This window comes from Lactuca serriola, chromosome 4 (genome assembly GCF_051521515.1).
Source record: "Lactuca serriola cultivar US96UC23 chromosome 4, Lser_US96UC23_V15, whole genome shotgun sequence".
Taxonomy (NCBI): domain Eukaryota; kingdom Viridiplantae; phylum Streptophyta; class Magnoliopsida; order Asterales; family Asteraceae; genus Lactuca; species Lactuca serriola.
The window spans coordinates 364,560,934-364,633,022 of record NC_136411.1 but is presented as its reverse complement, the minus strand read 5'-3'; the positions used below and the strand labels follow the sequence as shown (position 1 = coordinate 364,633,022).

Sequence of the window (72,089 nt, the reverse complement as noted above, 5' to 3'; positions counted from 1 at the left end):
AACAATTCGTGTTTGCTCTTCTGCCAATTTTGCTTTAGTAGCTTGCGCTTCAAATCTCCCGTGAAACTGAAATTGGTGGCGGAATTTCTCTGGTGGTAGTTGCATGATCTTAGTACCGGAAGAACCGCCATTGTAATACGAGGATCAGCGGTTAAATAGTGTGCATTTAGGTTTGACAGGGAGAGGATGACGGAGAAAGGAGTCGCTACCGGAAAATGATGCGGTGGTTACGTCGAGCATTATCTTGAAAGGGAATTTGTGGAGTTTTAGGTGGCGGGCTATGAGTGGATGAGGAGCTTGCGTTTGGGTGTAGGGGTGGGGGTGCACCACCAAACAATACATCAAACCTAGAGCTTGTTTTATCCCTGAGTCACCTTGGCTGTAACGCGTGATTTAAGGCGACGATTTTATATGTAATTAATTTTTTTATATGTATTTTTAACTATTATTATATTTTATACGTATATATGAGTTAATACGGTGTTTTAGTAAAGCTTGACGGCAAACACAAGTTTTGGAGTCATGACGTGCTATGACGGAGCTATGACGAGTTTTTTAGAACCTTCAATCTACTACATATAAACAGTTATTTTAATAATAATAATCATTTTTTTTAAATGATCGTTTTTTTTGGAATAAAGCATTTCGGAATCGGGGTATTCATTCTGGAGTTTTTGGTCTGATACAAGAATCTTTGTACATTCCAGAGTACTATTGTCATCTTTGTATTTTGATTTGACAATACGGAGTTACGAACACTCGTTCCGAATAGCCATTCTGGACTACAAAAAACATCATTTCCTGTCCCTTATATATAAATAATATCCCATGTAGTTGGACGTTAGATTTTATCATCCGTAACTATCTCATATAACTGCTTTAAGATGAGTTTCTCAAAGAATGAACCCAAAGAAAACTTTACCAACCTGTGTGTCACCTATACAACCTTAGGTGGACCGGTGGACTAACCCTCATAAACATTTAAATTGATGTCATGGATCATTTCCAACTATGTTTAGTGGTTATTGGATTTGTGGTAAATTTTATTTTCTTCAATATATTTTTTGTTTCTTTAAAATTGATATGATTTCTACACCTAGAACTAATTGTTTTGTTTTCTCAAAAAAGTATAGTTCCATGCATTCATACGTTGCTTGTTGCATGTTATCTTTATTGGTAGTGTTCGTTAGGGGTGAGTATGGTGCGGTTCGGTGCGGTTTTTGTATAAAATCGCAACCGCAACTGCAAATTGCAGTTTTTTAAAGTCAAAAACCGAAAATTGTGGTTTTGATTTGGTTCGGTTTTGCGGTTATTTCGGTGTGGTTTTGGTTTTTTAACCACAAAATGAGGTGGTGCGGTTTTTCGGTTAAAAGGGTGCGGTTTTTCATGTTCAAAACAAAAAAATTAGTCGACTTTCATTTATTTCTAGATTTTCATTGCAAATAAATCACAATTTTGGTCCATTTTTATTCTTTCAAGTTGCATTTTATTAAGCGGAGTGGTACTGAAATTGAATTTTCCGTGCATACGAGAAAAGAGTTCGGCCGAGCATATTTCATTTCATTCAAACAATTAACAATATGTCTAACACTTACTAACAAACATTTACACACCAAAAACTAAAGGAAACGACGAATGAGTGAGAAACAAATTGATTCAATTTTTTGGAGTCCCACTTCGTCAATGAAAGATGTGCATTCCTTCGATTAGCTAATTTATTTTTATTAATTAAATAGAATTATTATAAATATTTAAATACTATATTAAATTATGCGGTTTGCGGTTATTTCGGTTAATTTGGTGTGGTTATTAAACATAAAACCGAACCGCGCCGCAATTTTTCGGTTTTTCAAAATTAAAAATTGCACCATCGGTTTATGTTTCGGTTTCGGTTTATGCGGTTATTTCGGTTTTTGGGTTTTGGTTCGGTTTCTACTCACCCTTAGTGTTCGTCTAAGAGGGACTACCTAAAGACAATGTTTATAGCTAGGCTTGGCAATCGTGTCGTGTTCGGGTTGGCGGCTCAAAATATACCAACCCGAACACGACTCATTTCACTATACAGGTCACAGGTTGGCGGCTTTGGAAAATAAACTCGTATATGACCCGTCAACCACTTATTTATACGGGTTCACAGGTTGGTGGGTTCGTGGGTCAGATTTGGGTTTGTGGGTCAGATTTTGGTTCGTGTGTTCGTAGGTTGGATCGCAGCAAATCTATTGCCTACTTCGTTGTGCGTTCATCGTTCACGTTCATGCGTCGACGTCGTTCGATAATAATTCAATCATTTATATTGTCGTTCTTCGTGAGTTCGTTTTGTCATTCATCACAGAGGGGATAGCAACAAAGCACTTATTCGATTTTGTTGTGAGATACTGAGATTATTTAGGGCAAACACCAAATGTCAAATGATCAATGGTATCAAGTATCATATCCTAGTATAAAGTATAAACTGTATAGTGTATAATACTTAATACATTTAAAATATATATAATTTTTTTATCAAAATTCTAAACGGGTTGGCGGGTCAACCCGTGTATTTTTTGAGAAACTCATATATGACCTGTTTAATAAACGGGTTGAAAAGCTCAACCCAAACCCGTTTATTTCGTGTCGTGTCGCGGGTCGTGTCGAATTACCATGCCTATTTATAGCAGTTGTTATGGACGGGAACAATCAGACCCTCCCTATAGCATTTGGTCTGGGCGTGGCAAATAAGGTCGACTTTTGTACATGGTTCCAGATGATGTTGAAGGAATCTCTCAAAGATGGTAGGGAAGTATCGTTCATAACCAATATGGACGATGTGTCAGATGCCATTTTATGCATATTTTAGGGTAGTTTTTAATATCATTTAGCATCATATTTTGTACATTTTCATGTTAATTATTTAAATAATGTTCGGCGCATGTATTCTATTAGAATTCTCGTATTGCTCCTGTTTTTATGTCGATTTAGATAGTTCGAGTGGCGCAGTGCTTTGGGAGTAGTTGGATGCGTGTTTTGGAGCTTAAAATGGAGCTTGGAACTTATGGAGTATGTTGAGGAATGATTGGAAGATGCTTTGGTGAAGAAAAATTCAATCGAATTGATCACACGAAGATAGAATCTGCGATCTAAAGTTAAAGGATGTTGCTGGCAGCTTTGAACCCCTGTCAGTATTTTGACCATATCTCATGAACCGTAACTCCGATTGACACGATTCAAAATGATCTGAAAAGTAAACGAAATTTCAGACGTCTTAGGAAAAACATGTGATTGTAATTCTGGTCCATACGATTGCATGGAGCCTTTATGCGATCGTAACTGTGGTCGCAACTTGGATTCGAGGTTTTTTAGTGCCAAAACTTCATCCGAAAGTAAAAAGTGAAAACATGCGATCACAGCCTTCCCTCTATGCGATCGCAGGTATCCCAAAAAGTGCCAAAATAGCATCCTACTTAATTAAAAAGGCACGTGACACGTTTTCTCAAAACATGCGATCGCAACTTTGAAACATGTGATCGCATGCGCGTTGTTTTTGCTGCTGGACGTATAAATAGACCCTCATAACCTTCTAGTAACCTAATTTGGCGATTCCAGAGGTACCAAACGATGAAAATAAGATTTTGGAGGTGTTTCTTCTCCGATTTCTAAAGACCTGAAGACTATGGATCATCTCCTTTAATTAGATTAGTAAGATTAGTCATTTGATGTCTCTTTTCATTTGTTTCTATCAGATTTTAGTCATGTCTGGCTAAAACCTTATTTTTTAGTTGTGTAAAGACGAGTACTTTTCATGTGATTGATCATTAGATCTTGTTTTTTATTTGTGTTTCTATCTTGATTCTTCAGTTTTGCTCTTAATGAATGTTTGATTTTGATTCTTGTTAGTCTGATCACCTAGCTAGGGTTTTATCATTCAAGTTAATCAGTTATAGAAAAGGTAATTTTTCTTATCACCTGGTGATAACTAACAAGTAATAAATCGGTTCCGTGTTTGGGATTTGACTTTAGTATAAACTGTAAAAATCATATCTTTACGCTTCCGAGCTTGTGAGAAGTATTAGATATTGCTGAGAATTTTACAAAGAACTTAATGCAACTTTTCTGATCTTAATTAAGAGCTTGTTTGATTATAGAGTAAAAGGTTAGGGTTAATTCAAAGAGCTTGTTTTGATTAACTAATTTAGGCAAAAGAGATTATACTTGAGCTTGTTAGTTTTTCTCAGTACCAGCCTAGATAGAACGCATCTCTAATAATCAGATATGGATCAGTTACATGATTAAGAAAGTTGCAACAGAACTAAAAATTATTTTCAATATTGATTTTCGTTTAATTTTAATATCACTGCATTTTTAGTTTAATTGAAATCCACCTTCTTAATAATTTATGTCTTGACGAGATTGTGCATGATGCAAAAAGGCATTGAATTTTTGGCTGTGTCCCTAAGGATTCGACCCTGCTTTCCTGTGCTATATTTTTAGTGCAACCAACGGTGATAAATTTATTTGTTTAATATGTGCACGACAGCGTGTTAACACGAGGTCATTAGTTCTTTCATAAGTCAGGTGTTCCTTAATGCTTATCATGGGTATTGTTGTAAGAGTGAGTGCATGAATTTGCGGACAAGAATTGGCGGAAACAGACAATTGGAACATTTGTTCTTCCCTTCATGCGAATATTATACTATGTCGAATTTTACAACAAACATTTCGTCAACCCATGATGCACGTGAGGTGCTTGCCAATATCGATCATGCGAAATGGGCAATACCCTATTTCCCCAACATTCGTTGGAATGTAATCAATATTGATATTCCATAATTTATGGTGGTGTTATCGGTTAATCAACGCAATATTGGTAATAACGCTTACTGAGGCAATTTGTGACTACATTCAACGAACTTTTGTTGAACGCAGTTTCATGGGGGGTAAAATTGCGTGTATATTGAATTATTTAATACTTCTATAATAGCCCTAAATGATAATATTTATTTTTCAGGGAGGTTAACTAGCATACTTACCCATATGTAGTGTTGGTGTTTTAGAGGAGGATGCAAAAGACTGTTCAGAGGCAAACAACAAAGATCCCACCCGAGATCCCTTTTGATATTTATCGATTTTTTTTATTTTTTTTTAAAACAACTTATGTTGTAGATATGAACCGCCATACATGTTTATGTGGGAAATGATGTAGTCTAGGTATAGCATGTTGACATGCTATTGCGACATCACGTTATTCAAAAATCACATAATTATCCGATATTGTTTAGATATATTATCGGACTGATGTGTTTCGAAGTACATACCAAACATAAAATGTGCTCCCTCTTCCTCCCCCATCTGAATAGGAAATATCATACCCATTGATGGTCGTTTTAATGCCTATGTAATTGCAATTAATTATGTTTGTAACCAATTTGGAGTGACTAATGAAAATTATTATTGCCCTAATATTTATTACATATTACAAAGATAAAAAAGAAAACATAATTTACAATTAACATAACTTATTAAACCTACAAATAACAAAATACATAATTTAAAAATGTGAGACATATTTTAAAAGATCCCAAGCTATAACATCCCAAAAATACGGATAAATTTTTTGTTTTAATTTCATTCAGATCGCACGAAACTAATATCAAAATAGTCAAAAGAGTGTCATAATAACATGTTATCAGAGTATGCACTTAATGGGAAAGTGACTTAACAGGGGAGTATGCTGAGCGTACATTCAGGTATGCCCAACGTACACACCATTTGGCTAGTACGCTTAGCGTACATAGGAGTACGCCTAGCCTACTCATCAGATATGGGTCTTGCAAATTTTGGGCCTCGGTTTGGGCCATGTAGGGGATTTTTGTCCTTTGGGCGTTAGTGGCCATCAGGAGTCAGATAATGTGGGCCAAGAAGATGTTTGGGCTTAGGGTAAGGCCCACTAGAGGGATTGGGCCCAATTTAGCAAGTTGGGCCACTAATGGGCTTGGGAAGCCCATCCAATGTTGGGCCTTTTTATATTATGATTTTGAGCCTTAGATATGGACCAAGTTAGGCTAGGGGTAAAATGGTCATTTTACCTTAAGAAGGATTATTGTTTTGGACTAGTGAGATTTTGGCATTGATAGCTCGGGGAGTCGAGAGATCAGCAGTTCGGGGATCTGCCAGCTAGCAGCGAGGGGTTATTCGCAGGATACTACAATCAGCTTTGCGAGGTGAGTTTTCTCCAGTAGGAACGGGTCTAAGGCACCAATGTTGGCCCTTTTATGTTTGTTAGTGTATACCAGATTTAGATCCGATGACAGGGGTTAGTCCGATGCAATTTATATGTTCCAAATTTCGGTCCGATGCCAGGAGAGGCCTGGGGAAGGATTATAGGTATGTTTCTGAGCTACGGTTCGATGTTAGGTGGTACCCGAGGAAGTAGTGTATGTTCAGTTATACTTGTTGTCTTTATGATACTTGTATGTGCCTAGTAAGGAGATGAGTGTGGGTGGGGGCCCATATCTCATCACTAGCTGAGTGTGGACGAAGTTCCATATCTCGTTAGTAGTAGAGTAGGGGCGGGGTCCAAGATAGGCAGGGACTTGAGGCTAGCAATTATAGTATAACGATTGTTTGTTATGTATTAGCATGTTTATATGTTATTGTTGTATGTGTGTAACGGGCGGGGCCTAGTAGAAACATATTTGTATACTGAGCGAGGCTCGATACCAGGCAGATCCTGATGTCGGATTCGTCTGATGCCGGGTGGGGCCCGATGTAGTGGGCTAGGCCCAATGTTTGCAGTATGTGTTTATGTGTATGGTATGTGGTAGTATGGGGAACTCACTAAGCTTCGTGCTTATAGTTTTCACTTTTTAGTTTTGGTTTCAGGTACTTCCGGTAGCGGAGGGAGGAGCTCGGGATGACTACATGACACACAACAAGAAGTTTTTAGCCTGGGATGTTTACTTTGATAAAAAGAATATGTTTTGAGATGATACTCTGATTTGATATAATGATTTTTGTTTATGAATGAAATGGTTGATAACTATGGTTTTTATTAATGATTTAAAACGAAATTTTGGTCTGGATTTTTGGGATGTTACGTATTCATCAAATAGTGACCAATCTCAAATACAACTCAAATTACCCAAAATACCCTTAGGTCAAACTTGGTCAAATCTTGGTAAAAGTAAAAAAATCAAATAGTCAACCGAGTCAACTCATCTTGAGAACGCATATCGTCCAGAACGGACGAATAACGTTCAGAACGTATATCGTTCATGGAGAACACAGAGCGTTCTTCAGGCGTTTCCTTTTTCTTCCATTAAGAGCTTAATCTATAAGCTCGTTTTACCAAACTCCAGATCTACCCCTAAACTAACATCCTTAACCATAAAGTTTCCAACTTTATGATCTTACATGGACATTAAGTGCCTAAACACAAAAACCTTAACTACTTAACCCATTAAGACCTTGAAACTCATGCATGAAAGGAAACTAACATTAAAGATCACATTTTTATGCTTCTATATGCTCCAAAATGTCTGAAAGGATAGTTTATATGTATTAGAGTAATCCATACTCATAATACCAAGCTTATGGGACCAAAATGACACAATTTCATGGATAAACAAGATCTAATCAATGCTTCATCAAGTTCAGAGCTCTTTACCTTCAAATGGTGCCAAATGGTGTTGCTATTTTGGATCCAAAGAGTTCCGCTCATCCAAGATGATATTCTCTTCTTTCTCTCTCCTTCAAGGTTGCCAAAACACACACAAAATGCTCAAGAATGCTCTAAAATGGATTAGGGTTTGCAAAAGGGTTGAAATGGTGTTGGAGGCTGATGAAAGAAAGAAGACTTGGGGGTGAAGGATGCTTAAATAGGGTCCAAACCCTAAAAATTAGGGTTTAAGTCCTGACTGAGAACGCATAGCCCTAGTCTATTGACTGACAACACAAAACAGTGTAGTCTCAACCCCATATACAATGTCAACATATACATAACAATTAAAATATATCTAGCAACAGATACTTATATAACCAGTCAACAGACTAACATACAAATTTACAGATCACTACATCATAGTACATCCTATATACCATGATACATACACTAATGGGTCAGCATTAGTGCCTTCGACCCTAAAGAACAGTGAGAAAAACTCACCTCTTAGTCTGAACAAATAGTTGAATAGGTCTTGGCTTCGAATATCAGCTTTACTCGTCACCTATTCATCAAATAGTGACCAATCTCAAATATAACTCAAAACACCCAAAATACCCTTTGGTCAAACTTGGTCAAATCCTTGTCAAAGTAAAAAAAAAGTCAACTAATTCAACTCAGCTTGAGATCGCATAGCATCCAGAACAGACACATAGCATTTAGAACACATATCATTCTTGGAGAACGCATAGCGTTCTTTAGCTGTTTCCTTTTTATTCCATTAAGAGCTTAATCTGTTGTCACACCCCCAAACCAGGACGACGGAAACGTCTGGTGGCGGATGGAGTGACTTCATGTATAGTATCATAACAATTGAATAGTAATGAAACATAGCAACACAAACATTCATACATTTAGATTTCAAGTATTACATTGTTTAAAAAGCACAGTTGTTCCAAAAGTTAAATACAAATGATTGAAAAGTAGGAAAACATGAGACGACGACGCCAATGCTCAAGAAGAGTTGAGTACCTGTCTACTGGTTTCCTGATAATACAAGTGATTTTGAAAAGTGTCAACAATTAAGTTGGTGAGTTCATAAGCATTTTTGTATAAAAATGGTTTTGCACTCGTTTAGAATAGTTCTTGTAGTACTTTCAGAAAATCCGATATTTTCTATGAAAATGATTTATAAGTCTCGTTCCAAAACTGTGAATATATGCATGTTTGTCCTTTGTTATGTTTTTGTTTGTAAAACTAAAGAGTGTGTTTCCAGAAAAAACAATATTTTCTACAAAATCGAATTGTAGTCTTAAGCATTCCAAGACTGAAAAGTACAAGTATAATTAATTACCATACTTAGTTTGGTAATACATAGTTTCATTTATAAATAAAACTAGCTGAAGATGTGTTTGCCCTGTAAACTAGATGCGGTGTTAATAACCTCCTATGATCACTTAGTACATACGAGTTGTATAAAATCGAGATCAAACAGACAGTCGAATGAGTGAATCTGCCCTAAGCTCACAACCAAACAAGGAACAGGAAGTAAGGCGGAAATCACACATTCCACTATCTACCAGACATTAATCTTATATAACCCTGATGTATATGCCAGGTAATCACAGAGTTAATACCCCTTTTAGACTGGTTGAAAATATACAATTATGTAAATATTTAGTTAATGCTTATTGTGAGAGTTCATTATAACCATACTAATATGACTAATGGCATGCAAGACGTTCTTCAGGCGTCATAAAATTTATGACATTTGTCACCCTAGGCCTGTCGGCCTAGCTGTTGTAAGTAGCTTGGGTGCAGGATTGTCAATCCCATATAGATCTATACACAAACTCACGCTCTCCCTCCAGGAGACTCTGGTTATAATTCAGGACTTTAACGGGGACCATGTTTGGTACAACGAAGGAGAGGCTCACAATCATGTATTAACTAGTTTACATAAAGTGTGTGGTAGTTATATTTTCCTTGTTATCGCATGTATTATCCTTTTATAGTATTTACAATGTATATAATAATTATATTTTTAACATAATCATTCCTTTGACCCAAACGAGTAAAATAACATGAATGCTCCCCAAACTATACCTATTATAGTTTATCTTGTTGGTTTGTAACTATTTATGTAATCTTTTATATAAAATATAGAGGTGTATTCCAACATGAAAAATATGAAATCAAAACATATTATTTTGGTAGTAAAACCCACTAGATTAGTAAATGACTATAATGTACCAAATTTTACTAGTAAAGCTATCTTTTAATAAAAGTTCCCAAAAGCCATGTGGTTTTGCAAATCATAACTTTTCCTATAATTTTATAACATACATTATGATTGTTTTAGCTATATGTAAATCGCGAATATTTATACCAAAACCAGTATAAATCATAACTTAGTAAATAATATTTTATCTTTGACATAAGATGAAAACATGTAATTATTTGTTGGATAAACAAAGTTTTACTTGTATTCCCCCCACCCTAAAACATGGAAAAAGGCTTGAAAATATGGGGGGTATGAACTCCTCTTGAGTTGGTTAATGAGTTGTTTGGAGTGATGGAGTGAAGATCTCAAGCCTAAACCCTTGGATGAGTTGATGAACTTCTTTGGAAGGAATTTTATCCTAAGAGTTTTATCGTATATTAATTTGTGTAATTAATATAAATCTATCATGAAGGTGATAATAAACACTAGATTAATAGGATAAATTACCAAAAGCTCTAAGGAAAGCTTGAAGAGTTAATCCTTTAGCACTTTCTTACTCTTGAACTTGAGAGGAAATTTTGAGAGAATACGAGTGAAGTTTGGGAAATAAGAGAAATGGTGGGGTTTGTAATGTGTTTACTGTCGATGTTTATGAAACAAGGAAGGATGGAATATGTGCTTGGTAATTTGAAGGTTAATGCATAGGTATCTGGTGGATAATGCATGGTTTACTAGGAATACATTGGGAAAATGTGACTTCACTTCATAAGGTCAACCCTTTTTGTCTTATTCCTAACTAAGATTGTAAACATCTTTAAACACCATTGAATGGTGGTGTTTACGACCTAAATGCCTCCTATAATGGAGTTTTCGGCCATAGTGTGCTCCTTAGGGGTGTTTGTGGTTTTGGTGTGGTCCATCGAAGAGTTTACGGTTCATGTATCACTCCTTAAGGTGATTTCGGTCCTAATGGTGGCCCCCATGATTGTGTTTTCGGTTTTGTAGCATTCCCAAGACATGATTTCGGCCTTAGGTAACCAAAATCATAAGGTGGTGGGGTCCTAAGCCTAAACTATAAAACAAAGTATCAATTTATGATTCATGTTTCAATTATTTGATTTGTCTTGCCCTGTTATAATTTGTTTACTTCCAAGAGTTTGTATAAACATGATCTCTAAGGTATACATACATACATACATACATACATACATACATACACACACACACACACACATATATATATATATATATATATATATATATATATATATACATACATACCTAGATACTCCCTCTTGGTTTTCAAGGTTTTTATTGTAATAGGGTTACAATTTAGACCTTGTTTGATCCAAATTTTTCGAGTTGTCACATCTATAAGCTCTTTTGCCTAAACTCTAGATCTAGCCCTAAACTAATGTCCTTAACCATGAAGTTTCCAACTTTATGGTCTTGCATGGCCATTAAGTGCCCAAACACAAAAACTTTAACTACTTAAACCCATTAAGACCTTTAAACTCATGCATGGAAGGAAACTAACATTCAAGATTAATTTTTTTTTGCTTCTATATGCTCTAAAATGTTTGAAAGGATAGCTTATATGTATTAGAGTAATCCATGCTCATAATTCCAAACTTATGGGACTAAAAGGACACGTTTTCATGGATAAAAAAGATCTAATCAATGCTTCATCAAGTTCAAAGAGTTTTACCTTCAAATGGTGCCAAATGATGTTGCTATTCTGGATCCAAAGAGTTCCACCCCTCCAAGATGATATTCTCTTCTTCCTCTCTCCTTCAAGGTTTCCAAAACACACACAAAATGCTCAAGAATGCTCTAAAATGGATTAGGGTTTGCAAAGGGGTCGAAATGGGGTTAGAGGCTGGTGAAAGGAAGATGACTTGGGGGTTAAGGATTCTTAAATAAGGTCCAAACCCTAAAAATCAAGGTTTAAGTCCTGGCCGAGAACGCATAGCGTTCATCATGGACGCATAATATCCGGAATGATATGCATGCCAAATGGATGCATATCATTCCTCCTAGTTGTGCATTTTCCTCAAATGCCACAAAGGACCCATTTTGCCAACATTTCTCATATCAAGGGTATAATTGGAATACCTAGAAATCAAGATGTTACATGTTTAAACATGCATAATACATGATTAATTTTTGTTTGGCATGCGACACATTAGACACTTATGAGACATGAATAATTTAGTGAAATATAACATGCTACGTTTTAAAATAGAGAATTTATGTTTTCTTGTAACATGGTTAAAAACGCATCATATTAATGTCATGTCATTTATCACAAGAATTATTTTCATGTCGCATTTGTATTTCATATCTAAACATGTTTTACAATTTGTGTGTGTTCGTGCTATAAAAAATCAAATCGTGTAAATTCGTTTGCAACACGAATACACAACACACATACACAAACTGTCATGACTATTGATTGCTAATGGAATTGAATTGTATGCTAATTGTGTAAAGTGTAGGTCTATTTATTGCTAATGGAATTGGATTGCAAGATAATTGTATAAAATTTATACATGGGGTGGATGGGGTTATGCCAGCTCTTGGATTTGCTAAAGTTTTAGGAACTTGGTATCGTATAATTAGGTACATAAACCAACTCCGTCATTATGGGATTTTTTTGTTGTCAATGTTAAAAATGGTTAAAACATGTATTTTTGGATAAAGATTTGGCGGACAAGCACCTAGTTATATATATTATTGAAAAATATAATATATCTTTTATAGAAAGGCTAAAGACAACGTACTTTTTTGAATCATGAATGACTTTCGGCTCATTTTAACTTTCGACTACTTTCAAAATTTAAACATTTAACCCATTACTTAGAGATAATATCTTATATGAATTGATATATTTTCCGTGTTTGAGATTGCTCATTAAAAAAAATAATTTGTTTATATAAGTTTTTATTAATTTATCTGGTATCAAAATAAAGTTTTATAAAAAAAACATTAGAATTAGCTTATTTACCAAAAGATAATATGAATAAAATTGTTTTTTTATAATAAGAATAAAATTGTGTTGTGAATCAATAAATTCTCCCATGTTTGAGATTGTTTATTAAAGAAAAATCTTATTTTTATAAAAAAATTTATTAGTTTATCTGGTATAAAAATAAAACTTTATAAAAAACGTTGGAGTTAATTTACCACTTACCAAAAGATAATAAAAATAATTTTTTTTACTATTGAAAAATTCTACTTACAAGTATAAGTAGAATTTTCTAATACTAAGAAAACAACTTTATTCTTAATATGTTTTGGTAATTGATAAACTAATCCAAACGTTTTTTTATAAAACTTTATTCTGACACCAAATAAACTAATAAACACTTATATATAAAAAATAAGTTTTTTTTATTAAATAAACAATTTCAAACATGGGAAAATATATCAATCCATATAAAATATTATCTCTAAGTAATAGGTTAAAGGTTTAAATTTAAAAAGTACCCCAAAATTAAAATGAGCCGAAACTCATTCCTAATTCAACAAAGTATATTTTCTTGAGCTTTTCTATCTCCTTGATGCTATTAATATCATTTTTTAATAATACTTTTTCAAAATATTTTTAGTTGCAAGTTTTATTATAAAAAAATTGCAAGAATGGTCCCTATAATATGTCAAAACTAGCAAGTTTGGTCCAAAAAGTTTGCGCTCGCAAGGGCAATCAAATAGTTTGGTTTTATTGCGATTTTGGTCCAATGACTTAACAGCCGTTACCATGCTCCCATTAATACCCCCGCTCCCATTAATTCCCCCATGCCCACCTCATGTGAGGGTATTTTAGTCCATTCATGAATTCTTCTATATCATTTTATTATTATTTAGTCTACAAAGAGACTACAATGTCTCTATTTGTGTCTCCAGCAACAAGCCCTAACGCTCACTCCCGTCTGTGATTTCATTGTCTCCAACGACAACGGTGATGTGCTTCTGCAGAGAGTTGACCATAATTTGAACATCGTGGACAGATCGTAACCCAGGTTGTCGATTTTAGGGATGTCCTGAGCTAGTAAGTAAGTTGCATAAATCAATTTTTGAACTTTGGTCTTGATCATCTATTGTTTCTTTCTTCTCTTTTTTCAACAATTCAACATATGGGTTTATTGGGTGGTCTGATGAACCCATGTTTGCTCGTTCCAAAGGTATAATACCTGGTATGCTTAGGACAATCAATAAGTTGCAAAAAGCAGTGGAGGATATTAAAGAACAAGCAACTAAGCATGAAAAAGCAGTGGAAAAGATTAAAGAACAAACAACTACGCTGAAGTATTACCTAGTTTATAGTTGGATCTTTTTTGTTGTTGTTGGTGCTCATGTTGTAAGTCCAAAAATGTTGGTGTTCATGTTGTAACTAGTTTGGTTGTTTTTGTCAAAAAAAAAAAGGAAATGATGGGAAATGTAACTAGTTTGGGTAGTTTTTTTGCAAATGTAGAACCTTGTTGTAACGAAAATTAATGATACTGAAAAGTTGGTATGTATTAACCAATAATGGATTTTTTTCGTGTACATAACATTGTAAAGAAATAAATAGAATGCATCCATTTTGTAAATAACTAAACACAAAAGCATACTAAAGACATAATAGCTATTACTATGTTTAAAATGCATCTCACCTAGTTAATTGAAAACATAGCTACTGCAACAAAAGACATCCTAACATATAGGAGTAAAAAAAAACACACCAAAAAAAATACAAAGTTGTTCATAAGGTGTAATTCATAACACATTAACATAGTCAAACCAAAAGATAAAACCAAATGCAATACTAGTTCAGGCTATAGTCCATCGATTCCCACTCGGACCTTTACATGTCTGGAAATTGTGACCCTTGTTTCCATACTTACTACAAGTCACGCTAAAAAAGTTTCTTGTTAGTTTCCTACTATCACATGGTCCATGACCATGAATCTCACTGGGACTAGCTTCTGACCTTTGACTCTTGCTTTGAATTCTGTCCTCCATGGATTCCCTTCTCCTCCTCTTGGTCCTCCTAGGTTAATTACAGTGTGGGAGAAAGTGTGATCTTCATTAGAAACTCACTTCTAAGCCACATTTCCCGACCTTTAATTGGTTACACTTTGTACCCATAAGTAGTTTTCCATGTTTGTAGCTAGTGCACCTAGTGGACATAAGTGTAGAGCTCTTCTACATGCTCACCATGATCTGCTTTGTTAAACAAGACATAAATCACATGCTTGCAAGGGATAGCTGTTAATTCCCATTTTTTGCAGATGCATACCATTTCACACATATCAACAACATGTTGATCATTCCATGGGCCTTTGACTTGGTATTTTTCTTCACCACACTAGTCTGCAATGTACCGAGTAGCTGTTGTTTCATTCTTCTCCATGGTCTTTGTTGCTGTTGGGGTGAGTGGGCCTATACACTTCTATTGCACCTTAAGGATATTTCATATCCTCTTCATCATGTACTCCCTAATAAACTCCAAGCGGTTAATAATTGGTTTGTCTCTCTCATAAACCAGCTTACTATTAAACACCTCACAAAAGTTGTTTAATATCGTGTCTATGGTTTCTCTCCCTATGAAAAAGGCAAAAATTTCATAATGTTAGCTAAGGATACAATTTGTCAATATAAATAGCTTAGCTGTGAAATAGCTTTTTGCCCAATGTTGTGGTGGTATTGACTTCAACCATTTACATGCTGAGTTGCAATATAAACTCAATTGGTGTATGTAATGGTTAAAATCTGGCAATGTTGTAGCTGTGGCACGGTCCCAAAGGTGATCTTTGTATTCCTTAATACCTATGTTCAACACATGGGAACAAGTCTTTTAGTGCTTGTAGGAAACCCTGTCAACAAATTACATATAGTTAGTATTTAACTAGGTTAACAAATAAAGATTAAAAATAAAAATAAATAACCCTTAACTTTTTTATATCACTAACAAAAGTGAAGTTGGACATAACATTTAGATTCAAGTCATCTCCAAGACATTCAAGGAACCACTTCCGTCTTTGACAATTTTCAGTCTCTATAATGGCATATGCAAGTGGGTGTATGGCATTGTTGTAATCTAATCCAACTGTAGTTAAGATCTGGCTTGGATAAGGTCCTTTAATGTGATCCCCATCTAATCCCAATAAATCTATTAAACAAGCTTTGAAGCTGTTCTTCATCCCCTCTAAATAGACATAAAGTATTTTGAAACATCTTGAAGTGTAATTGAGCATAGTGGGTTCTAAAACATCTTCAAGTTCTAATTTGACTGTGGTATTAGGATTGGCTGACTGAAACTCAAGGATATAGGCTCTCAGAACTTCATAATGCTTTTTGTAATCACCCACCGTGTTCTTTTTTACATCTACTTTAGCTCTAAAAACTTTATGAATAGAGAAATCCACTCCATACTTCTTCTGTAGCTGGTCTTGAAGAGCTTTAACTGGGACGGTGGAGTTGGATTCTACCCGATCCATAATTTCTTTGGACATAAAATTTTCCGTTGCATCTCTAATCTTCCTTGTATTCATGCAAGTGTGTGTGTTCATAAGTTGTAATGTACCAAAGGTTTTCCACTATAGACCTTGAAGCTTGTAACATCCAAGGACAAGAAGAATCTACTTTTTCCTGAACTACCCCTTTTTGTTTTTTTTTTGTTTTTTTGTTTTTTTTTACTTTTCACCTTAGTTTTCCCTTTACTTTTCTCAGCATGGGTAGGCCCACCAACTGCATCGTTACTAAATGCCACAACGCCCTTACATATGTCCCTCAATCTACATTTATCATTTTTTAAAGGAAATATTCTTTTTTGTTTCCAATGTATTCATTTTGATTTTCTCTTTCAACTTATGCTTATCGTTATACTTTTGACCTATTTTAAAATGACACTGATGCACCTCACCTAAAGGGAAACTTTTTCCCTTGCTTAGTTGTTTCATAATTGCTCTTCTTTTCCTGTCCTGATTAGAATCATCATCCATAGAATCAAAAGCATCATTTTCAATGACATCTAACTCATCAGGTTCTTCATCACTCTCATGTTGTCTTGAATTCCAAGACCTTTTATCCAAGAACTAGGCTTCTATATCAATGCTCATTTTAAAATCTCTCATATCAACTTCAACATCATCAACAACATTATCTTCACCCACCCAATAATCATTATCCCCGCTATCATCTTCATGGTCTGTTTCACTTCCTTCTTCACTTTCAAGCTAATCTATATTGTGTTTTCCACTACTATCCATGTTAGACTAAAACTCATATTCACTTTCATCTTGGACACAAGTATCAGTTTGAAAGTCAAAATCCCAAAAGTCATTCATCTGCAGTTGGTTCACCTCATTCATCATAGGTGCATTCCAATCATTTACCTGAGGTTCATTGGCCTCATCCATGTAAGGTTCATTTACTTCATTCACCCAAGGTTCATTGACTTCATCCACATTCTGAAAAATGAGAACTTCTTTGTCAATATTGCTCTGTAATATTTGTTGGTATAGTCTAAGATCAAAATTAGTAGCTACATCAATAAAGTCTTTGGCTATCTGCTCATTCTCACCAATATCATCCAAGCATAATTTCTTACTACAAGATGCCATCCTTCCGTCCTTCCTCCAAACCTTTCTCTTATTATACTCAGGTGATAAGGACACGACTTGAAATATTTCATTTCCTTGGATTTTAGTTTGGCTTGGTGGAGTGGGCATCACATCAACTAAAATATCATTAGGGTTAGGCAACACAAGTGCTTCATCTAATTGGTCATCATGAGCGTCATCAATGTGTTGCACATCCTCCAGAATATCATCTAACGATACAAGGGTAACCTTCGTAACAAGTTTAGAATTCAAGAAATAGGTGAATAGTCTTGTCTCACCGTGTTCTGTGTATACCTTCATGACTTTGTGCTCACTCACATACTGAGCAAAGTTAACAGCATATTCATCATTTCCCAAAGTGGAAGTCTCCACCAGTCACAAGGAAATGATAGTATATAACAAGAGGAACCCTATATCTTAAACCTTTCATGATTGCATTGAGTTCATAAATTGAAAACTCATCTATATCCATAATGCCAACATAGTTTTCACTTTCCTCGACGTAACAGACATCAAGGTACTTGTTGAACTCACATCCATGGTACAACTTAATGGTAAATAATGTTGGGTGTCCATCTTCAAAACAATAAAAAGAAAACGACCTCAGTTGGAGTTGTTTCAAAGAAATCAAGTACTCAATGGAGGAAAATACGGAAAATTACGTACCATAAGCAGCCTTGGAGTTGAAGGGTTTGTTTAATAACCTTATATACTACATTGGTATGTTCATACACCGCTAATCTCTACAAATCGTAACTCATAGAGCAGAACTTACGTCTAGGGTTTTGTTGACGACGATCAGAAAATGAGGAGACGAACTGCTTTGTTAATCTTTTGCGGAAACATTACACGAATGAATGGACTAAAATACCCTCACATGAGGGGGGGGGGGATGTGGAAATTAACGGGAGCATGGTAATGGTTGTTAAGCCATTGGACCAAACTCGCAGCAAACCAAACTATTGGACCACACTTGCGAGCCCAAACTTTTTTGGACCAAACATGCTAGTTTTGCCATACCACATGGACCATTCTTGCAATTTTGTCTTCATTATATAATAAAATTTTTCAAAGAAATCTTATAACATAATCGAAGTTGCAATTTTTTATGTTATTAATTTTCTATTAAAATTATTATTATAAATAACAAAGCTAAACTACACAAAAAATTATATATATATATATATATATATATATATATATATATATATATATATATATATATATTCTTGTATAACATGAATACACATAGTTATATTATTGAAAATATAATTTCTTTTATAGAAAGACTAAAAATAACAAACTTTTTTAATTAGGAATAACTATATTATAAAAGTTATATTATTGAAAATATAATATCTTTTAAAGAAAGACTCAAAGTAACATACTTTCAGTTCATTTTATCTTTAGATTTTTTTTTTAATTTAAACATTTAATCCTTACTTAGAGATAATATCTTATTTGAATCTATATATTTTTTTGTGTTTGAGATTGCTTATTTAAAAACAAACTTTTTTTTATACAAGTGTTTATCAGTTTATCTGGTGTCAAAACTAAATGTAATAAAAAGTGTTTGAATTACCTTATCAGTTATCAAAACATAATAAGCATATAAATGTTTTTTTAGTCTTGAAAAAATCTACTTATACATGTAAAATGAAAAAAAATGATATATATATATATATATATATATATATATATATATATATATATATATATATAGAGAGAGAGAGAGAGAGAGAGAGAGAATTAGGTTCAAATGTTTTCAATAATTATTGTGTGCTTCTAACAACCAATCAAAATTAAGAAAAATAAAATTTAATAATAAATCATAAAAGGGTGTAATAGTAATTTTGGCTACACTTAATTATGGTAAATATTTAAAACATTTAATATCCTTATTAAATTAGGGTAATTTGTTTGTTAACCCTACAAAACACTGACCCTTCATCACCATCAACATTGTCGTATACTTTGTTTCCCCTCCCCAAGGCCGACAACCATTGCCGCCCAATACATCGTCGAGCACCAACGTCATCATCTTCATATGTTGTGGAGGAGAGGTAAACTAATCTATGTTGTAATTAACTTCTGGAAATTGCTCTATCAATGACATTATCAAGATTTTTATATCTCAATAATATCATGGAAATTGATTGTTATTAATTCGGCTAGTATTCACTTTCCCTCAAAATTCTTTGGGCACCGTTTATAAATGAAGTAGCAAAAAGTATGCGACTATTTTTTTTATTCTATTTCCTAGAAACCGAACGTTTCTATGCTATATTTCAAATGCATTTTCTAATAAATCAATTTGTACGAGACAAATTGTAAGTTTCACGGAGAGACATTTAAATATGGGAAAACTGCAATAAAGTCCCTACATATTGGCCTCATAATCGATTTAGCCCTTATATTTTTTTTATTCAATTAAGTCCCAAATACCGGTAATCGTATTCAATTAACCCTTTGACCCGGTCAACAGGTCATCCAACTTTCAAAAATTGCATTTTCGGCCCAGATTTCAAAATTTATTACAAATTTGGTCCAAAATTTACACTTTTAGCCCATATTCTAATTTTGTTTTACAAATTTGGTCCAAAATTTACCCTTTTTGCCCAAATTTTAGAATTTTATTATGAATTCATCCTAACTTTAGTTTTCTTTACAACTTTTTTTTCTCAAAAGTTTGTTTCTAATATGTTTTTTCTTTAAAACTCATATTTATACAAAAAAAAACTTTTTTTGTATATGAAATATCTAATTATAAACAAAATATGAGTTTTAAAGAAAAAACATATTAAAAATTTTGAGAATATGAGTTTTAAAGATCTAATTATAAATAAACTTTTTTTTTGTATAAATATGAGTTTTAAAGAAAAAACATATTAAAAACAAAATTTTGAGAATAAAAAGTTGTAAAAAAAAACTAAAGTTAGGATAAATTCATAATAAAATTCTACAATTTGGGCAAAAAGGGTAAATTTTGGACCAAATTTGTAAAAAAAATTTAAAATCTGGGCCAAAAATGTAAATTTTGGACCAAATTTGTAATAAATTTTGAAATCTGGGCCAAAAATGTAATTTTTGAAAGTTGGATGACCTGTTGGCCGGGTCAAAGGGTTAAATTGAATACGATTACCGGTATTTGAGACTTAATTGAATAAAAAAAATATAAGGACTAAATCGATTTTGAGGCCAATATGTAGGGACTTTTTTGTAGTTTTCCCTTTAAATATAGATTTTAATAACAAAAGTGCTTTATCTAATTTACATGTAAGTATTAATGGGTTTGAATCTCAAATGTGGAATATATATAATTAGCGTAAGAAATATTATTACAAGTATTTTTGCATTAGATTACTTTTTATGCCACACTAGACTTAGATTAAATATGTTTTGCTCCAGTTATTCATATGAATGGAAAAGAGGGAGTTGGCTTATTGTTTCTGTCCATCACACCAAAATCAAGAATCTTATATGATTGTTCTATTTATGTATGCAACCCTTCAATGTTTTGAATGATAACATGGAGAACATTGTACATTCAAACAAGTAATTAATTTGTGGTATGCATTCTGTCAGAATTACTAACAACACATGTTTTATGTAGTTGTTTAAAAAGGTAATTAATTTGTCTTTGTATTATTTTGGTTCAATTTGTGATTTTGAATTCCAATTTCTATTGTCCCTCGTTATTGTATATTTGGAATCTAAAATATTATTAGCAGTAACTTTTGAATGAATTTTATGTATTCTGTCAGAATGTGTTATGCCAAAATAAAATATATGTTTCTGAATGTATTCTATGTATTCAGTCATATTCTATGTATTCTACCAAAATATATAAAGTGATAATTAATTGCAAGTAACATGTTTTTAATCATTATTAGTTTTTATTGTATTTTTGATAGGAATGGCTAGAAGAATGCGTTGAAGACCTAATAGGAATAACTTGAAGAATGAATAAAGTTTGATCATACTCAGAATTTAAGAATGTTGTTATTTTTTAAGAATTTTATTCATTTTTGTTGATATTCTTTTAGAATATGTATAATTATATTAAAATGTGTAAGACTTTTACTTTGTAAGAATATGTATGAATTTGTATTTAAGTTCGGATGTATAAGAATATATTAGAATGTTGTTATTCTTCAACCTCAAATTCAAGAATTGTATTATTCTTCAATAATATTCTAATAGAATAAAACTCTGAAAAAACATCATTCTAGCAAAAAAAATATTTTGATAGAATAAAATTAGTTACATTTACAAATTACATTTGAATTAAAAGTTAATTAATTAAAAAAAATCATATTTTTAAAATTAGGATAATTAAATATTCCTAAAAACCCGAAAATTTCCTTTTATAAATATAGTGAATTGTCTAAAATACCCTTTTGTTAAAATTTGTGTGATTATATGGTACATGTTATCCCATTGTAATATAATACGCTCTCAAATCATGTCCATTGATTAATTACATCCGTTGGTCCAGATCTGTGCATTTTGGCACACAATAGTTAGTAAAAACAAAATAACATAAGCATATATATATATATATATATATATATATATATATATATATATATATATCATTTTTTTAGTATGGTTTAGCTCTGTTATTCATAATAATAAATTTAATAGAAAATTAATAACATAAAAAATTGCAACTCCAGTTATGTTTATAAGATTACTTGAAAAATATATTATATAATAAAAATATACAGCTGAAAAATAATTTGCAAAATTAATGATAAAAATGATATAAATAACATCAAAGATAGAAAGAAAAAAAATACTTTTTTTGAATCGTGAATAACTTTTGGCTCATTTTAACGATCTTTTTAAATTTAAAACTTTAACCATTTACTTAGAGATAATATCTTATATGAATCGATATATTTTCCCGTGTTTGAGATTGTTTATTAAAGTAAAATCTTATTTTTTATATAAGTGTTTATTAGTTTATCTGGTATCAAAATAAAATTTTATAAAAAACGTTTGAAATAACTTATTAGTTACAAAAATATAATAAGAATAAAGTAGTTTTTTAGTATTGAAAAATTCTACTTATACCTATAAAATGAAGAAGAATGGCATAATGCTTATATATATAATGTATAATTTTTTTTTATAAGAAACTTGTGTAGTATACAAACCTCAAAAATATAAGTGTTATATATATATATATATATATATATATATATATATATATATATATATAGAGAGAGAGAGAGAGAGAGAGAGAGAGAGAGAGAGAAAGAAAGAGAGAGAGATGTATGTTCAAATGTTTTTCCCATCTATTGTGTGCTAGAATGCACCAATAAGAATTTAGTATTAATTATATGTATATTAAATACTATCCATACTTATAACTTATATTTATGGAAACTAATTAAATTCGTCATTAATGTCAACTATAATATTCTTTCAGAATAAATTCATATCTAGAAGAATGAGAGTATATTACAGCAGAATGAGAGTGTATTCTAGTACAATACATTCCTGTTCTTCATATTCCATACAACTTTATTGTATTTTAAGTGATTGAGTCTTGAAACAAAGTACGAACACATATATAAAAATCTAGACGCAAATTCATTCTGAAAGAATGTTATTGCTGGCATTAACGACGGATTTAATTAGTTTCCATAAAAAGAGAAATATAATTATGGATATCATTTAATATACATATAATTATGGAAATCATTTAATATCCATAATTATTTAATTAAATAATTATTTAATTTACTAAATTTCTATTCGTGCATTGTAGCACACAATAAATGTAAAAAACAAAATAACCTAGCCATATATATATATATATATATATATATATATATATATATATATATATATATATATATATATATATATATATATAGTTTTGAGACCCATGTGTTACATGAATTTATTAAAAAAAAAATTAAGTATGCAATTCTAAACATTTAAGGGTTTGAATTTAAGAAAAATAAGAAAACTATTGAATTAATGAAATTAAAATGCTTATCTATTTTTCAAATTTAAACAAATAATTTAAATAAAACAAATGAAATAATTGAGCTTTAGTTTAGAAATTTTAAAATTAGATGCAAAGTTGCGTTAACAAAATTAATATAAATTTTGATTACATTCATTACAATTATTGCATTAAATATTATATGAAATTTTTAAAAAAATACAAAAAGACAATAAAATGACATGTGATAAAAGTAATAAGTGTATGAAATGTAACAACAAAATTATTATTATAAATAACAAAGATAAACCATGCTAAAACATATATATATATATATATATATATATATATATATATATATATATATATATATATATATGTATATATATATTTTAGCATGGTTTATCTTTGTTATTTATAATAATAATTTTAATAGAAAATTAATAAAATAAAAAATTGCAACTTCGATTATGTTAATAAGATTTCCCATAAATAATTATTATATAATAAAAATATGCATCTGAAAAGTATTTTGCAAGATTATTGTTAGTATTGATATTAATAGCATCAAAGAAAATATTTTCATGAAAATACTATAATAATAACAATAGAAATATCTTTTTTTAGACGGAGTTACGACTTAAACAACTTTATCTCTTTCTATATTTATATAAAGATGGTGATCATTACGATACGAACTTGTGTTGTCATTTATTTTATTAAACCTACCAAATCTTTAAATATATTATTCCCTCCGTACCATATTAATAATTCATATTTTCTTTTTGGTTGTCCAAAAATAATAGTTTATTTCTAAAAATAAATATCAATTTACCAAAATATCATCATTATTAATTAAACTACTGTATAATTAAATACAACTACCATGTAATTAAATGCAACAAAATGCTACAATTATAATTTCATTTATTAAAAATAATGATAATTAATGTTTCCTTAGTTTATGTGTTATTTGTCCATGAAGAATAATTTTGGGACGGAGGGGGTGTTAAATATGTAATGGTTGATATATTATTGAAGTATCATTATATTTACATGCTTAAGCGCATATCCAACCCTACATTAAAAATTCACTTTTACACTATAAATTATACTATAATGCTTAAACTCTATACTATACCTAACACTGTACATAATGTTAGATTTTAGTGTAACGCTATATCTAGTGTTGGATTTTAGTGTAACACTGAATATAAAATTTACATGAGTTTGAGGACTTTAGTGTAGGGATGAGCTTTAGAACTGGACCGGTTCGGAACCGGAACCACTTTTTCTATGTTATAAGAACCGGGAACCGGACCGTCGGTTCTGATTCCGGTTCCGGTTCCGTTTTTTCGGTTATTTTTCAACCTAGAATTGGCTAAAATATTATAGATGATATGTTATCTTCCGAAGCTTGTAAATGATTCAATATTTAACAAAATTTTGACGTTTTACATTCTAAATTGATGTACAAACACTAAATTACATGATGAAAAAATAATCAAGTAATTTCAACTTTATATGAGTGAGTTATGCGCATTTTAAAAGCGGGACGAATTCCAAAAAAAAAAAAAATGCTGAAACAGAAAATACGCAACATTGATATGCTGTCTTCCGGGGTCTATAACTGATTCAATATCTAACCAAAATATGTGTTATTATAGTCTAAAATGAAGTACAAACACCAAATTACATGATGAAAAAAATTAAGTAATTCCGATGTCATATGAATGAGTTATGCACATTTAAAAAAAATAGGACAGATTAAAAAAATTAAATAAATATTGAAATAGAAAAACGCAACATCGATATTCTTTTCTTTCGGGGCATGAGTTTGATTCAATATATAACCAAAACATATGTTTGTATAGGAAAAAAATAAATTACAAACTCCAAATTACATGTTGGAAAAAAAATTATATAATTCCAACTTGATATGAGTGAGTTATGTAAATTTTAAAAAATGAGAAAAATGTCAAACTGGTTCCGGTTTTCATAAAATTAGAAAACCGGTAACCGAGTCCTATTACCAATTCCGGTTCCGGTCCAGTTCCAAGTTCGGTTCCGGTCCGGTTCCGTTTCTGACGGTTCTAATGCTCATCTCTACTTTAAAGTAAGGGTTAAAGATGGTCTAATGCTTAATGGTTGTTGATACAACAATATTAATTAGTGAAAGTATCATTATATCCACATGCTTAATGACCTAAAAGTTATAGAAATTCAATCAAAATTATTCATGTAGCGAAATTAAACATATCAAAATTGAATCAAAATTATTCATCTGATTGAACACATCTATCCAAGAATGCATGTGTATTATATTAGAACAATTAATGATGCAAAACAATACGATAATACAAAGCCATCGATTAAAAACACAACACGGATAAGAAAAAGAAAGAGCAAAGCAGTGTATAATATAGAGAAATTAAATATATATATGAAATATTAGGTTATGATAAGGGTAAATAAGTAATTGGGTTCCTAACATAAATAAGAAGTTTTAAATATATAGAAATAAACCAACTTATTCACTAATCCTTATTTAAGTCAATAAATAGTTGTAAATCTTTACCAATCCAAAGACTAAAATCTGTTTATTATCGGTATCAAACCGATTTAAACAAATAAATAACTTAAATAAACAATCCCAACAAACTAAAATTTGCAAGTGATTGCTATGTGATCTTATATGTTAACCAACAAATATATATATATATATATATATATATATATATATATATATATATATATATATATATATATATATATATATATATATAAAGTAACATTTTTAGAGTATACAACTTAATTATAAAGTGCTTGCAATTCTTTTTAGAATAAAAAAAAAGCAATAATACACAATCTTATTTATCCTCAAACATTCGACATAATGATATGTTACATATCAAATCATCTCAACAAATATCGAGTGAATAAAACATACAATCAATTGATAGGTACAAACAAAGACATTTAAATAAAATCACAAAGATATCATAATCAACATGTGAAGTGTGTATTAAGCAGAATAGGGTACCCGATGACCGAATTTTGTCCAGAGCCAAGGCTTGTGGCGGTCCGGATCAATGAAAGTATGATTCAGAAATGGTTCGACTTCACGGTCACTTAGTTGTTTCCCCCACCACACACGTTTATCAGCCCAACTTCCGGGCCCCATACATCTGCAATTTTTTATAAAAAATTTATAATATAAAAAATTAGGATAATATTTATTCTTTTATTTAATAGACTTAACAAGAATGACATGATAATAAAGTTTGAAGAACTTTCCTTATTAAGTCATAAGTGCTTACAAATTTGTATTCATTCATATTTTTTTCTATCATTTTCCCATTTGTATCTTTATTTTCCAAAAAAAAGTTAGAGTAAATTACATTTATTTGACCCTATTTGATCTCAAAAAAAAAAAAAGTTCTTGCAATTTTAGCCCTTATTCTTGGTTCTTGTAACATTTTTTATCCATGTTTTTAGTAAAAAGATTATTTTTGGTTACCAAGTATAACTATCTTTTGCAAAATTTGTTGAAAAAATAGTCTTTATATTTAAACCATAGACCAAAAGCTTTACAAAAACCTTAATATGGACCAAAATTGCAAGCGATAACTTTTTTGGGAAAAAATTGAAATAACAGCTATACCTAGGGACCAAAAATGTAATTTACTTAAAAAATTATAAGTCATTTATTCAAAAAAAAAAATCTTTATGTATTAAAATACTAACTTTTCACTTATTTGCCTTTCTTTTTTTTTCCTTAACTTCTCATTTGTTTAAATTGTTAAGATTGATGAATATCATTTGTTTTTTAGATATATAAGTGTAAAATAGTATTTACTTGTATTCGTAAAAGCAAGCAGTTTTCTCATTCTCATGGTTGCCCCAATTATGCCAACCCTCATTTTTGATACAAGAATCGATGTATGTGAACGCAAAAAGCACCCTACTAAAAGGTCTCCATGGCCGTCCAAGATATGAGCAATGCATCCCCCCGGTGCCTGTTATCACACACCTACAACATCCACACAAATTCTACATTTCATATATAACACATGCTTACAACTAATTAAAGTTTCAATCAATTCAATTTTAAGAAAAAAAAACAAAGTTAACAACTATGGCAAATGATTTGCCACAAAATAGTATTTCTTTTGGAAGTGATTAGTAGAAAACAGTTTTTTGTCATACATAACAATTTATGCATTATATAGTTGTACAGTATAATATTTTAAAGCACAGAGAAAAAAATTCATCTCCTTTTTCTTTTTCTTCCAAATAGGCCCCAAGGTGAAGTTCACTATTTGCTTTTCCTTTTCTTTTTTTTTTCTTTTTTTTTGTATGGTTTCCACTTCTCACTATCAATGTTTTTAAAACTCCTTTCGGTTGAATCGAAAAAGGAAACAGTTCAATTGATATCAATTTTATGTTTATTTCTGAATCAGAATGAACAAAGCGGTTTTTACAAAAACTCGTTTAACTAGTTAAATTAAACAAAAACATTTGGAAATGAGACATTTTGCATAACAAAATTTGGTAGTATTTTTCATATATATATATATATATATATATATATATATATATATATCACTTAAATCTTAACAAATTCCAGATCCATTGTTTGCAATTTGTTGCAGAAGGAATTGATCATTAGACTGGTTCAACTAAAAATTCGGTTTTTAAAACATTAGCCACCATAAAAGTATATTAGATTAGTAAAATAAATTATTATAATAGGAAACTTTTATACGTATACTACAAAATTGTTTTCATATAATTCAAAATCATTCATATTAATTATTATTGTAAAAATCATAATTTCTTTTCAAAAAACATGGGCATCTTCAAAATACCATTTTTACAAAGGAGCTTCTTAGTATGAAAATGAAGTGTATGTGGAGAGATTTTCCAAAATAATTGGTTTAAAAATTAAGAAAAAAAATCTAAAAAAACTGCATAAATATAGAGGGGACCAATTTTGCAATAAATATTGAATTTGACGTTGGGTATTGCAAAATTTAATGGTTATTATATGAAAAGTGAAAACTTTGGGGTATTAGGATAAATTTTTTTATGTTCTCATAAATATAAGTTGAGAAAGTAACCTGAGGAATACAAAACCAGTTGTTTCTTGAGAAGATGTTCTAGAGTGGGCAGTTACATAACCAGCTGCTTTACAGTGGATTTGACAATGTTCAAATAAAGTTGTGCTATTACCAAAAATGAAGTCCACACTTCCCTCGATATAACAATCTTTAAAATAATGTTTCCCCATATGCAAATAAAGGGTATCCTGCAAAAATCTTAAATCTTTAAACTCAATTTCAAGATTGATTGATGTGTGAAAATTTGTAAAAAGTTTACCTGAAATCCAAGAAATCTGCAGTTGTAGAAAGCACATCGATCAGCTGAAACTCTCACAGCTACAGCTTGGTGGGAACCCTGAATTGAAAAGTTGTTATTCGTAAGAACAAACAAATTTGATCTTGTATGTAATTGAAGTTATGGAAGAAGAAGAAGAAGAGAAGAAATAGAACCTCTCTGGCATTGTTTTCGAATGTGACGTTTTCAGCAATGAAGTCGTCTCCTTCAATAATGGCGCTACCACATCCAAACGTTCCTGTTCCAATCAGGCTTGCTGGCTGTTTCAGATGAACATCAATTGCAAATCAGGAAGTATCAAGTATCAGATTCCATTTGTGAAAACAAGCTACTTTCGAATAATTAGTAGCAAAAGATATTCGATTCGTTAATTTGTGCAAAAAGAAGCTCATAAATTGATGGCATGAAACTGATCAGATGATCAGATATCGATAGAAACGTAAAATGTGGTTAATCAAAGGCTTATCGTTGTCGATTTAAGGAAGAATTCAAACCTTGTGATGCTCAATTTTGGTGGCGCAGTTGTACCAGGTGATAATAGTGAGTTCAGGGTTCACTCCGGTGATGGTGATGAGATTTTTCCTCTTTGGTATGTGGATCGGCTGCAAGTAGGTTCCTGGAGAGAGAGTGATATAAGTTCGGGCTTTGTTTTCGAGTGGTATGCTGTCGATTGCATCTTGCAGATTCCAGAAGTTGCCGGTTCCATCTTTCGCCACCTTGATTACTTTCGCCATTATCAGTCTCCGACTGATCCCTCCGGTGAACTATGCCGTCGATACAAAGTGGTGGAAGGTGTTCTTGAGTGATGAGAAGAAAAACTATGGAATCCATGAATTTATAGTAATATCTGTGGTGGTGGAGATTGTGGGCCCTCCAAATGAAAAATCTAGTTCACACCGCCACCTTTGCTCATCTTGTTAAATTACACCATTAGATTATTTTAGTTAAAAGATTTTATAACCATAATTATTAAAAAATATAAGTGATATTCCCAAAATATCACATTTGGAACGTATGAATGTGTTTGATAAAAATAGTAGGCAAGTTAAGATACAACTGACAAGTTTTATAAACTAAAATTGAAATATAATAATAATAAATTAAATTTTCTAAAGTCTAACTATCAACTTTAAAATTATCTAAATTTTAATAGCAAATGATGATTTTTTATACAAATAAAGTAAACAATAATTTTCAATTTTGTAAGAATATTAACCAAACACATGTTTCGGTGTTCTAAAAGAAATACTATTATTTTATTATATTAGTTTTTGTTTATGAATTCATATAATAAACATTTATTTATTTGTTAGATGAAGATTTATAAATTATAAAAACGGATGTTACGAATGTTTTTAAATAAACACATCACAGTTATTAATCTATCTTTATATTTAATTGTATAAGATATATTTTGTTTCAAATAAAAACATCATAATCGTTAAAATATATTTATATTTAATTGCATAAAACAATTACCAAAAGTAATGGTATGATTTATTAGTTTAAGGACCAGAGGCTCTAACCAATTGTACTAAGGAGTTTCTCATCGATAAAAATGTCATGATTAATAAAACTAATAAATTTTGTGTGTGCATTTTTTTTGAAAACAAAACGAGACTTGCAAGGTTAGTGATGAGTTTCGAGCCTATCCAAGATCAATCATTGGGTAGCGGAAATAACAAACAATTATGATCTAAGACTCGAAACAACTAGATCTAACTTAACTAATCTATGCAACTCATAAGGACATAATAGAATGAAATCATACCTTTGCGTTCTTTGTATGTTTCTTTTTTTGACGAGTCATTTGAATGGACTAGGGAACCCAACGTAGAGTCCTTCTTCTGAAATTGCACCCAAGAAACAAGACACAAGCAGATCTAAGCAACCCTCGAACTATAAGCTTCAAACAGAACTGAAATCTTGATTATGTGGCCGAGCAAGACATGTTAAACAACCTGCCACAATGTGGGAACTTCACTTCGTGATTTCTTAGGGTTTTTGAGGATTCCAAACTTTTGAGACTAAGAGGTATTTTTCACGAGTGTCATAACCGGATTTGGAGCACTCTATTTATAGGGACCTGATTTGAAACCCTAGAGATAATTACCAAACTTAATTATAATTATCTATGGTATTCAAATCATTTTGGAATATTCCATATTCACTTATTTACTATTTACTACTAATTAATTAACAAAATAAGTCCCTTAAATAAATATCTTTCTAATATACTTTATTTTGTTCTTGCATGTAACCCAAAAGGATAATGTTATTTATAGTAATATTATCGGGCTTGTTATGACTATGGGTGCTAATATCTATCAGCTCCCACTTGCACTTAGGCATCAATAATTGACTGGTCATAATACTTACTAGAGACAACAGTGAGTGGTAGTCCAATGCGACTACTGTACTTATAGCAACAGTGCTATAAACAACCCTAAGACTAATAAATTTTGATTCCTTTAATCTTCATGATATCTTATTATGAACTAGAGACATGGATTTAGCTTCAATCTCATGGTTCAAGATTATGTTTCCAGATATTGACTTGTGATGACTTCCAGAGTAATTATTGGACCTAATCGACTTAGTCTCAGCTTGGCCAAGAATTTGTTATCAACACCAAATCAACGAGGGCCCCAAAGATATCTACATCTCCATTTCTGGCAGAAGGATCAAATAAACTTTGACTAGATAGGTCGATACTATTTCTCATGAAATATCTAGTCAAACAATGTATGACTGCCAGTTACGAACAACGTTGGGGTAAAACCAAGACACAACAAATTGTAGAACATAACCTCATGCATTTTCATTTGAAGAATATAAAACATATTCGTCCTAATTTACTCATGACATGATCCATGGAGTAATCTTTAAGCGTGGTTACTCCAATACTTAAAATCTCCATTTTCAAGCACTCATCAGTATTGGTCATAAGGCTTTGATATGTTCATCCCTATGAACAATCTATCAATACTATGAAAATCTTAATTCACTACTATCTTCCAATAACATGGCTGATTATGGAATTTTGAATAATAAATTATTATTCTGGAAGTGATTCTAAACAAGCAAAAAAAAAGGAACATAGATAACATGAACAAACATAGTAACTTATTATTAATATCACAAGAGCATAATATCTAAAAATGTTCCAAATGATCAAACTACAAATTGTGAAATCAAATCAAATCACTAGCAGATCTAATGTCAAGAAAACTAGTATGAGCATCATGCTTGATCTGTGATAATGGTTTAGTGAGCAGATCAACTGGATTATCTTTGGATGGTACTCTGCTCACAATGATGTCTCTACCTTCAACTATCTTGCTTATATAATCGAAATTTCTCTGTATATGCCATGTGCGCTTGTGATCTTGAGGTTCTTTAACTAAGGCAACTACTCCATCATTATCACAAAAGATCTCAATCAATTTGGCTATGCTAAGAACAACACTCGAATCATTGATGATCTTATTTAGCCACATTGCTTCCTTGGCAAGCTAGTTGAGTCTTCTATAGTCTTTTACTTGGAACTTCTCCAAGTCATTGGTCCTCCATTCTGTTGGATTAGTGTCTAAGTCCATAACTATAATTGGTATATACTTGACCCGACCCGGCATGGTCAATTTGGGTTGCATGGCATCATGCATTTGGATAGACTAAAATGAGAGAAATAACACTTCAGGTTTATTAATATATTATAAGTTCTAATATATTAATAAGATTATTTAATTAGTATTGATCAAGAATTAATCTAGAATTAATTAAGTGATCAAAAGAAGACTAATTAAATATATGGGTTGATTGTGTAAATCATCCATACTTATATAGTGGGCTATTGCTCCATGGATTATCAAGTTGGGCTGAAACCCATAAGATGCTCCATGGTGTATTTGAACCCATGGATACAAGGAAATGGAAAGCCATGACAATTAGGGTTTACCCTAATTGTGACTAACTATATAATGATCTTATTGTTGAAGAAATCGGCCACTAGTGAAACAAGTGAGGGCAAACCGATTTTTGAAGTGTTCTACTTTCTCTCTAAGTTATTCCAAATGCATTTGATGTTGTGTGAACCATTTGAGGTGTCACATTTGGGGCACTAGGCTCTCAAGCTACATGGAATCAAGCACCAACAAAGAGGTATGTCATTCTACTAGAGTTTATATTATTTGTACTTCATAATATGCTAGTCAGGATAAATACCTTGGACATTGATATTTGCATGTATAATAGAGAAAGCATAAATCCAAGGTATTTAGGATTGCATGTACACCATAGGAGTGTTAGAATGCTTAAAACCCAACAGTGGTATCAGAGCCTAGGCCTGTTTTCACTTACACTTGATGCAAATTGGCTGAAAAATCAAATTTTGGTGTTGTCTGCACAGCAGACTCGCCGAGTCCATAAAAGGGACTCGACGAGTCCAAGTGTAAACTCATCCAACTCGCCGAGTTTGTTCATGCACTCGACGAGTTGGACCCCCCAAACAACATATCTTCGTGTTTTGGTGCTAGAATTGGTCTAGAATCATTACTTTGACTGTTTTGGACTTATAAAACTTTTTTTTAATGTGGTAATGATTATGCTAAACCAATTTCAATGCTATAATCAAAGTTTCAAGTTTTATATGTGTTTATGTGATTCTTGAAAAATGTTGATTATGAATGTTCATGGTTATGAGTTTTGGTAGATCATATAAATTATGTGCAAATTGTTTATTAGTATAATTCTTGATCTCAATGGAATTGTATGGAGTCCATAACTTGTCCTCAAATTATGGATTACCAAGAGTTTTATGTTTCCTTGATTTATGAGTTAGTTTAGATTAATGAAAAAAATTGTGTTTTAGTTGTTTTCAATCCAAATTAATCTAGAGTTAGTTCACAAAGTATGTTTTTGTAACTTGTCTTTAATTTATATGAAAAGTCATATTTATGAATCTTAAAACTCATAAAAGGTGTCATAGGTTACATAAAAATGAAGAGTCTTTTTCATTAAATGGTTTTATGACTCCATAACTTTTCCTCAAGTTATGGATGTTGAAAAGACACTTCCTTAAAATTGTTATTAAAAGATAAGGAGTTACATAAGAATGAAGAGTCTTCATTTTAATGAACCATCAAACTCATAAGTTATGAAATGAAAGGTTTTGAATAGTTTGAAAACTTGCCCTCAAGTTTTGGAATTTGTAAAGTCTCACACACATTAATGCTTTAATTCCAAACTCTACAATTTTAATAGTTAAAATTCAAACTTTATGGACTTCATTAAATTAATTAAAGTGTTTAATTAAAAGAGTTAATAATTCCATAACGACATGGTTTAAGTTTAATTAAATTAATAGTATAGTTTAATTAATAGATTAAACCACCAAGTATTTTAAATGTTTAAAATACACCCTTATACTATTATTATAATTTTAATTATATAGATATGTATAAGATAAAGTCAATCTTACCATTAGTAGGCCACATTCACGAAGCCGATCTATAAGGGGGTATAAGGTTACTGCCTATAAAATGGTAGTTTAATGGGTGTCCACTGTCACCCACCGCTTCCTTGACTGGTGGAGGGTCGCTAGCCGAACGAGTAGGAAAGGACAATAATTCTCCCTTCATTAAAAGTATAATGATAAATACTAAGTAACTAAACACTAAATTCCTAATCTTTGTTACTTAGGAAAATGTGAAATATGTGCTAACCCATGAAATTACACTTTGTACCTTACCAAGTCGTTAGTGGAGCGTGTGTGGTTAACCGACACACTAATAAGGACTAGTAAGAGTGGCAAAGGGTAACTTGACTTTATTATAGATCGGTGGAGCGTGTGTGGTTAACCGGAACATCGTTTAGGTGATAAAGTTAAGGGTATCAAGTCAATTTGCATGGTTATTCACACCTTGTTTGTGATCCTCGACATCCCAGTCACAAACTTGAGAGGGCACAATCGAGATTCAAACATGCCATTGCAAGTTCAATGTATCTCAAAAGATCTAGGAGTTTCAAATCCAATTAAAACTTAATTATATTTCGTTTTTCATGGTGGAAATTGGTAAATCGTCATTTAACCACCTTTAACTATTTTATAATTTGGATTACAACATCCCTCTTCCAGTTATAAATAGGTTATTGGGTCCTAGCCTTAATATTTCATATTGGGTGTTATATTAAGGACTTTAAATCAACTAACTTGAATTTCTCCCTTATAGATGTCTCCTTCAGACAACTATAGTCTTCCCAAATCATTAGGAACAAGCTTCCTAATGAAGATGATATCCCAAATGGCAATCAAGGTGAAAGATCAATCCCTTTGTTGTGCATTAGTGGGACTGGAAATCATACTTCACTTCCTCTACCTCCTCCAATAGTTCTCCCTATCCCACAAGTTTAAAGACTTGATAAGTTCTAAGTCACTCAATCCCTATTGGCAAGCAAAGTCTATATGTGCTTACATCTTAGAGGTTAAGTCACATATTGACAAGCCGGGAGAGTCGGGTGTCGAAATCTCAAGGTAGTTGGCTGTTGACTTGGTTCTTTAGTCACTCCCTGATGACAGATCACGACATGAACCTTAATGATCTTATATATTTGCTTGATGATGCTGAATCAACAATGATTTGGAGCATTGGTAAAGCAAATTAGATTGGAAGATCTACTTCCCAAACTTTCATGGACATTAATAATGATAACACTAGAAGTCCAGAAAACCTTTCTCTTCCCAATGGAAAGGGATCGGCCATGGTTAAGTCGTTTGACCTAATGGTAAAGAGAAAGGCTAAGTCTGTGATAGTCTCATGTACCATTTCTAAAGAGTCCATATGTTTCTTTTGCCAAAGGAAGGGGCATTAGTTGCGAAGCTGCCGAATTTACCTAAAAGTCCATAAGGATAGCAAAGTCAAATGTTTGACTCTACTTTAGGTAAAGCCCATTATCTAACTCTATTAAGATCCCGTTTGGAGATTCTTAATACATAATGTAATATAATTGCATTTTGATGTTTTGGAAGAATCAAAGGAAGCTTAAAGAAAGAGTGTGCTGATTTTGATCGCATGGTTCGATGACCAGAATTTGAGCCACTGCATAAGAGTTATGAGATATTGCTTAGGAATAGATAACAACAAGTTTTCATATGTATTTGCATTGTAAGGATAAGTTTTTTCCGCAAGTTTTAAAATAAAAGAAAATTTTTGTTTTTATTTATTTTTAGGTATCCTTACAATGGCATTTGTGAAAAAATTGTTGTTTATATGTTCCAATTGATAAGCAATATTGGTAAATGAATTTGATTCTTTTTGTGGTAGTGTCATAATTTACCAAATAAGGAAATATTCTCATCGCCCAAGGTTTCAGTTGGATAGAAACTTGGAAATCATGCAAGTTGTATAGTATGATGAATGAGAAATTTTCATCTTTGGGAAATTAAGACTAAGTCCTTGTTCACATGTATATGTGACTCAAGTGAAGGACTAAGGGATCAAGTACACATTCTTGTACACTAGTCAAAGTCCACCACAAAGGATCAATAAGACTATTCGTCATGATTTACTAAAGTTTAGTTAATATGGTTATGCTTACAAGTTTAAGTGTAATTCTGAAACATTGGAAAAGTTTCAATGTATGGCAGAATGAATAAGAAGAATCAAATAAGACGGAAAGATAAAAGTTTCTCCAATCTGAAGAGATGGGAGAGTACTTGTGTATCTTGTTTTATGATTATCTTAATGATTATGGAACCATATCAAAATTGATCCTCTAAGTACACCTTAGTGCATTTGTTTGCCTAAGGAGAGGAATCGTGAATTGTTGAAATGGTTCAATCAAAAGATAAACCATAGTTCGTTCCAAAAACAAATCCTGGAGTTATACTCCAAGATTGTAACTTGAGTGACATGGTCTTTCGAAAGTTTTAACAATTGTCCAATGTAGAGTAAGATGTTTCCTATTCTTGTATATTTGAGATTGGTAAGTTGTGATGTTTTGGATAAGACAAAGACCAACTAAGACCAATTGTGAGAAGTGTTTAACTTGATGAGAATCCGCACTAACTCTTGAATATTTGTTTTGTCAAGGAATGGTTCTTGACAAAGAGAATCTTATATGTCAAGAGGACAGTGGGAGTATTGAGATAGTTTCAAGAACTAATCAAGAGTTTTGTTAATCACTAGCCCACGACTTGAGGTCTGTAACCTATCGTGTTGACATATTTTTATTTCTGTGTCTATTCCAGTTAAAAATTAACTATGCTTATGAGTTCTGTGAGTTCTCAATTGTTTGCATAACAACCTGGAAGAAATGGTAGGCCCTTGGGCTGCCGGGTGGCAAGAAATTAAGATTGAACAAGTTTAATCCATTTGAATTTGGTTTTGTCACTAACCTTGTCTTGTGATTATGGTTGTGACAAATTCACATGGATAGGAACACTCACACTATAAAAATCTAAGTGTCATAAGGTTTCTCTCCGATTCATGAAAATGATGGTGAGGAAACTCTTTCACTAAGTAGATTTTGAGTAGATAGAAATTGTGAGAATGACAAAAGGTCTAAACATTATGATTACGGCATCCCTCTTCATAATTGTTTAGACACACAAGTGAGCTATCTAAGGAAAGGTGTATGATTTTGATAAAGTCTTATAAAAGCAATCTCGTATCAGAAATCTGAACTTCGGTAAGAAAGTCAATAAAGTATTGATTTCTAGAAGTCCAATTGATCTCTGGATACATGTCAAAGCTAGTGGGAGCATAAGTGTTATGCTAGTAAGATAATAATCATTATGCTAGTGGGTGCATGATTATTATGTTAAGTGTTGCAAGTTAGCAATATTAATTATAGAAAACAAAATTTTCTATTCACCTTGAAAAAGTTGTTTTGCTATAATTAAGGGAGATGATTTTATACTTCATTCCAATTCTACAAGCTTAGATTGAGATTTTAATCTATGATATATATGAATGTTATGTTGGAATGGTTCAGCATAAGGAAATTCTATATATGTTGCGTTCTCAAAATTCGATTATGATTACGGCATACCTCTTCATAGTTCGAATTATGAGAACATGGCAAATACAAATTTTTATAGCATGAATCGTGTCCCGTATGCTTCGGATATAGGATCGATTACATGTGCTATAATATTTATCCATTCTAAGTCTTTCCTAATGCATAGGGCATTAAGAGGGGAAAAGGGATTAGAACTGGATATGACTAAAATGATTAAGCAGTTGTCGAGGACAAAGTGAGGTTTACCAAAGATTGGTTACTCATGGACAATTAGAAGTATAGAGTAAGGACCATATTGACATATTTTGAAAAGAGGCAACTCTTGTTCAAAAGTGATGGTCAAAATGGGAATATGGAATTGTTTCCATATGTGGAAGTTATTCTTTGAATCTGTGTAAGATTAAAAGAACTTAATGCAAAGGAGGATGTTCAAAGGAATGTACTTTGAATTTGAGACTTCATTTCCATGGAATTGCTTTCCATTGGAATACTTTGTAATGTCTGTTGCCAAGTCTTTGTGACTTGTGTGGATATTCATTACAAGAGGATCATTGCATATAAGTTTAGAATCTAACAAGATTACGGTGAATGACAAGAATTTGGTGTTCTTACATTTATTGTAAAGGATTTGGGATTGTGAAATGAGAATCATTGAAATATTTTTAATCAATCTGTTTCAGAAGGAGAGGACCATATGTAAACATAGTGTGCGTACTTGGAGTATGGCATACCTATTGTTTGGACAGACATGGTGTGCATGCTTAGAGCGTGGCATGACTATTGTTTTAATTCAAGTATTAAGTTGATATATCGAAACAATGAATAATGAGTAATCAATATGGTGCTTAAATAAAAGGGTTTTTATTTACACTCAAGAGTTTGGGGCCATATAGGATTAAGTATTTTTCTTGTGTTTCACTTTGCATGTTTTGACTTCCAGAATATTTAGATCATTCTTCCCGAATGATTAAGTTATTTAAACCATCCACAGTCAGGCATATGTTGTAAGTAGATATGAATCAAGACTGTCATGAATTTGGCTTGTATGATTTGTCTAATGTGCATTAGACATAGCAAGAGTTGCTACAACATTCATGAGTGCTCATAAGTTCTGAGTATTGGATTCAACCCACGCTCATTTGAATCACTTCATGGATTTTATCACGAGTGAATCATGAGACGATAATATCTTATATTCTTCAAACCTAGAGATATGAGTTGTTGACTATGAGTTGGTTATACATTGATTGCACGAAAATGCATTGGTAACTCAATGTTATAAAACGTGCCTTTGTGTATGATTCAATAAGTAGTCAGTACAAGCATATGAGTCGAAGTTTTTCCATTCCTTTTACCTTTGGGATAAAAGCGATATCTGTGGGCCCCTCGATGATTTAGTGATGACAGAATGTAAGTGCTCGGCTAGGCCTGGACTTATTTGATTTGTTCAATTAGTCAGTCGTCATAAATCAAAAATCGGGAAACATCGAATGGACAGAGAGAATGATTATAATCCATGTCTCAGTCCATATGATATCTAGAATGGAGGAATATATGATCACTTATCTAATAGACGCGTCATTGATTTGTTCAGAGTTCGACAACAGCTTTTGAGAGCTACGATTGCTAGTCGGGTTATGAAGTGGTACTTGCAGTAATAGTTTTAGACTTATCCAAGTGGGAGACTGTTGGATTAGTGTCTAAGTCCATAACTATAATTGGTATATACTTGACCCGACCCGACATGGTCCATTTGGGTTGCATGGCATCATGCATTTGGATAGACTAAAATGAGAGAAATAACACTTCAGGTTTATTAATATATTATAAGTTCTAATATATTAATAATATTATTTAATTAGTATTGATCAAGAATTAATCTAGAATTAATTAAGTGATCAAAAGAAGACTAATTAAATATATGGGTTGATTGTGTAAATCATCCATACTTATATAGTGGGCTATTGCTCCATGGATTATCAAGTTGGGCTGAAACCCATAAGATGCTCCATGGAGTATTTGAACCCATGGATCCAAGGAAATGGAAAGCCATGACAATTAGGGTTTACCCTAATTGTGACTAACTATATAATGATCTTATTGTTGAAGAAATCGGCCCCTAGTGAAACAAGTGAGGGCAAACCGATTTTTGAAGTGTTCTACTTTCTCTCTAAGTTATTCCAAATGCATTTGATGTTTTGTGAACCATTTGAGGTGTCACATTTGGGGCACTAGGCTCTCAAGCTATATGGAATCAAGCACCAACAAAGAGGTATGTCATTCTACTAGAGTTTATATTATTTGTACTTCATAATATGCTAGTTAGGATAAATACCTTGGAAATTGATATTTGCATGTATAATAGAGAAAACATAGATCCAAGGTATTTAGGGTTGCGTGTACACCATAGGAGTGTTAGAATGCTCAAAACCCAACACATGCAACATGAATACAAAGCCATACAACTTTCTAAAATTATCCCTGTCAATTTGGAAACTTTTATCCATATATCCCTTGATGCTTAGCTCTTCCTTACCACCATAAATTAAGAACATATTTTTAGTCTTCTTAATACTTCACAATGTTCTTGACTGCGGTTTAATGATTCTCAACATGATTGGCTTGATAAAGAATCGCCATGCTAATGGCGTATAAGACGGCTAGTCTAGTACATATAATGGTATACATGATTGATCCTATAACCGAGGCATATGGGACTCGAATCATTCTGTATAGTTCTTTAGTAATACTATGACATTAGGTTTTACTAAAAAATGTGTCTTGTTGCATAAGTACAAATCGCTTCTTAGATTCTTCCATCTTGAATTTCTTCATGATTTTAATTAAGTACGTGTTTTGGCGAAGTCCTATTATACGCTTAGATTTATCCATATATATCTTAATACCAAGTATGTAAGCAGCTTCTTCCAAGTCCTTCATAATGAAACTCTCCCCAAGCCATGCTATTACACTATTCAATGTTGGGATGTCATTTCCTGTTAGAAGAATGCCATCGACATATAAGGCTAGGAAGAAAACTACCCTCGCACTAGATCTAACACACATACGTTGTTCATCCATTTCTTAATAAATCAAACTCCTTGATCTTCTCATAGAAACATATGTTCCAACTTCAAGGTGTTTGTTTGAGTCCATAGATAGTCTTTTCAAGCTTGCATACCACATTAGGAGACTTGGACTATACAAAATCTTCTAACTGAGCCATATAAACATCATAGTCATGAAATGCAGCTATGGAAAGTAGTATCTTAATAGACTTAATTATAGCTACTGGTGAGAAGGTGTCCTTATAATTAATTCCTTGAGTCTGAGTATAACCCTTTGCAACCAGTCGAACTTTAGAAGTCTGTACGTTCCCATCCATGCCAGTCTTCTTCATGAAGACCCATCTATACCCAATGGTTTTAAGGCTAAGTGTAGGATCAACCAGGTTCCATAGTTTGTTGTTGTATATAGATTGAATCTTATTGTCCATCTCGCCTTTCTATTTTGGAGCCTCTGGGCTTGCCATGGCTTCCTGATAGCTATCTGGCTCATTATCGTATAGAAGGTTGTCATCCTCTTGAGTAATATGGAATCCATAGAACTCTAGTGGATGATGTTCTCTATTAGATCTACGAGGTGGAGGTGGAAGTATATTAGGTTCCTCAACATGTTGTTCAACCTCTTTTTACGGTCTAGTGTTAAATTCAGGTTCTTCATTGGTTGGCTCTTAAATCTGATGAATATCAATTGGGCACCCACTAGTTTCTTGAGATATCAACTCCCTCTCTCTCTCTCTCTCATGAAAGACTTCCCTATGAGCAACAAGGATCATGTTCTGAGTAGGCTTGTAGAACAAGTATCAAAAAGAATCTTTGGGATAACCAATGAAGTAACACCTTTCTAATCTAGCTACAAGTTTGCCAAGCGCTTCTCGATGAATGAAAGCCTCACAACCCTAAACATTGATTCGTGTAAGAGAGGGACGAGTCCCTTTTCCACATTTCGAATGGTGTTTTATCAACCTTCATTGTAACATCCAAATCCTGAGTTACTTTACATTTTGAAAATTTGGCATTTTTAGGATCGCCATGACATGGTGGGAAGGCACCATGACGTGGCAAGTAAAGGTCAACCTACGTTTTTCATTTAAGCCACTACGACGTGGCAGCTGGCAAATGAGAAACCCTATTTTCTGAGTTTTGCTTCCTATTTAAAGCAATGAGGAGGCTAGGGTTTGCTCACCCTCAGCCTCCATCAGACCCGTGAAACTCTAAAATCTCTCTCTCTCTCTCTCTCTCATTTTGAGCTTTTGTTGGTGTTTTTTAATCCTTAAAAGGACGAAAGAAGAAGAAGTGAGCTAAGATTCTGCAAGCTAGGCCTCATCATTTGTGTTAACAATCTTCTAGACCCTTGTAAATGTCCAAGAATCGATTTTTATCAAAATAGGATGCTAGATCTTATGTTTTGTCCCTTAATCTTCATGGTTTGTAAGTTAGAATGATGGGATCTCATAAAGCTTGCAACTTTATGAATCTATGGGACTTTTGGTATGATTATTGGTTTGGATCTGGTGTCTTGATGAGTTTTGAGCCATGCATGAGACTTCTATATAAAAACCCTTATTTTGACTCTTTATGGCTTCAAGACATGCATTGGACATGCATGTCTACAAATCACCAACTTTTATGTTGGATTAGGTATTAGAATATGTTTTGGAGTAAATGAGCTATGGAATTTTTGGGATAAGTGGTTAATGGGAAAATTCATGTCATATTTTAGCTCCTTTGAATCTAGGATTTGAGATTTCGACCTTGTGGATGGTCTTATAGGGTAAAGTTGGAAACTTTATCCTTTTATACCTTGTTTTGGACCAGATCTGAAATTTGGAGCATTTGGGATCGAAGAAAACAATTTAATCGATTAACCTGCTGAAAACTAGTGCCCATGACGTGGTTCAGGCCGCCACAACGTGGCAATGGGGAAAATCGCGTCTGGTTGTTACTGGAGAGCCATGGCGTGGCCATAGGTGGCCACAACATGGTGGTTGACTAAAGTCAACATTGATCGTTGACTTTGCCCATTGATCTTTAACTTGAGTTAACTTTTGGTCAAGCACCTATTTTGGAGGAAGAGCTCAAGGTTTATTTGGTTTAACTAATTTGGTGGTGCGTACCAACGATACTCTATCAGTAAGAACAATAGCAGTAGAGTATTTTCTGTGAGGTGACTTTTCTCACCACACTAGTGGGTCAAAGGCACCAATAATGACCCACTGATTCGTATGTATAGAATGTATGTGTCTATGTGACTATTACTAATATGATTGTATGATATGTACATGGAGCCGATCTGGGCTTAGATTCATTATGGACTCGGGGTTTATATATACCCGACACAACCACGTGCTATTATATCTATATGTATACTGCATGTGGTATTTTGGGGAAGCTCACTAAGCTTTGTGCTTTCAATTATGTTTTTTGTTTTGGGTACTTTCCATATGATGTTTTGGATAATCTGTATCATGGATGTTTTGGAGACATATGATATATGGGATTGATGAATTTGAAAATGAAAATTTTATCACTGTTTTTTGGGACGTTACATTCTTAGTTGATACAAGGTTTAGAATGTAAGTAGAAGTTTGTAGAGCATAGCCCCATAAACTTATTGAAAGTGTAGCATGAGTCATCATAGAACGAACCATGTTAAGAAAAGTTCAATTTCTCCTTTCATACATGCCATTGTATTGTGGTGTTCTTGGTGGAGCTAATTGTGAGACCATCCTATAATTTTTGAGATGATTGTAACATTCATCCCTAAGATACTCTTCGCCCTTATGAGAACGAAGTGTCGTGATTTTCTTGCATATGTTAAATGTCGTAGAATTATCTTTAATAAGATAAAAATATCCATATATACTAAGATCATCAGTAATATGACAAAGTATATTTCACCATGTCTAGTTATGTGTCTGAGCAGACCACATACATCTGAATGGATTATGTCCTATAGATCTGTCCCACTCTCAAAGTTGCATGTGAAGGAGAACTTTGTCGTTTTCCTAAGTAAACAAGATTAACAATCCTCATTGAACTCTAGGTTAAATGGTTCTAATATTCCATCTAATTGAAGTTTGGTGATTCTCTTTTTGTTTATATGGCGAAGATGACAATTCCATAGACATGATTTATTCAAAGTAGATGAGCCAACGTTTATGATTAAGTTATCGTTTCTACTTACAACAATCATATATTCATATATGCCATTGCAAGGATTTGCTTTAAAATAAGGAGTATTATCTTTGGAAACCAAAATACTAGCATTATTCTTATCAAATCCAAAAGTTAAACCGTCACGCCACAATACATAAAATGAAATGATGTTTCTTGCCATGTAACACAAATATCAACAATCTTTTAAAACAACTGAAAAACTAGATGGTAATAAAAGCTTGTAATCTCTAATCTTGGTAACAACTAATATGCTCTTATTACCCATGATCAAATCGAGCTCTCCATGCCTTAGCTTCCTACTTCGTCTTAATCCCGACACATTAGAACAAATGCGGGTTCCACATCCTGTGTCAAGTATCCAATTGCTAGAAGTAGAGGCTGAATGTAATTCAATTGTAAACATACCTAAAGTTCCAATAACTTGGACTTGTTCTTCTTAAGAGCCTCCAGATACTTAGGGAAACTGCATTTCCAGTGGCCCTTTTCTTGGAAGTATTAGCAAATGGCTTCTTTAGGGTCATTCATTGGTGGTATGTTTAAAACGTCCTTATTAGGGTTGAAATTGGGAGCACCCACTTTCCCTTTCTATTTTCCCTTGATGTTGGGATGAGAGAGCCTATTTCTTTTGACACCACCTTCACGAATAGCCAACATATGAGTGGTTGAAATTATGCTCCTAAGTGGAACAATGATTTCCTCAGTAGTTTTAAGCATCCCATGTAGCTCCATGATAGTCTTTTCCAAACCATTCATATAGTAGTTCACAGTGGTCGGCTTGTATGCACTAGTCAAAGTGTTAATAATGACATCAATAGCCAAATCTTGAGTGAATGGGAAGCCAAGGCGTTCAAGTATGTCAAAGTACCCTTTCAAATTTAGAACATGGGTAATCACAAACCCACCCTCTTATTTCTTGCAACCTAGAATTGGTTGCATCACCTTAAATCTCTCAGCTTGATCATGCTATTGGAACATGTCTTTAAGTTGCTCGATCATTTTGTACACCCCAAGGTTCTCACAACTCTTTTGGAGTTTGGAACACCTGGTTGCCAACATCAAACACAAGACCTCGATTAAGTGATAGCGATGCTTTTCATGTTTGGCTGCTTCTTCCTAAGTAGCATCATCAGGAAGTTCCTCTTTAAGATGCTCGTCCAACACATACTCGTTCTTTTTGTACCTCAAAGTGATCCTCAGGTTACAAATCCAATTATGGTAGTTAGGACCAGTGAGCTTATCTCGTGAGAGGATGGAGAGTAATGATGTAACATCCCAAAATATAAGACCAAAAATTTCATTTTTAATTTAATAATTCATAAAACGGATTATTGAAAACATCATAAAGTTATCTCATATCATAAAAACCCATAAGTCATATGTTTGAAAACATGTCATAATATAATAATGTCAGAGTACAAAATCCCAAGAACATCATAGTGCGGAAAATCATGTGTGCGATACGCTACTATCGTGCCGGATCCTTTCCGTTCGAAGAATAAGGACCTGAAACAAAAACTGAAACTGTAAGCACAAAGATTAGTGAGTTCCCCCCATCATACCACATACCATACAATAATCATACTGTCTAACATATCCGGTTACTGGACTACCCTTTCGGTCTCTTTCAACCGGTAACTGCCTATCATATCAGGGTGCTGGCCTACCCCTTCAGTCTCTTGGAACCGGTAACTTTCCTAGTATATCAGGGTGCCGGCCTACTCCTTCGGTCGTTTCGACCGGTACCTCGCCTAGCATATCAGGGTGTTGGCCTACCCCTTCGGTCCTTTCGACCGGTACTGGGGACTATTTCACCCCTACTTCTACCATATTACATTCTAGCTCATAAACACATAAGTCATATAGTGCCTAGCTTATCTGGGTGCTTGCATACCCCTTCGGCCCTATCGACCGATATTGAGGTCTATCTTACTACCCTTCCTACCACTATCACATAATATTATATCATACTAGCACATAAAGCATAACAGATAGTGACATACCAGATAATTATCACAAAGAAAATCATCTTTACTATATCTCTTACTAGTGGGCCGACATTGGTGCCTTCGACCTACTTCTACTGGAAGGTAACTCACCTCAAATTTCATGTAATAGCTGAACTGTCCTCAGCTCTGGGATCAACTCCTCTCAAACTCCTACACATAAAAATCTCCTTTAATTACCCTTTCATACTCATAACCCCTTTAAGGGTCTACTTTGGTTGATGGTCAAAGTCAAAGTCAACATCCAGGTCAAAGTCAACATCCTAGTTGACTCAACTTGCCGAGTTGGTCTGTTAAAGCGTCGAGTTCCATGATCCATAAAACCTTGGAAATATCGATCTAACTCGTTGAGTTCTTTCATGAATTCGTTGAGTTCCTCTTCATAACATAGTCGGGACATTTTACTCACAACTCGCCGAGTTCCTCCTTGAAATCGTCGAGTTCTTCAATCTTCCGAAACCCAGGGTATCCAACACCTCCCACAGGTGCTCCTCATGCTGCTCCTGCGCCTTGGAGTAAATCAAGATGTAATCAATAAAGACTATCACAGACCGCTTTAGCATCGGTCTGCATATGCGGTTCATGAGGTCCATGAATGCGACAGGGGAATTGGTTAGCCCAAACGGCATCACCACGAACTCGTAGTGGCCATACTGAGTCCGGAAAGCAGTCTTCTATACATCCTCATCTCTAACTCGCACCTGGTGGTAGCCTGAACGCAAATATATTTTGGAAAACCAAGATGCCCCCGGTAGCTGGTCGAAGAGATCATCAATACTCGAGAGTGGGTAACGGTTCTTCACCGTTACCTTGCTCAACTCCCGGTAATCTATACACATCTGATGCGACCCGTCCTTCTTCTTCACAAACAGGATCGAGGCTCCCAAGGAGAACTGCTCGGCCTAATGAATTCCTTGTCTAATAGCTCCTGCAACTATTTAGAGAATTCCTGCATCTCAGGAGGAGCCAACCGATATAGTGCCATGGCTATCAGAGCTGCACCAAGGACTAGGTCGATTCTGAACTCCACTTGTCTCTTCGGAGGTATCCCAGGAAACTCCTCTAGAAACACGTCTGAGTACTCTCGCACCACTGGTACATCACTCACGGTCTCCTTACCCGTCTCCTGGGTATCCTTAACGTAGGCGACATAACCTGTGCATCCCTGCTGGAGGTAGTTCCTAGTCCTTGTTGCTGAACACAAAGTTGGTCCATCCTGCGGCCTCTCGCCCTGAAGCACCAACTCTCTCCCACTTGGGGTTCTGACGTGTACCAGCTTCTGCGCACAGTCGATTACTGCCTCATTAGGGCTTAACCAGTCCATGCCTATGGTAACCTTGTTCCCCCTCAAAGGAATGGGAACCAAACCACAAGATATCGCTCGTCATACAACCTCAAGACACAATCTATGGAAACCTATGATGCCCGTACAGATCGGTCGTCAGGAATCTCGACCTCTAAAGGACAATCCAACATGCCCGAAGACTCAGAAAACCTCTTGCTAAGTGCAAGAGAGACAAATGATCGGGTAGCCCCCGAATCGAATAACACCTGAACTGGGATACCGTTCACATGCAACGATCCTAAATGAAGCACATAAAACATAGATCATAAATAAAATAACCGAGATGTAATAAGAGTTAAGGAGAAGAAAACATACTCGTCACCACTTCTGGTGAGGCACGTGCCTCCTTGGTGGTTAGCTGGAAGGCTCGGATCCTCACCACTGGAGCATCTTGTTGGATTTGGTGTCTAAGCCCATAACTATAACTGGGATGTACTTGACCCGATTGTAGCATGGTCATTTTTGGGTTGCCTTCACGAGTGCAATTTGATAGGATGGACTTTTGAGAGTAAGGTTATTTATGATTTATTAATATATTACAAGTATAATATATTAATTAAATCATATTATTTAATTAGTATTGCTCAAGAATTACTTTGGAAATAATTTTGTGGTCAAAAGAGACTAATTAAATATATGAGTATTGATAATGTAGATCAATGATTCTAATACTGTGGGCCAATGATCCATGATTATGGGCTAAACTAATCCATGGAGGTTAAACCCATGACGCATGAGAATGTGGAATGTCATGGGTTATTAGGGTTTATAAACTGTAATCCTAGCATGTGCAACACTATAAGTAGAGCCCCCTAGAGCCAAAATCGGTTGCCCCATCATTCCAAGAGAGTGATACACGATTTTGAGCTTGCTAACCTATTCTCTCAAGCCTCCTTTTGCATATGGTGTTTGTGAACCAATAGGGGCGTCACACTTGAGGTGCTAAAGCTTTCAAAGGTCAAGAACTCTACGCTACTCAAGAGGTAAGCATCCAAACTAAAGTTTTATATTATATAGCTTCAATTGAATACTAGATAGGGAGAATGCTTTGGAAAAACAAAATGCATGTATAATTAGAGAAAACATAGATCCAAAGCATTTAGGGTTTCATGTGCACTATAGGAGTGTTATAGTGCTTAAAACCCAACAGTGGTATCAGAGCCTAGGATTGTTTTCTATTATATTTTATGCTTACTAGTTTTTCGAAGCTGAAAAAGTCGAAATTTGGCCTCTGACTGGTGAACTTGCCGAGTCCATGAACAGACTTGACGAGTCCACTCAGTAACAGAGCAACACGGCGAGTCAGTTTATGCACTCGACGAGTTGGTGGCCCTGTTTGTAGAATTTCGAGTTTCTTTGCCTGGTTTGGATTAGGAACACTACCAAAAACTGTTTTGGATCATTGGAAATGTTTTTTATGATATGGTGGTGCTTGTTCTCATCCAACCACAAGATAATTGTCAAAGTTTTAAAATAATAGTTGTTTTTTATATGATGAACAAAATTGCTTTCAAATTATTGACTTGAAATTATCTTGATTATGAGTTTAGTTAGATCATAGATTATGTGATAATTTTAGTTGTTAGAAAAATGATCTAAATGAATTTTAATGACCTTCATAACTTGTCATCAAGTTATGGTAAATGAAAAGTCTCATACATTAAAATGGCATTAAACTCATATGTTATGAAAATGAAACAAGAATTGTCAAATATTAAGATAATAGGTTAATTATTTGTATTATTTGATATGAATTGCCTTGCTACATGAGTTAGATTAGATCAATAAAATATTATGTGATAATTTTTCTTTGTTAGAATTGATCTAAATATTCTTTAATGAGTTCCATAACTTGTCCTCAAGTTATGGAACATGAAAAATCTTTTCTTAAATGTTTTAATGAACTCCAAAACTTTTCCTCAAGTTATGGATTATCAAGAGTCTTTTCATAAAACACACATTAAACTCATAGGTTATGAATGTGAAGAGTTTTGACAAGTTTCAAAACTTGCCCTCAAGTTTTGGAATTTGCAAAGTCTCATTAAATGAAATTTTAATTCCAAACCCTTACACTTTATAATATATATATATATATATATATATATATATATATATATATATATATATATATATATATATATATATATATATATAAGAACAAGTCAGTCTTACCGTTAGTAGGCCTCATTCACGAAGCCGGTCTGTAAGGGGGGTATAAGGTCATTGCCTATAAAATGGTGGTTTAATAGGTGTCCACTATTACCCGCCGCTTCCTTGACTGGTTTTCGTTAGTAGAACGGGTAGGATAGGACATTAATTCTACCTTTATTAAAAGTACAATGATAAATATAAAGTAACTAAACTTTTATTAAATTTGTAATCTTAGTTACTTTAGGAAAAATGTGAAAATGGTGCTAATCCCTGAAATTACATTTTGCACCTTTGTTAAGTCGTTAGTGGAGCGTGTGTGGTTAACTGGCACACTAATCCTAAACTGACCATGTGTGACAAAGGGTAAGTTGGTGTTAATCATAGATCAATGGAGCGTTTGTGGTTAACCGACATATTGATTAGGTGATCTGTAACATTGGGTATACCAAGATAATTTGCATGGTTATTCACACCTTGTTTGTGATCCTCGACATCCCAGTTGCAAACTTGAAGGGAACACCAAGATTTAAACATGCCATTGAAAAGTTCAATGAATCTCAAAGATCTAGGAATTTCAAACCAATTAAAACTTAATAATCTATTTCATTTTTCATGATAGAAATTGGTAAATCGTCATTTACCTACCTTCAAATATTTTACAATTGGATTATGGCATCCCTCTTCGCAATTGTAAAATATTGTGTTGGGTCCTATCCTTAATATTTCGTGTTGGGTGTTATATTAAGGACTTAAATCAACTAACTTGAGTTTCTCCCTTTATAGATTTCTAGTTCGGACAACTATGGTCTTCCCGAATCTGTTGGAGCTTTCCACACGAAGATGATATTCCACAATATCATACTTCACTTCCTCGACCTCCTCCAATTATTCTCCCTAACCTAAAAGTTCAAAGACTTGAAAAGTTCAAGGTCACTCAAGCTCTGTTGGCTAGCAAACACCAAGATGGATGGTCTGTGTGTGCTCATGTCTTGGAGATGAAGTTACACATTGACAGACTGGGAATGTTAGGAGTCGTTTCGAGGAAGTTGGTTGTTGACTTGGTTCTTCAGTCACCTCTCGAGTCATATATTTAGTTTGTTAGAGACTACTATATGAAAGACCGCGACATGATCCTTATTGATCTTACCTATTTGCTAAATGTTGCTAAATTTGCAATGATTTGGTGCACTGGTAATGCAAATTGATTGGAAGATCTACTTCCTAAACTTCCATGGGCATTGAGAATGGAAACATTGGATGTCTAGAAACGATTTCTCTTTCCAAGGGAAAAGGAAAGACTAATTCTAAGATTGTCCTGTGTACCATTCCCAAAGAGTCCATATGTTTCTATTGCCAAGAGAAGGGGCATTGGTTGTGAAGTTGCTGTATCTACCTGAAGGATCATAAGAATGGTGAGGTCAAAAAGTTTGACTCTGCTTTAGGTAAGTCCACTATTTAACTCTATTAAGTTCCTATGTATAGACATGATGTGATAAGATTACATTTTGATGTTTTGTAGGATCAAAGGAAGCTTAAAGGAAAAGCATGTACAGTTTGATTGCGAAGAGATGAATTTCAATCGCCTGATTCGATGATTGGATTTTTGAGCTGCTTAAGAGTTATGATAGATTGCATAGAAATTTGTAATAACATTGTTTTCATATGTAATTCATGGTAAGGAAAATTTTATCCACATTTTATAAATAAATAAAATTTTTGATTTTATCTTATCTTATATCTCCTTACAATGGCATTTGTGGAAAATTGATGTTAATATTTTTAGCAATATGGATTTGATTCTTCAGTTTGTGGTAGTGTTTAAATTTACCAAATAAGGAAAGATTCTCATCACCCAAGTTTCAGTTGGATAGAAACTTGGAATCATGCAAATTGTATTGTGTGATGAATGAGAACTTTCATCTTTGGGAAATTAAGACTAATTCCTTGTTCACATGTATATGTAAGTCAAGTGAAGGACTAGGGGATCAGGTACACTTGGTTGTGCACTGGTTAGGTCCACCATAAAGAAAAATAAGACTATTCATCATGATTTACTAAAGTTTAGTAAATATGGTCATTATTACAAGACTAAGTATAATTCCGAGTCATTGAAAAGGCTCAATGTATAGCAGAACGAATAAGAAGAATCAAATTCGGCAGAAAGATAAAAGTTTCTCCAATCTGACAAGATGGGAGTGTACTTGAGTATTGTGTTTTATGATCATCTTAATGATTATGAAAACCATATCACTAAGGTGTCCTTAGAGGATCAAATTGTGATATGGTTAAATCAATTAAGATGAATCATACTTTGTTCCAAAATAAATTCTTAGAGTCATCCTCCAATATTGTATATTGAGTGACATATCAGCAAATGTAGAGTAAATGTACACTTTAAATTGGCAAGTTGTAATGTTTTGGATAAAACAAAGATCAACTAAGACTGATTGTCGAAAGTGTTTGTCTTGATAAGAAATCTCACTAACTCTTGAATATTTGTTTGTCAAGTAATGTTTCTTGACAGAGAGAGACTTATATGTCAAGAGGTCTGTGGGAGTCTTAAAGATCTTGACAAGTTTCAAGAACTAATCAAGAATAAACCTATTGTTAACCACTAGCACACGACTTGAGGTTTGTAACTTATCGTGTTGACATATTCTTGTTTTATGCTCATTCCAGTTAAGATTGACAATGCATGTGAGTTCTAAGAGTTCTCAATTGTTTGCATAACAACTTGGAAGCAATGGTAGGCCCTTGAGCTGCCAGGTGGCATGGAATTAAGATTGAAGAAGTTCAGTCAATATGAGTTTGGATTTTTTACTAACCTTGTCTTAAGATTATGGTTATGACAAATTCACATGGATAGGAACACATACACCATTAAATCTAAGTGTCATAAGGTTTCTCTCTAATTCATGAAAATGATTGTGAGGAAATGCTTTAACTAAGTAGATTTTAAGGAGATAGCATTTGTGATATTTGCATTCTCAAATTTGATTATGACTACGAAATCCCTCTTCATAGTTCGAATTATGAGAAATGGTAAAAGATCTAAACATTCAGAACTTATTGCTGTAAGTTTTGAAATAGTTTAGACACACATGTGAGCTATCTAAGGAAATGTGTATGGCTTTGAGAAGCTTAGATAAAGGCTTATCAAAGTATCTCATATCAGAAATATTAACTTTGGTAAGAAAGTCAATAAGTATTGATTTCTAGAAGTCCAACTGATTTTGGATGCATGTCGAAGCTAGTAGGAGCATTAGTGTTATGCCAGTAAGATAATAATTATTATGCTAGTGGGAGCGTAATTCTTATGGTAAGTGTTGCAAGTTAGCAATGTTAATTATAGAAAACAAAGTTTTTAATTCGCAAAGTTGCAGGGTTTGAAAAAGTTGTTTTGCTATAATTAAGGGAGAGGAACTTATACTTCAATTTTCAATTCTAAAAGCTTAGATTGAGATTTTTTAATCAAATTTAGTCAAAGTCATATATGAATATTATGTTTAAAAGATTTGACATAAGGAAATTCTATATATGGAAATGTTAATTGCATTCTCAAAATTCAATTATGATTACGACATCCCTCTTCATAGTTTGAATTGTGAGAACATGGCCAATAGAAATATTATAGCAAAAGACTGATCAAGTATCATGTCTTTATGTAAGACATTATGAATCATGTCCTGTATGCTTCAGATGTAGGGTCGATTGCATATGCTATAATATTCATGTGTTCTAATTTTCCAAATGCCTAGGGCGTTAACAGGGAAAAAAGACTAGAACTAAATATGATTAAAGTGGTTAAACAACTGTTAAGGACAATCTAAGGTTCACTAAGGATTGGTTGCTTATGGATAGTTGGAAGTATAGTAATGAATGGACCATATTGATATAATTACGAATAAATAGGATTCTGTTAAGAATGGATAGTGATATAGCAATTATGGAAAAGTTTTCATAATGGGAGTTGGATATCAAGAATATATGAGTAAGTTAGAAACTTTTATGCAAAGAAGGATGTTCAAAGGAATGTACTTTGGAATTGAGACTTCATCTCCATGGAATTGTCTTGTAACAATCTCCAAAGGAATGTACAGAAAGTATATTTGCATAATAGTTTAGAACTAACACATTCTAATAGTGGAAAGAGTTTGGTATTCTTACACTTAGAGATTTGGAATTGTGAAATGAGTTTAATTCGAAATCAAATTGATTTATTTCACAAAGTAAGGACCATAGGTAAACATAGTGTGCATGCTTGGAGCATGGGATAACTATTGTTTTAATTCAAGTATTAAGTTGATCAACCGAAACATTATATAATGAATAATGAGTAATCAATATGGTGATTAAATAAAAGGTGTTTTATTTACGCTCACAAGTTTTGGGGCCATATAGGATTAGTATTATTCTTGTGTTTCACTTTGCATGTTTTGACTTCCCGAATAATAGGATTTGTTCAAACAATCCACCATCGATCATACTTTGGAAGTAGGTACGAAAGAAGAATGTCATGTGTTGGCTTGTAGATTTGTCTAAGGAGTTAGGCATAGCAACAGGTTTGCTACACCATTCATGAGTACTTCTGAATAAGATTTGAGTATTGGATCAACCCGTGCTCACTTAAATCACTTCTTGGAATTTATCATGAGTGATCGTGAGACGATAATATCATATAAGTCTTCAAATCTTAGATATATGAGTTTTTGACTATGAATTAGTTGTACATTGATGATATGAAAACGCAATAGTAACTTGATGTTTAAAACGTATCGTTGTGCATGATTTAATGAGTAGCTAGTACACGAATATAATGTCGAAGTTTATCTATTCCCTTTTATCCTAATAGGATTAAACGCGATATCTTGGTCCCCTCGATGATTTTGTTTTGACTTATGTGCCGGGCCCGGTCAGAACTAAATTGATGTGTTCATTTATGTTCTTTGTCAGACGAATCGAAAATCGGGAAACAAACTGTTGGACAATAAGTATGATATTGTTCCATGTATTTGTTCAGCTGATATCTTGAGAACAGAGGATTATATGATCCCTTATCTAAAGGATGCATCACTGACTGGGTCAGAGTTGACAACGACTTTTGAAAGCTTACGATTGCTAAGTCGGATCCTAGAGTTACATTGGCAGTTAAAGTTATTGGACTTATCCAAGTGCGAGACTGTTGGGTTTGGTGCCTAAGCCCATAACTATAACTAGGATGTACTTGACCTGATTGTAGCATGGTCCTTTTTGGGTTGCCTTCACCAGTGCAATTTGATAGGATGGACTTTTGAGAATAAGGTTATTTATGATTTATTAATATATTACAAGTATAATATATTAATGAAATCATATTATTTAATTAATATTGATCAAGAATTAATTTGGAATTAACTTTGTGGTCAAAAGAGACCCATTAAATATATAGGGATTGATTATGTAAATCAATGATTCTAATAGTGTGGACCAATGATACATGATTATGGGCTAAAATAATCCATGGATAGTCCTTGGAGGTTAAACCCATGGAGCATGAGAATGTGGAAAGTTGTGGGTTATTAGGGTTTACAAAGTGTAACCCTAGCACGTACAACACTATAAATAGAGCCCCCTAGAGCCAAAATAGTTGCCCCATCTTTCCATGAGAGTGATACACGATTTTGAGCTTGCTAACCTATTCTCTCAGGCCTCCTCTTGCATATGGTGTTTGTGAACCAATAGAGGCATCACACTTGAGGTGCTAAGGCTTTCAAAGGTCAAGAACTCTACACTACTCAAGAGGTAAGCATCCAAACTAAAGTTTTATATTATATAGCTTCAGTTGAATGCTAGATAGGAAGAATGCATTGGAAAAACAAAATGCATGTATAATTAGAGAAAACATAGATCCAAATCATTTAGGGTTTTATGTACACCATAGGAGTGTTATAGTGCTTAAAACCCAACACATGTGTCTTCCCCTGTCGGCCGTACGTTATCCGCAGGGTCGCTGGAGCTGGTGTCGCCGCTGGCGCTCCTTATGTTAATCTCGGGCTGTTGGAGTTTTTATGGACCTTTTGATTGCAATGAAAGAAAGAAGGTCTGAAGTCTGTAAGCTAGAAGTAGGGGTAGTACAATCCTTACCGAAGTGCCCAAGCTTACCGCACTTATAGCAGCCCGATGACCCTAATCGACACACACCCCCATGCGTCTTTCCGCATTTCCCACAGCGGCTCATGCACTGCTGGCCCTTCGACCTAGAGTTGGATCCCTTGGGTTTCTTCCCCTAAACCCCAGTCACCTGCCCAGCCTCTGCCTTCCTCTTCCATATGTTCTCTATATCAATCTACCGCTCTATCATCCTGACTATCATGTCCTCCAAGGTTGGGCATGCTGAGTAGCTGACATGTTTCCGGATGTCAGCTCTCAACATGTCGTAGTACTGGGTCTTCCTCATCTCCTCATCCCGCACGTACTGAGGCACCAATAAGGCCCTTTCCCTAAACTTGGTGGTTATCTCCGCCACCGACTCATTCGTCTGTCTTATATTAAGAAACTCACTGGCCATCTGCTGAATCTCCACAGCTGGCGTAAACTCAACCCTAAACCTAGTCACAAAGTCCGAACAAGTCATAGACTCTATGGTTGGGGCTCCCAACGTGCCACTGACTGCCTCCCATAAGTGTCTAGCTCTGTCTCTCAAACATCCCGCAACATACCAGACCTTCGACCCCTCAGGGCAGAAGCTCGTCAACTATGCAGACTCAATGTCTGCAATCCACCTTCTATCCAAAATGGGGTCCTTTACCCCGTGAAAGTATGGCGTACCACATCCTCTGAAATCCTTGAAGGAGAGTGTGTGCGTCCTTGATTGGCCAAATGCCATGTCACTCTTGAACACCCTGAGGTGCTCCTTAATCAACTCAATGACCCCTTCCTTGATCGACTCGAAAATCACCGGGGTCGCCTCAAGGATGCCTCTCGTTATCTCAGATGCGATAAACTCGCGTAGTCCATCATCAACCGGCTCAGAACCTGTACCCGAACCTGAACCTGAACCTGAACCAGACCCTAACCCTCCTGCTCTGTGATGTGTCACCACCATTCTAAAACAAAACACTCAATCTTTAGGGTCATATATAACCTCAAGAGGTGCCTTATGGTATCTCGTACACATTCTGACGATTGGCTGAGCGAATTAGTCAACTTCAAAGTAGATTTGTTGTGTGAAGAGTGCGTCATGACCCGTGGCCGCCTGCCTGGTGGGGGTGGCTCTTCCGTTGTGGGTAAACGGGAAACCCGACTCTACAAACCCGAGGAAAGGTTGCATAATAGTAGTAGGGGCGTTAAGACCGGAGCATTTTGTAGTGCTAGTAGGAATGCAAGTGAATGAATCCCATCCCCTAGCGAGTAAAGTGCTTACACCTCTTTAGAGAGAGGGGCGTGCTAGCGCTTGACTAAGAGAATATGGGGCTGAGAAGCTCTTGCTTGCTATCTACTTCACCAGCCTTCACTGCCCCGTTCTGTAACTTACCTTCTTTCGTTCGTCCACGAGGCTGTAAAAAGAGAGAAAGGGGCGGCTATCTAGCGGGAGTCGTTTCGGTTGTATGCCACAAGGTCCCCAAAAATTCCTCAACCTTCGCCCATAAATGAAAGAACTTAAAGGCTATATTGACCTTTCTAAACTAAATGCTAGATCTAACAATACAAGGGAAATGATTAGAAATGCCTCTAGACAAAAATACTCACACACTCTACAAGTTCCCTAGTTCTATCTTATCCCTCCATGACTCGAGTATGGATCCTCTTTTTTCAGTAGTATAGGCCTATACTACCTTCCACATCTATCTGTACTTTCCTCAAGGATTTCCTTGACTTCACCAAGTCCCTTTCACTACTACTGTTCGCTGCACTAATCTCATCCTAGGCTTACCCTAGGGCAACTCTCCGACCCACTCTCCTCCATCAGCTGCATAAGAAATCCTTGTTACCTTTCTCTAACTAGCTTGCGAATACCATTACATATCACTAAGACCATATAATTTTTCGATGAGAGGTCCTACCCTATAACGGTTGGACTCAAACAAGAGCTACAAGATAGGGCTAGACCTAACCTTCTAAAATTATTTAGTCCTCGCAATATGTAACTTAACGTATTCGTTTACTAATTAGATAAAGATAGCTAGAAATCCTAAAAGCACAAAGCAAGCAACATTCGGGCATCGAGTAACCAAATCAAGCATATCCTATTCTGTCCATCATATCATTGACTAATCAGTTCTGACATATAATTCAATAAGCACATATAGCAGGCACATAAGGCATCTTCCTAGATCCTTAGCCCTAATCTAGTATGCAGTTCTCATACACATAAATAAAGGCATATAAGGCATCATTCCTAGATCCTCAACCCTAATCTAGCATGCAGTTCTCATAATCATATCATATATCATAACAAACATGTATGGCTATCTTGGGGAAAACTTACTTGAGCTCGGCCGATTACAAGCATCACACCTTGTTCTTTCTCAAAACTCTTTATTTTAATTTTTAGAAAAACTATCTCCTTGTAAAAATCTTTCAAACCCTCGATTTGAGTCTAGACACCCCCGAAGGTGTGTCTGAATCCCTCAAACAAAGGCTCTGATACCAACTTGTAACATCCTAAAATTTAAGACCAAAAATTTCTTTTTTAATTTAATAATTCATAAAACGGATTATTGAAAACATCATGAAGTTATCTCATATCATAAAAACCCATAAGTCATATGTCTCAAAACATGTCATAATATAATAATGTTAGAGTACAAAATCCCAAGAACATCATAGTGCGGAAAATCGTGTGTGCGATTCGCTGCTATCGTGCTGGCTCCAATCCCTTCAAAGAAGAAGGACCTGAAACAAAAACTAAAATTGTAGGCACAAAGCTCAGTGAGTTCCCCCATCCTACCACATACCATACAATAATCATAATGTATAACATATTTAGGAACTAGACAACCCCTTCGGTCTCTTTCAACCGGTAACTGCCTAGCATAGCAGGGTGCTGGCCTACCCTTTCAATCTCTTGCAACCGGTAACTTGCCTAGCATATCAGGGTGCTAGCCTACCCCTTCTGTCCTTTCGACCGGTACCGGGGACTATTTCACCCCTACTTCTACCATATAAAATGCTAGCTCATAAACACATAAGTCATATACTGCCTAGCTTATCTGGGTGCTGACATACTCCTTCGGCCCTATCGACCGGTACTGGGGTCTATCCTACCCCTCCTACCACTATCACATAATATCATAACATAGTAGCATATAAAGCATAACATATAGTGACATACCATATAATTATCACAAAGACAATCATCTCTACTATAACTCTTACTAGTGGGCCAACATTGGTGCCTTCGACCCACTTCTACTGGAAGGTAACTCACCTCAAATGTCGTGTAGTAGCTAAACTGGCCTCGACTCTGGGATCAACTCCTCTGAAACTCCTACACATACAAATATCCTTTAATTACCCTTTCGTATTCATAACCCCCTAAGGGTCAACTTTGGTTGATGGTCACAAAGAACACACAATAATGGCCCCAAAACACTCAAATGTGGATTAGGGTTTCATGGCTAGGGTTTCGAGTGATGGAGGCTACAAATGAGGCCACCCTTTGGAGGTTAAGGTGCTTACACAAGGTGCAAAACCCTGAAATTAGGGTTTCACTATGGCAATCTTACTTGTCGAATTGAGGCTCTCAACTCATCGAGTAGACTTCAAGTCTCGTGTCCAAGAATCTATTCCTGCTCGACGAGGTTGGGGCCTCCAACTCATCGAGTCCCTTTGCAGAAATGACTATTTTGATTTAAATTACATACCAGGATCTGGGAGTTACAAATGAGAAGTTTATGAAGTGGTTGGTGCAGGAGGAGGAGTAGCACCCGAACCAGAAGGCATCTATTTAAGAAAAGGAAAAACACAATTAGTTTGATCAAGAAATCCTTTTAATATAATTACCCAATAAGTTATTAAATAAAAGGCTAGGGCCCATATTTTTCTTCACAATGTAAAGTGGATTAGCCGAAAATTACAAAATGAAGTTAGTTAGGTGGACAAACTATTTTCAATCTCAATCTCTATGAGATTCCTAGAAACAAGATTTATTGACTTATGTCAACAACATGTTATTCTCTTCTAATGCCAATTTAGCAATCATGACTGGATTAGTCGAGCGTCATGAGTCCGAATGGTGAATCGACCATGTGAAGTTACAATGAGATTCAGATCAAGGAACACTTGAGAATCTGATCAACATATAACTTTCTATGACTATATTCTTCCCTTGACGAGCCGGTAAACCAAATAAGCTTACATAAAAAATAATATACCACAAGGTGTAATTTCCATGGGAAGCATAAGATTCACATTATTATATTTAAAATGGTATTTTTTTTATTACTTATTAAGTTAATACTTTTAACTTTGTACATTTGTCTTATCAAACCCTTTCGGTAACTCCACTTCAAACACAAGAAGACAGTGTCGACGGCGAGCAATGCATGACTCTTAAAAGTCAACCTCATTAGGAATCAAAGAGACCTACCTTAATCCTTCCTTATAGACAGAAAGTGGATGAGCCTAGTCGAGGTAAGACTAACAATGCACATTTTAAAAAACATGCGAGGACACAATGTTTGTAGTTGATGTGATACATATGAATATGATTTTACAATATATATATATATATATATATATATATTTACACACACACACACACACACATTTGGGTTCAAATATCGTTTAATTCTATTGACTAAAAGTCAACAATTAAATTATTTACGAGAGTCCTAATAGTTTGTCTTTTAAATAATATTATAATTAAATCAATTTTACTTTATCTTTTAGTATAAAGGCTAGTTTGTATGTGTTTAAAATCGAATGGAATGAGTAACCAAAAAAAGGGAACGAATTTAGAAATGACGTGGGGAAGGAACAGCCACATCGTGGCACATAAAAATATGTGTTTTATAAAAATATTATTTGAAGTTCTCAGCAGTGAACCACGAGGTGGGCAAGTAGAGACGATGTGCAACAACCATAACAATCACAAGAAATTTAAACTTTTAAATCAACCCAATTCATAAATTGTTTACAAATCATAGTTTTTAAAACAGTTTTCAAACATCAAGTCTCCCAAAATCATAAGTCATAAACAAAAGGATGTGTACGGTCACGCCTTCGCCTTCCCTCAATCATCCGAAGTACCTGAAACCATAACTAAAAATCGTAAGCCAAAACTTATTGAGTTCCCCCAAAGTGCTAACACATAAGTAGATAACATATACAGTAACAACATGTACTGGGTCCACAGCTAAAAGAATTGATTACCCCTAAGCCCACATCATAAGTCTGGATTGACCTTGGGGCCCATAACGTATGTCTTGATTGCTCTCTGACCAAATCAGTCATCAGAATGAAATACCCTTAAGTCCTCAGTACGAGTCTGGCGTACCACCCGATCCTCAGCTCGTATCTAGAATGCTGCTGATCCCTCAATATGATTCTGACATGACCTACCAAACCCTCAGCTCATATATGGAATGCTCCAGGGTTTGTTGGCTATCGCACAAAGCATTGCGACCTCAACCTAACACAATATGTTGACATATAACAAACAACAACATATATAGATAATCATGTAGATAAAATCACAGCCAGTGCTACAGATCTATCGGACTAGCATATCGACAACTACCATAATCATGTATATCTATTCCATACTCCGCATATCATAGAATAGTAGGATATCAAACCAATGGTCCGATCTTGGTGCCTTCGACCGGTAAGTACAGTAAGGAAAACTCACCTCACATACTGGACAAAAGTTGATGAGGTCTCGACTCCGAATCTCAGCACCAACCGACACCTAACCATCCAAGTGACCAATCACAATCAAAATCCCAAAATACCCAAAATACCCTTTAGGTCAAACTTGGTGAAAGTCAAGGTCAAACTGCTCAAAATCCAAAAATCAACTGAATCAACCCAACTGAGTCAACCCAGCCTAGTCAACTCAGCAAGTGTACGCGGGGCGTACTCTGGAGTTACGTTGGGCATTCTCCTTTGTTTGACCATATTGGAGTCGTTGGACGCGTATGCTAGGCATAACCCCGGTACGCTCGGCGTAACACTAGACTTCTTCTTTGTCCCATTAAGTGCTTAATATAACGTCTTAACATGTCTAAATGCAGATCCAAGGTCAAAACGTCATTAGGATTCATAAAGCTTCCAACTTTATGACCTTGCATGCTCAATAAGTGCTTAATCCATAAAAATCCAACATCTTAATGCCTTAAGACTCTCAATGACATGCATAGTAAAAAACCAACCATTGGGACTCCATCTTTATGAATTAAGTCCACTTTTAATGTATGAAAATACACTTAATGAATCAAGAAGATGCCATGATCAAGATCTAACATTTTGGGACCAAAAAAATCATTAAAATGCCCATTTCTTGATCTATATCATGGAGGATTAAATTTTCAAGCTTTATACCTTCAAAAGGTTGTCAAAGAGGTACAAATCCCAGATCCAAAGTGCTTCACTACTCCAACGTGAGTTTTACTCCCTTCCTTCTTCTTTAAAGCACAAAAACACACTCTTAAGCTTAAAATGGCTTCATAAGGCAATTTAAGGTTGCAAGAACGATCTATGAGAATGGTGGTTGATGAGGTTAGAGGAAATGAGGCTATAATGGGGTTTAAATACGAGCTAAACCCTAAAAATTAGGGTTTCGATATCTGGAAAGTATGCCCCATGTACAAGATATACGCCCAGTGTACTAGGCCGCGCCCTAGTACGCTTCGTGTCCACGCATATGCATGGCATACTCCCCCAAGTGTAACACCCAAAAATTTACGCCAAATTTAAACTTTTAATACTAACAAAAGAGTCAAATAGTAATTGCTTTTACAAAACATTTCCAATCCGTTTATCATCAGAGTGTCCCAAAATAGATCATGAGGATGAGGAGCAGTACGGTCACGCCTTCGCCTTCCCTCGCTCTCCTGAATTACCTGAAATAATAAACTGAAAACTATAAGCCCAAGGGCTTAGTGAGCTACCCCCAAAATACCAATACCATACTGACTAAGGCCACAACCAAAACGATCAATCAAACAACATACATACTGGGCCATTGGCCGGACTGGTCTGCCCTACTGGGCCTACAATCTATATGAATCTATCCCGAGCCTTCGGCATGACTGGTCCGCCGCTTGGGCCTACAACCTCCCCGGGCCGCTCAGAGGGTGTGTTGGCCTTCAGCACAAAGCAGGACCGTCTCAACCCAACTAACAAGCAACTAACCATGTAAGCATACAATCATATAGTGGCATATACACATAGCAACATTGATGGGTTTTTGGTCATAAGACATCCTATGTGCTCATACAAACCCTAAAGCTCGGATCTAGGTTTCTCTATTGTACATACTTTGAATCCAAGACTTTGAACCCTAATACTAGCATATGGAAATCAGAATTCACATGTAAATAGGTTTAAGAACATACCTTGATTGTTATATAGCAATAACAATCCAATTCCTCCTTGAATTGACCTTGGAAAGCAAAGAGTCACAAGTGTCACTCCTCTAATGGCTTACAAACACCATAAGCAAGTGGAGAAGGTATAAGGAGAGAGGAGGGAGGTTAGAATTCGTGTTTGGGACTTCTTGGGAAGGGATACACGAATTCATGACCTTGGGGTTGTTTATATAGGTGTAGAGATAGGGTTTCAGTCATTATCCTTATCTAGTTGATTATCCATTAAGCAACCAATAAGATAATCCTTGAATCCTTATCATACTCGAATTCTAAGGCTTTCCAACCTTAAATTCGTTCACCACACTTATAAGATAATCCTTACCTTATTTTGTAACTATTACAAATCAGCCCCTCTAGTTTAATTAATTACACTTGATCACAAAATTAATTATTAATTAATTATTGACCAATATTAATTAAAAAAATATGATTTCTCCTTTAATATATTATTCTTATAACATATTAATAAATCATAATAACCTCTCTCTCTTTATTTATTTCTCCAATCAAGTTGCTTTGGTGAAGGCAACCCAAAAGGACCATGCACCATCGGGTCAAGTACATACCAAAATAGTTATGGACTTAGACACTAATCCAACAGTCTCCCACTTGGATAAGTCTAATAACTATTCTGCGTATGACTTCAGATCCCGATCTGCAATCGTAGCTTTCCAAAGCCGCTGTCAACTCTGATCATATCAAATACGCGTGTCCTTAGATAAGGGATCATATATTCCTCCATTCTAGATATCATATGAGAGATGATTTCAAATCATTCTCTTTGTACTATATCTCGATTCCCGATTTATGACGACTGACTATTTGAACAAATCAAATTAGCCCCAGCCCGGCCGAGCATTTACGTTTGTCATCACTAAACCATCGAGGGGCCCAAAGATATCGCTTTTATCCTACTTTGGATAAAAGGAACGGATAAACTTTGATACAATGCTTGCTTGCACTCACGCACCGAATCACACACAACAATATGTTTTATAACACCAAGTTACTAGTGCGTTTACATATTATCAATGTGCAACCGATTTGTAAGATACAACTCACACATCTCGGTTTCAAGAATATAAGATGTTATCGTCTCACCAATCACTCGTGATACAATCCATGGAGTGATCCAAGTGAGCGTGGGTCTAATCCAATGCTCAAATCACATTCATAAGCACTCATGAACGTTGCAGCAAACATTTGCTTATGTCTAATACTCTTTTAGACAATCCACACACCAATTCACGACAGTCTTCATTCATATCTACTTCCAACATATGAACGACTGTGGCCCGTTTGAATAATTCGATTATTCTTAATAAACTCAATTATTCTGGAAGTCAAAACATGCAAATGTGAAACACAAGAATAATACTAATCCCATATGGCCTCAACCCTTTGAGCATAAAGAAAACTCATTTTATTTATCACCATATTGATTACTCATTATTTGTCGTTTCGGGTAATCAACTTCTCACTTGAATTCCAACACTTGTCTCATGCTCCTAGCATGCACACAATGTTTACCTATGGTTCTTACTTTGTGAAATAGATCTCATTGAATACATTTCCAATCCTTCTCATTTCACAACTCCAAATCCGTTTTTCATAAGTCAAAGAATATCAAATTCTTGCTACTTATAGAATATGCTAGATTCTAACATTCTATGCAACTATCCTTTCGTAATGTCACTGCACCAAAGTCACAAAGACTATTGCCAATGATATTACAAAGTCCTCTATCAGAGATTGTTACAAGACAATTCCATAGACGTGATGTTTCTCACTCAAAGTACATTCTTTGAACATCCTTTTGCATAGAAGTGTCTAATCTAGTCATAGATTTCTCAATATTCAATTCCCAATATGGACACACTTCCATATGTTCCATATGACAACTCATTCTTAATAGAATCTTATCTATTCGTAATGGTGTCGATACGGTCCATCCAATATGGAAACATTTCTATATTTTCCAATACTATACTTCCAACTACTCACAAGTGACCAATCCTCGTCGAACTTGGATTGTCCTTTGATAGTTGTTTAATTATTTTAGTCAAAACCAATTCTAGTCCCCTTTCCCTCTAAATGCGCTCGACATTTGGAAAATTTTAGAATGGTTCAACATTAAAGCATTTGCAATCGATCCTATACCCGAAGCGTATGGGACACGACGCATAATGTTTTATTTGCTATGTTCTCAAAATTCGAATTGTGAAAAGGGATGCTGTAATCATAATCGAAATTTTAAGAACACACTATGTACCTTTGACTAAATTTATTAACATTTCTCAATCTAATCCTTTAGATTTGAAATGAAGCATAATATTCTCTCCCTTAATTATAGCAAAACAACTCTTCAACTATTGCGACTTTGCAAAGTATGACTCTTGTTTTCTATAATTAATATTGCTAACCTTGCAATACTTTCCTTAATAATCATACAATCATAACTTTTATGCTCCCATTATCTTTGATGATTATTATAAAACATAACACTTATGCTCCCACTAGCTTCGACATGTATTCATAAACATCTTAACTTTCAGAAAACAATGCTTATTGAATTTCTTAAGTTCATGTTTCTAATACTTAGTGCTTTGATAATCTTTTATCAAGGATTCTTTATACACCTTTGCCTTCGATAGTTCATATGTGTGTCTAAACAATTAAGACTAATTGCTAAACCTCACAATTCAAATTATGGAAAGGGATGCCGTAACCATAATTGAATTCGAGAATGCAATTTTACAATCACTGTCTTCTTAAAATCTTTCTTAGTGAAAGCATTTCCTCACAATCATTTTCATGAAGGAGGAAATCTTATGAAACTTAGATTTTAAACGGTGTAAATGTTCCTATCCATGTAAATTTGTCAAAACCAAAGTTTATGACAAATTCAAAATCATATGGACCGAGCTTTCTTAATCTTGATTTCTTGCCTTATGGTAGCACAGCTGCCCACCATGTCTTCCAAGTAGTTAAGCATCTCACCCTTTCTTATCAATGTACCTTTCATTGATTAAGGTGCCTTGCCTTTTATGCATTCAAGATGAGAACTCATAGAACTCATATGCATAATTAACTCAATTAGAACAGCACATAATCAAAATAATGTCAATACGATAGGTTGTCAACCTCAATTCGTGTGCTAGTGATGATTGGTAAGGTTTATTTGATTTGTTCTTGAAACTATTCAAGACCATTAAGACTCCCACTGACTCCTTGACATATACGATTCTTTTGTCAATAACCATTTCTTGACAAACAAATATTCAAGAGTTAGTGTAGCTTTTATCAAAACACTTCATAAATTGGTACTAGTTGGCCTTTGTCTTATTCAAGACATCACAACTTCCCATATTTGATGAATGTTATAAACCTTTAATACTTTTCACTCATTGTCACAATCTTAACTTTAAGACTTGTTATTGGAACGAAGTATGATTGACTTATTGATTTAACCATTTCTTCAATCCTTGATTCCTCTTCTTAGACATACAATTGTACTAAGACTCACTTAGAGGATCAATTGAGATATGGTTCTTAATCATTAAGACCTATCATAAAGCATAAAAGGTACTCTCCCTTCTTCTTAGAATGGAGAAACTTTTATCTCTCTGCCTACTTGATTCTTGTTATTCGTTCTGCTATTGATCTAAACCCTTTAATCAATTCAGAATTACACTTAATCTTGTAAGTATAATCATATTTACTAAACCTTTAGTAAATCATGACGAATATCATTTTTACTCTTATGGTGGTCTTGATCAACACGCAACATTGTGTGCTCGATCTCTTAGTACTTCACTTGACACTTTGTCAATGAATTTGTCTAATTTCCAAATATGAAATTTCTCATTCATCGTGCAACCAAGTTGCGTGATTCCAAATTTCTGTCCAATTGAAACTTGGGCAATGAGAAACTCTCCCTATTTGGTAAATTCTTGACTTTCCATAATTAACATAATAAGAACCAAATCCATTATTGCTAATAATAGAAACATTTTAACATCAATTTTCCATACACGCCATTGCAAGGATAAATAAATAAAATTTAAAATCAAAATTTATTTTATTGCGGAAAAATTTGTCCTTACAATGCAATTCATTGAAAAACTTATGCTAATACATCTTTCTTAGCAATCTAATTCTAACTCTAAGTAGTAGCTCAAAAATCTAATCTTCGAGAAATGCGATCGAAATCCATTCCTTCACGGTTAGATTCTGCTCACTTCTTCCCTTAAGCTTCCTTTGTTTTCTTCGATCCTACAAACCATCAATTGTAATCTTATTACATTATGTATTAAGAATCTAGAATAGAAGCTTAAAAGAGTTAGTAAATGGATTTTACCTATATTAGAGCCATACGTTTCGACTCTCCCATCTCTTAGATCTCTTAGGTAAATGGGGCAGCTTCGACTCCAATGCCCTTTCTCTTGGCAATAAAAGCAAATTGACTCTTTTGGAACAGGACATGGAACTACTTCAAACATCGCCTTTCTCTTATGATCAAACTTTTCGATCATGGCATGTCTTTCGTTGCCATTGTCTATATCCATAGAGGTCTCGAAGGCAGATTCACCAATCAACTTTGTTTTTCTATTGCGCCAAACCATTGCAGATTCAGCAGCAACAAGCATATAGGTGAGATCTATAAGGGTCACGTCGTAGTTCATCATATAGTACTTTCTCACGAACTCACTATATGAGTTGGGAAGTGACTGAAGAACCCAATCAACAGCCATTTCCTCATAGACAACGGATCCCAACATTCTTAGTCTATCAATGTGCGACTTCATCCCTAGGACGTGTGCACACACCGACTTTCCTTCTTTATGTTTACTTGCCAAAAGGGCTTGAGTGATATTGAACCTTTCAATTCTTCGATCTTGTGGGTTGGGGAGAAAAATAGGAGGAGGAGGAGGAAGTGAAGCATGATTTCTTGATCCTCGATCGAATCGTGGAATATCATCTTCATGTGGAATGCTTGTTCCATGGGATTTGGGAAGACCATGGTTGTCGAACTTTGACATCTATAATACGGGAGAAAACGAATTCAAGTTAGTTGATTGAATGAGTCCTTAGTAAATCACCCAAATGAGATACTAAGGCTAGGACCCAACACAATATTCTACAACTCGGGAGAGGGATGCCATAACCCTAATTGCAGAATATTTGAAGGTAAGTGAATGACGATTCACTAATTTCCACCACGAAAAACGAAAAAGAAATTTAAGTTTTAAATCTATGAAAACTCCTAGATCCTTTGAGATTCATTGAACTTTCAATGGCATGTTTAAATCTCGATATGCCCCTCTTGTTTGTGACTGGGATGCCGAGGATCACAAAGCGGGTGTGAATAACCATGCAAACTACATGGTGCACTCACATATTACAATCACCTATTCGATGTGCCGGTAAACCACACACGCTCCACCGAACTATGACAAACATTGAGTCACCCTTTGCTACCTTTGCTTAGACCCATTTAGTGTGCCGGTTAACCACACACGCTCCACTAACGTCTTCGCAAGGGCACAAAGTGTAATTTCATGGAATTGCATCAATTCACTTTTGCCCAAGTAACTAAGATTGGGAATTTTGAAAAACATTTAGTTACTTTTATAATTTATTATACTTATAATGGAAGGTTTTTGTCCTATCCTACCCGTTCGGCTAACGACTCTCCACTAGTCAAGAGTGCGGTGGGTAAGAGTGGATACCCATTCAATCGTCATTTTATAGGCAATTTCCTTAAACACCCCTTATAGACCAGCTTCGTGAATGAGGCCTACTAACGGTAAGACTGACTTTTACTCATACATATATATAATGTTAGACTTTTAATGTTATATATAGTATAGGGTGTATTTTATAACTTTTAAAATACTATGTGGTTAACTTTAACAATTACACTTTTAATCTATTAAATGGTTAACCTAAACTTTTATGGATTTATTAAACCTCTTTTAATTATACACCTTAAATAATTAATAAAACCATAAGGGTGTGATTTGAACCTTTTCAAAACTTCTTAGAGTTTTAGAATTTAACATTCCTAATTAAACTTTTAATCAACTTTCAAATTCCAAAACTTGAGGGCAAGTTTTGAAACATTTCAACACATTAGGGTTTAGAATTTAAATATGCATCAAAATTAAACTATTTAATCAAAATTTAAATTCCAAAACTTGAGGGCAAGTTTTGAAACCTCTTTCAAAACATTAGGGTTTTAACTATTTAAATTTCAAAACAACAAAACTTTTGGGGTTCAAATTTAAACTATAAAACCTAAAGGGATAAATTGAAACTTTTCACAACAACAAGGATCAAATAACAAATAATTCAAATTAACATTTAATCACATAATTATCCATATTTGATTTATTTAATGATTTCTTGCAAAACAATTTATCAATTTACTCAAAATAATTAATCAATTATCTTATAAGGAAACAATTATCTTATTAATTGATAAATATCTTCAATTAGATTAAAATTATAGTCAAATATATCATATAATCGGATTAATATTAATCTAAGATGATAAGGTAATTATCCCAATGCAAAAACAGCAAGAAATCCCGAGATAAGCACTGTCTGACGCACCGACTCGCCGAGTCACCCTCTGGAACTCGCCGAGTAGGGGCAACTCGCCGAGTCCATCAAGCAGAACACCAAAAATCGAATTTTTTAAACATATCAAGCATCAATACAATAGAAACCAATCATGGCTCTGATACCACTGATGGGTTTTTGGTCATAAGACATCCTATGTGCTCATACAAACCCTAAAGCTCGGATCTAGGTTTCTCTATTGTACATACTTTGAATCCAAGACTTTGAACCCTAATACTAGCATATGGAAATCAGAATTCACATGTAAATAGGTTTAAGAACATACCTTGATTGTTATATAGCAATAACAATCCAATTCCTCCTTGAATTGACCTTGGAAAGCAAAGAGTCACAAGTGTCACTCCTCTAATGGCTTACAAACACCATAAGCAAGTGGAGAAGGTATAAGGAGAGAGGAGGGAGGTTAGAATTCGTGTTTGGGACTTCTTGGGAAGGGATACACGAATTCATGACCTTGGGGTTGTTTATATAGGTGTAGAGATAGGGTTTCAGTCATTATCCTTATCTAGTTGATTATCCATTAAGCAACCAATAAGATAATCCTTGAATCCTTATCATACTCGAATTCTAAGGCTTTCCAACCTTAAATTCGTTCACCACACTTATAAGATAATCCTTACCTTATTTTGTAACTATTACAAATCAGCCCCTCTAGTTTAATTAATTACACTTGATCACAAAATTAATTATTAATTAATTATTGACCAATATTAATTAAACAAATATGATTTCTCCTTTAATATATTATTCTTATAACATATTAATAAATCATAATAACCTCTCTCTCTTTATTTATTTCTCCAATCAAGTTGCTTTGGTGAAGGCAACCCAAAAGGACCATGCACCATCGGGTCAAGTACATACCAAAATAGTTATGGACTTAGACACTAATCCAACAGTTTCACTCGTCACTAGAGTATCGACCTAACAGGTCACTAACATACCGATCCTTATGGATCATAAAGCATAACCTACTATCTATCCTGATTCCGATCTAACAGATCCGAATCATATGTAGCATACCATAACAATCGATCTAACCGATCTCTAGTATAGCAACCATCCTAAACAGGATGAATTCTAACAAAGCAATAACATAACACCCATCCTAAACCAGGATGAAATCTAGCATGGAAATAACAAGCAACCATCCTAAACCAGGATGTAAATCATAAAGGGCCGGCCTTGGTGCCGTAGACCCTATCAATATAGTGAGGATAACTCACCTCGCAGATGTCGGTTGAAATGCAAACTCCAACTATCAGATCACTTGACACCGGCACCACCACTTATAACCATGGCACAATATACTCATAAGTTCTTATTATTATGAGACACCCCATAGCCTCTTAGTAATTCTTAATCAAGGTCAGAGTCCTCAGTCAAGGTCAACAGTCCATGTTGACCTCAACTCGCCGAGTGCACTCGGCCACTCGCCGAGTCCGTGGAGCACATTCCGACTCACCTAGTCATCGAAGAGACTCGTCGAGTTCCTTCGAATCCTGATAAATCCTTAAGGGCCACCCGTCGAGTTTCCTCCTTGCAACTCGATGGGTACACACACATGCCTATCCAAGGGAAAAGCCATCGGACTCGCCGAGTTGTTCTTCAACTCGTCGAGTTTTATGGTGATCTTCATCGGACTCGCCGAGTTGTTCATCCAACTCGCCGAGTCCATCCAGTCCTCTTTCATACAGACCTGTTCTGAGCCATGCAGCGGCTCCAAATCACAGATCCAAGCTTCTAGAGCATACTTACAACGTAAAGTTACAAACTTTACGTGCATGCATGGTTATAAAGGCTCCAAATGTCTATTTTAAGTTCTTAATGGAGCTTCTAGTCCAAGAGGGATTCCAACCACAACCAATACAACAACTTTATGACTCTAGCATCCAAGGAGGGTCCAGAACTGAAGTTACAACTTCAGATCCAGCCCATAGCTCAACATCCCAACTTGAAAATCCATAAAAAGCCCTAGAATCAACCAATGGGAAGAAAAGGGAAGTAAGAATGGTACTTTGATACCTTCAAACGTTGCTAGCTGTAGCAAAACCCGCTTCCCACTCCTTTCTTGCTTCAATTTCCTTTGCACTCTTAGCTTCCTTCCTCTAAGATCCTCTTTTCCAAGCTTTAAACCCACACCAAGGCACACACACACGGATTAGGGTTTCAAGGGTTCTCAAAGACTGTAAGGAGTCCCAAAGGAGGCTGAGGCTCCTTTAAATAGGGGTGCAAACCCCAGGATTTAGGGTTTCCACTGCCAGCTCCTACTCGCC

General features: G+C 34.3%; 2 protein-coding genes across 2 annotated transcripts in view; both read right to left on the bottom strand.

The window, feature by feature from the left end:
• Positions 1-332, bottom strand: part of LOC145097651 (uncharacterized) — a 1,935-nt gene extending 1,603 nt beyond the window's left edge. The window contains exon 1 of the mRNA XM_079035266.1: positions 1-332. This exon is cut by the window's left edge and continues 103 nt beyond it. Coding sequence (XP_078891392.1) covers positions 1-131 — 131 coding nt within the window. The 5' untranslated portion in view covers positions 132-332.
• Positions 333-26,273: 25,941 nt separating this feature from the next.
• Positions 26,274-29,648, bottom strand: LOC145097650 (pectinesterase 31-like). Its single transcript, XM_079035265.1, has 6 exons — positions 29,324-29,648; positions 28,985-29,089; positions 28,812-28,889; positions 28,553-28,740; positions 27,289-27,462; positions 26,274-26,617 (listed from the first exon to the last, which is right to left on the bottom strand). The coding sequence occupies exons 1-6, from the start codon at positions 29,561-29,563 to the stop codon at positions 26,455-26,457; spliced, it is 948 nt and encodes a 315-aa protein (XP_078891391.1). The 5' UTR covers positions 29,564-29,648; the 3' UTR covers positions 26,274-26,454.
• Positions 29,649-72,089: the final 42,441 nt, after the last annotated feature.

Excerpts from the sequence above, each read along its gene's own strand:
- LOC145097650 (XM_079035265.1), bottom strand. The coding sequence starts at position 29,563 with ATGGCGAAAGTAATCAAGGTGGCGAAAGATGGAACCGGCAACTTCTGG. Across the intron at positions 29,090-29,323 it reads CCAAAATTGAGCATCACAAG|CCAGCAAGCCTGATTGGAAC; the intron begins GTTTGAATTCTT and ends CATCTGAAACAG. Across the intron at positions 28,741-28,811 it reads GCAGATTTCTTGGATTTCAG|GATACCCTTTATTTGCATAT; the intron begins GTAAACTTTTTA and ends AGATTTTTGCAG.